General features: G+C 58.3%; 2 protein-coding genes across 2 annotated transcripts; both read right to left on the reverse strand.

The window, feature by feature from the left end:
• Positions 1 to 1,582: 1,582 nt before the first annotated feature.
• LOC131814682 (sodium/potassium-transporting ATPase subunit alpha-4) lies at positions 1,583 to 30,729 on the reverse strand. The gene is made up of 22 exons (XM_059145861.1): positions 30,271 to 30,729; positions 30,075 to 30,134; positions 28,461 to 28,664; positions 27,620 to 27,733; positions 25,695 to 25,829; positions 25,320 to 25,437; positions 22,007 to 22,275; positions 20,279 to 20,477; positions 19,968 to 20,077; positions 19,666 to 19,800; positions 16,354 to 16,543; positions 16,057 to 16,229; positions 12,146 to 12,282; positions 11,588 to 11,738; positions 11,166 to 11,334; positions 9,741 to 9,895; positions 9,461 to 9,584; positions 8,098 to 8,243; positions 5,545 to 5,675; positions 5,329 to 5,430; positions 2,051 to 2,142; positions 1,583 to 1,882 (listed from the first exon to the last, which is right to left on the reverse strand). Exons 1-22 carry the CDS (start codon positions 30,421 to 30,423, stop codon positions 1,854 to 1,856), a joined length of 3,096 nt encoding a protein of 1,031 aa, XP_059001844.1. The 5' UTR covers positions 30,424 to 30,729; the 3' UTR covers positions 1,583 to 1,853.
• Positions 30,730 to 36,715: 5,986 nt separating this feature from the next.
• LOC131814683 (sodium/potassium-transporting ATPase subunit alpha-2) lies at positions 36,716 to 60,663 on the reverse strand. Its single transcript, XM_059145862.1, has 23 exons — positions 60,518 to 60,663; positions 55,915 to 56,019; positions 55,669 to 55,728; positions 54,202 to 54,405; positions 53,604 to 53,717; positions 53,229 to 53,363; positions 52,422 to 52,539; positions 50,398 to 50,666; positions 49,391 to 49,589; positions 49,176 to 49,285; positions 48,887 to 49,021; positions 48,167 to 48,356; positions 47,882 to 48,057; positions 43,906 to 44,042; positions 43,294 to 43,444; positions 43,025 to 43,193; positions 42,655 to 42,809; positions 42,307 to 42,430; positions 41,970 to 42,115; positions 41,676 to 41,806; positions 39,664 to 39,765; positions 39,458 to 39,549; positions 36,716 to 38,599 (listed from the first exon to the last, which is right to left on the reverse strand). The coding sequence occupies exons 1-23, from the start codon at positions 60,527 to 60,529 to the stop codon at positions 38,571 to 38,573; spliced, it is 3,063 nt and encodes a 1,020-aa protein (XP_059001845.1). The 5' UTR covers positions 60,530 to 60,663; the 3' UTR covers positions 36,716 to 38,570.
• Positions 60,664 to 68,480: the final 7,817 nt, after the last annotated feature.

Raw genomic sequence — 68,480 nt, forward strand, 5'->3', positions numbered from 1 at the left:
AAGGGTGTGAGATGGGGCTAAAAGGTGACCTGGGCCCCCCACTCCCACCCAGTCCATCCCAGCAGTGGCACCCTCCCCTCCTGCTCCCCACCCCGCACCCCTGCTGCTTGGCTCCCCACTTTCTACTCTGTCCCTTCCCTCTGGGCCCCCGGCTTCAGGCCCTTGGACTTAATAGGCCTCGGCATCGGGTATCAAATGACCCAGAGTTGGGGCCTCTGTATTTTTAACCCACCAGACGCCCGAAGCTCCTGCCACTGAAACCGGAGTTGCTGGCCCCTCGGCGCTCCCCACCCCCGCTCACTCCCCACGCCCTGGCCCCTCCATCTTCCAGGCCTGGTGCAGCAGCTGAATCAGCAGCCTGCCAAGGACCCCAGACCGATAGAGCCCTGTCCCTAGGGGACCTGCTGCGGGAGGAGGGCGGTCACAGGAGGGAGACACCAAGGCGGGAGCCTGGTGCAGGTGCTGCGCCGCGGGCTCGCCTTACAGCCACCTTCTCTGCCGCTCAGCCTCCAGACCCTCCGGGGACCTTTCCTCCTCCCGACCCTGTTGTTCTGGTTCCGCCGCAGCCCTCCTTGGGAGTTTGGGCTCTAAGTCGTTTCGGGTGTAAGTGCTGGGATCAGACAGACCTTGGGGGACTCATCAGGGAAGCAGGGTGGGTGCTCCGAGTCTACGTGCTGTGTGAGTCACTGGACAGTGTGCTTCAGGCGCTCATGGCACCGGGCTGTCCCTCAACGCACACGCTTTGTTTTTGGTGACAGTCGACCACGCCAGCAGGTTTCCCTCGCATCTCTCTGCCCTGCATGCTTTGCGCTCAGCCCCCAGAGAGGTGGGACCATCACGACCTCCAAGGCAAAGTGGACCGGCTCACAAAGCAACAGCCAGTACAGGGGTGAAGAGGAAAGGGGAGCCACCTCTGAGGGTGCGGGGGGGGGGGGAGGGTAGCGGGGGGGGGGGGAGGGCCCAGGGCTCCTCCTCTTCCTCCCCAGACACAGCCAGGAGCCTGGGCCCCTCTTCTCAGGCTCCGGAGACCATACCTTTGGGAATGTCCGTCCCCCTGGGCAGAGCCAGGGGTGAAGGGGCAGGGCGCTTCACCCAAAGTCAAGGCTACGGGATCCAGAATGATGGGATGGGGCCGAGGTGCCGGAGGGCAGGGACCAGCGTCCCATCCCCAGAGGAAGGCTGTGTCCCACCTTCGCCACTCACCGTGGGACGCTTCCCAAGTCCGGTCGGACCTCGGGTTCTTCATGGACGACCTAAGGTCTTTCCTAGCACCACGTTCCATGATGAGTCCATGCGCCACTCTGGGCTGGGGTGCTGCAGTCCCCTCTCGAGTCGGGGGCTCTGCTGCGTCTCTCACCTCACCCGTGCCTCTGACCCTGCTCCACTGTCCTGTCCTCGCTTTCCCTCGGCTCTTTGGACTTTAAGTCGGGAGTCAGCCCTCAAGGGGCAGCGATGCTTGATTCCGACCCCCTCCCAACCCCAACTCGGTCCCTGAAAGGCCGCCCTGCCCGGCTCTCATGGAGACCTCAGAGACACCGTCACAGTAGTCCCCTCTTTGCAGAAACCAGACGGACACATCCAGCCAGGTGAGGGCCACTGCAAACATTTACTGTCTACACTGGCTACTGATTGAGCAGGATAGCGCCTCTCCCACCGGACACAGGCTGAGCGGGCCCTCCACTTCCCCAGGGCCCTCAGTCCAGCCCCAGGACTGCCTGTCTCTCTCCTCCGGGTAATCCATTCCGGCATCTCTGCCCTGACTCATGCTCTCTCAGATGCGCCCGACTCATAACCCCAGCCCCCCACCCAACCCGGGGACGCCCCCCGCACGGGAGGCTCTTCTTCTGCTGAGTTCAGTAGTAGGTCTCTCTCTCCAGCCACCCTGTGGATGAGAGGAGACCAGAGTGAACTGGGGAAGGGAGAGGGGAGCCCGCTCAGGAGGGAGGAAAAGGGGCGGAGAGGGAGGGGCCCGGCCCCCTGGGAACAAGGTGGGGAGGGGAGAGCTGGTCGGAGGCTGGAGACGCCTTGGAGCAGGGAGCGGGGCCCTCACCGCCAGGATGACAGCGGATGGTGAGTTTTCTAATTTCATCATAGATAAAGATGAGAAGGCTGTAGGGAGTGGCGCAGAGCCACCAGGGTAGCCTGTGGGGGACAAGTGTTGGTCAGCAGGGCGGGATTGAAGGGCCGGAGGAGGAAGGACAGGTGCGGAGGGCAGGTGCAGAGAACAGCTCATCACCGAGCGAGCGTCTCATCACCGGCTGGGGGGCTGAGCCCCAGCCCTGGGGAGGTCAGAGCCCGGTGGGGGAGGGGGGAGGTGGGAACCCAAGAAGCCAGTGACAACAGAAGGCAACAAACTCCGCGTTAGAGATTCCCGCAGTGCTCCTGGCTTCTGCAGTCGCTCACGGAGACCCCTGTTGCCTTACCGGTCTTCTGGGCCTTGTGCCCCCAAAGGGGCGGGTGTCTGAGCAGGAGGGGTCTCCCCGGGACTACCCCTGGGCGGATATTTCCCCGAGGAATGGATACACTTGTCCATGTTGCGAACATGGGGAACATTTTTCTTCCGGAATCTCTTCTGTCCTCAGAGGCCAGGGAGACTCCGGGGAAGAGTCAAATCGCAGCCATGTTTGTTCCCTTGGGTGACAGGGAGGTGACCTAGCCCAGTGGCATCACTCGGAGCCGCGAGGCTCATTGTTTTCCATAGCTGCATTAAAATAAGTAAAAAGAAACGGGGGGCAGTTCATTCTAATACTAGGTTTTTATTTAACCCAGTATATCCAAAGCATCATCGTGTGCACAGGGAACCGAAGGAAGCATTCTGAAGGAGGTAGTTTACAAGCTTCTTTTCCCCTAAGTCCTTGGGGTCTGGGGAGTATTACACGCTGAGGGCGTGTCACACGTCAGACACTGGGTTTTCCAAGGGTCAGGAAAATGTAGTCCAGCCCAGACAGGAAAGTTGTGCTCAGTGGGACAGTCCCTGAGAGTCTACGTCTACATTAACTAGAGAAGATTACGAGTTTTGGTTCTCAGTCTCACTAACCATATTGCAAGAGCTCAGTAGCGAGTGACTGAGGGTGTTGTGGGAAAGAAGGCAAAAGAAAAATGAAATTTCCGTACTGCCTCCAGCCCGCTGACGAGTCCTTGAACCAGGCCGAGTGACGTGCCTCCTGGGATTCAGCTGCCTTGGTGCTCCTACCTTGCTAAGGGCCAAAGGCAATCTTAGCCCGACTCCCAGGACCCTGTAAGTGTACTTTAACATAAAAAAATTCCTCTGGAAACTTCCTTTATTCCTACCCTCTCAAGATACACGTTGGCAATCATCCGCCAAGGATATGACCCCTTGATATACATCTGAGGAGTCTCAGGACTAAGGTTTTATTGGAGAGTAATAAATGACCTTTGACCTTTTCCTAACAATAGAAAACCGTCCCCTTCAGGGTCCTGGAAACCGTGCCTCCAAAATTCCTTAGAGACTGATGACGCTTCCCTAGCCCCCTCCCAACCTGAAAGTATAGAACCAGGGGTTCCTGGGGGGATCAGTGGTTAAGCGTCTGCCTTTGGCTCAGGTCATGGTCCCAGGGTCCTGGGATCGAGCCCCACATTGGGCTCCCTGCTCAGCAGGGAGCCTGCTTCTCCCTCTGCCCGTCCCCCTGCTCGCTCTGTCTCTCTCACTCTCTCTCTCACTGTGTCAAATAAATATATAATATATATATATTTTTTAAATATGAAAGTATACAATCAGCCCCAGAGCAGCTCTTTCTGCCCAACGGTCCTGTTCTTGGGTTTTAACAAAACTACCTTTTGGCACCAAAGACATCTCAAGGATTCCTTCTCGGCCATCGGCTTTGAACCCTGACGTCTCTCCTGCATCAGGTGCTGCCGTCTTGGCCAGCAGGGGCCTTGGCTGGGGTTCATCCCACGTGCACACACGGTTCCACACACACGGCCACAAACTCATTCAACGGCAACAGCGATGTGTCCCTCCGTGTCCGTGTAGGGCGCGAGGGACTAAAACTGATGGCATGGTGATGGCCTTTGATCTCAAGGAGCTCAGGTGGTCCGAGAAGCAAAGACAGAGAAACAGCAGACGTGTCATGTTAGGTGACGTGTGCTGGGGTCAGGGTGCGCACAGAATGTTTGGGAGCCCAGTTAACGCCCTACTGCATCGACAAGGACTTGAATGTTGACATCGCTAGCAACAGGAACCAATCTCATATGAACAAAGCTCCCGCAGTGACCCCCGCCGCCGTGCTGGGTGCCCTGTACACGTTTCTGCACGTAGTTCTCACAACGGTGTGCCCGGCGTGTAGGACGCAGGTACGGCTGAGGCCCAGCCAGGTTACACACTGTCCTGAATAATACACAGTAGAGTTGAGATGCAAACCTGGGCTTGTCAGTATCTAAGGGCAGCGCCAGTGTCTGGTATTAAGCATTAATTGGGCACCGACAGTATACAAAGCGTTGTGTAAAATGCTGCAAGAGACAGAAAGGTGAGTGAGGTGTGTGAATTTGTAGCAGATGAGCTGGAAGCAACAGTCTGAGTCAGGAATAGGCTGCCTTTGCAGGTGGGGGTGATGGGGGGCCATGGTGGTTTTGCTTTTTTCCCTGTAAACATTTTTTTTTAAAGATTTATTGATTTATTTTAGAGAGGTAGAGAGAGAGAGCGTGCTTGTGCTCATGCAAATGGGGATGGGGGAGGGGTAGAGGGACAGAGAGGGGAAGCAGCCTCCCCACAAGACCCTGAGATCATGACCTGAGCCAAAACCAAGAGTCAGATGTGCAACAGGCTGAGCCCCCCAGGAGCCCCTCCTCGTAAGTTTGTTCACAACAAGGATATACTAATGTAAAAAAAAAATACAAAAAAAAAAAACACAAACCAGAAACATGGGCCCGTTTTGAGGGGAACAAGGTAGCAGACAGTGTGACTTTCTGCATGCCCACTCACAGACGCACCTTGCCGGGGCTGCCTCCGCACAGCTCAATCAGCCGTGCGTGGATTAGACTATTTTTATGTTTACTTCCGCCCCAAGCCATTTGTATCCTTGAACAGCTATGCCGCCCGGCACTGTCAAAAAGACGCCCTTGTGTTGAGTGCCGGCAAGTCTGCTAAATTTCCGCGGGGTGCCATCACTCGGCACAGGCCCCCCCATCCCTCCCTAAATAAGACGCGTTTGTGGGAGCACAGACGGTTCTTCTTACATCACCCAGGGTGGCCCAGTCCATCCCGGCAGCCCCCAGCAGGCGGCTTCCTCTCCCGGGGTCTCCCTGTGCTGGGGACCCCCGCCCCTGCCCCCCACCCCCCCGCAAGCCTGTGTCCCTTCCCTCACTCACTTGAGTGGGTACATCCTCATGGCTGCGTCCATGCCTGGTGTGTAGGACAGAAAAGCAGCCAGGAAGGTCTCCTCCAGGATCCCGAATATTAGGATCTTGTTTCTGGGAAGAAATGGGGAAGGGTGTGCTGGAGAAGAGGAGGGCGAGGTAGGGGAGCGGCATCCCCCTGCAGTGTGTGGGCAGGGGCGGGGCGCGGGCCTGGGCGGGGGCGCTCACTTCATGCCCTGTTGGAAGACGGAGTTGCGCCGGGTCTTGCAAATGATGAGGTCGGCCCACTGCACCACCACGATGCTGACAAAGAAGGCCGTGTGGCACGTGAACTCCAGCACCTTCCGCTGCTCGTAGGTCTGGGGGAGGGTGGGCGGAGGAGAGAGGGTGTGTGTCCCAAGGGGTCCGGGGCCGCCTCCCAGGCTCTCTCCCTCCGCACCCCTTCAAGGCCCAGTCAGGTCTCGGCCCCCAGCCTTCCTCTCATCTCTTCTCAGCACTTTCCGTGTTGGGTTCTGAGTTGTTTCCTTGCTTTCCTGGCCCACCGAGAGCCACTCAAGGGCAAGCACCTGTCTCCTTGACCTGGGTGCTGCCCTCCCATGCTTAGTTCTGGGGCTGCAGCTGGGCGGCTTTGAAGTGTTCAGCAGGTGAAGAGGAGGGGTGGTGAGAGGAAGAAGCAGACCCGAGAACTGAGGACGGAGCTCCGAAGGGGAAGGGGCACGGAGGGCATCCGGCCGCAGAGGAGGGGATGCCGGGGGTGGGGGGGTCGGACCCCCAGGGGGTCTTCCTCGCCTCCGTACGTGACACATAAGGAACCTGTCTAGGGGGAAGAGAAGTAGGCTGGCCGGCCAGCACCAGAGTAGGGCCCGCGGGGTCACCGAGGACGTGGGAGCACAGAAAGGCGCATCTCCACTAGACCGGAGAAGAGGCCGTGTTTCAAAGATGAGAGCGGCGTGGTTCTGACTGACCGGTCGACTGAGCACAGAATTTGAGGCCCTGGAGACTGAGGGACGGCGAGATGCCACATACGGAGCCTCGAGAACTGTGGCGCGTGGAGGAAGAGATTCTGCCTGAGTGACTGGAACACAGAGGCTGACGTTGATGAGCCCTGTGCTGCGCCAGGAGCCAGTCCCATGGGCCCATCTGTGACGTCCCCGTCACTGCCCCCAGCACGTCAGCCACCTGCACCCCGGCACCCCGTGGCTGGCAGATTTCAGCTCTGACGCCCTGACTCGCCCGCTCCTGTCCTAGGTTCTGGGAATTCAGACATCCGTGCAGACGACCCTTCCAGCACCACGGTCTCCCTCTCCAGGGAGGTGGCCTTCTGCTCCCCACCTGGGCTGCTGGTGCCCATGTCACACCCCGGATCTGTCCTTGCCGAAAGCTGACCAGAAGAGCATCTTGTACCTAGGAGATGCTTCCTGGATGAGGAAGTGGTGATCAGTGGGATTGAAGGCGAAATGTATTTAGAAGGTAGGGAGCTCTCCCTGGTTCTAGCAGTCTATGGAGTCCTTCCTGGTTGGGGCTGGGCGGATGGCTCCCTATGAGATTATCCGAAGATTATGGCAGGGGAAGAGGCATAGACCCTGCCTTTATGAACTTTCTTCCTCCGGGCAATTGTTCTCAACCCATTCCGCAATACTTCAAGATGTCTTTGATGTAATTTGGTGCTACTTCAAATTAATTTTAATTACCTTTAATTTATTACAAATAAATATATGTTGAGCTGTGTCTTAGCAGCAGGGAGATGTTATCAAGATATTAAACTAACAAAGGCTGGACTTGAGGATCGAGGAGATGCTGACAAGGTAATGACTTTGGGCATCATTAGACCCAGGAGTGATCTTGAAGGCTGAGAACAATTGACCTCTGACGGCCTCATGGGGCTCGGCTATGGGAAGCCAATTATGTACCAGGAGCGCATTTCCAACAACCAGGATTCTAACCTACTTTTGAGAAACCTACGGTTAGCTTGGTTTGGAGCTCATGGAGGAGGAGGAAGGTGCCAGGCAGGAACCAGAGCGGAGCTCCGGCGAAGCCCTTCTAGGGATGCCCCATGGGACTCGGCACAAGCCGCCAAACCTTTCTAGACTCAGTTTCCTTGTTTACAGAGTGATGATAACAGACTATGTGTCTCCTATAGACTCTGCGTCCTCTGCGGTCCTACGAGTCTAGCAATAATTGGTGTCATGTCGCCCACTGTTTTACAAATCGGGACAGGCATGTTCACAGGTAGGAAAAAAAACATACTAAAATTTCTTGGACACATCCTGTTGGCCAGAGGGCTTCTGTTTGAACCTCATTTATCTTGGGTTTTAGGAAAGACTACTACAGAGGCATCCTTGATGTTGAACAAGTGTAGAGAGGTGAGAAAGGGAGATACGAAGCACGTAGGTTCTCAGACTTGAAGTCGTGTTATGTGAACTCCCGTGGAAGGAGGGAGCGAAACAGAGAGGGAAGACCCAGCGCTCACTTCTGAGGGAATGATGCCGAGAACCTGGAAACACAGAAATCAGCCCCCAAGGTTGACATGATGAGGAAGACCTCCAGGCCCAAGGATGCCGAAAGACCCAGCAGAGTAAAGACAGGGGACAGACGGCAGGAATGAACAGAAATGAAGTCATCGTTTGGAAAGTCTTCCTTTGAAGAGGATTTGCTGATGCAATGGGAGATTGAGGTCACGTAGGACTGGAGAGGCGGCGTCGTCAGCTCTGTCTGTCTGGTCACTGTCTCAGGCGTCACCCACTGCTCATTCACCTCAACTGCGTCACCCCCTCAACTCACCCACTGCTGTCCGTAGCTGTCTTCCAGGTCATTGGAGAACCGGTCGTCCCAGTTCAGGCGGATACCCAGCAGGTCAAGGGGCTTGAAGCCATTCTCGGCCAGGATCACGAAGTAGGTAAAGAACCCAGCCAGAGCCTGGATCATCCCTGTGAATGACAGTCACGGGACAGAGGGACCTGGTTCAGAGCGGGACCTCAAATGGGAGACCATGGAAGGTCATGGCCGGGTTCTAGCCGGGCTGATGGGTGTCTGAGCTTTCAGGGCTGAAGACGCTTGCCATTAGCGACCTGATCCCTTCACTCTGTGGCACTTGTCTCCAAGCCCCGACATTTGTCTCGAGGCTCTAAGCCAGAGTCATCTCTGAGTCACAGAACCTGAAAACTGAAAGGACCCTGGAGAGGATCCTTTCTCTTTCCACGAGCGCTGGACTCTTGTGCCTGCACTTTCTCTCACAGGCGGACCCCATCAGGTCCTGTCCTCTCCTCGCGTCTCCCCCTCTGCCCCTGGCCTGTCCTTCCGTCAACACCTGTGTCTGCCAGGCCCGGCCATGGCGAGAGCGGACGCCAGTGTCTGTCCGCCGCCTGCTGAGCGGCGATCCAAGTCCCTGTGGACCCTGATCCTCACGACAGCCGTGAGCTATCATTCACCTTTCAGAGGTGGGGAAGCGGCGGCACAGAAAAGATGCAGCCCTCGTCCAAGGTCATACAGGCAGTAAGCGGCAAGACTGGGATTCAGACACAGGTCTGGCTTCTAAATGTGTGCTTCCTCCGTGAGTTCCCTCCTCTAGACCTTGGGGCGGTCTCCCCTGTGCGCCCCTCACCGGCTCCCTGGAACACGGCCGGCCCCGGCAACTCGGGAGCAAAGAAAGACTTCTAAAGGCTCGCCTGTGCCTTTTAAGGCTGCCCCGGGGAAGTGCTGCCTGTAGCCACAGCCTCACCCCGACTGCGCCTTTCTCATGAGCCCGGGCTCCCCCAAACTGGTCATTCCCTCTTCCACAAGCAGGCGTGTGAGCGTCCTCTCCTCTGGCTCACGGTGCCTCTGCGACCTTCCAGTAGCAGGCGTGAGTCCTGCTACCCCACCCGCCTCCCCGACTGTCCTCCTGACCCCCGAGCCCCTGCTCTGTTCCGCTGTCGCACGTTCTGTGCGTGCTCCTTTCTCGACCCTGGGAAAGATGCCATCGGACCATGTATGTCTGTTCCTTCTCGGCTGGGCTCTCAAGTCAAGGGCACATCAGACAGCAGTGGCTTTGTGTCCCCAGGGCCCAGCACCCAGTTTGCTGTCACGAGAGCATCTCCCTGACGCCCGTGGCCTGGCAGGTGCGGCCACCCCCCACCGCCACAGCCCCTCATGCCTCCGGCCGCACCGATCTGCCCGTAGGCCATGCCGATGAGGCGATTGTTCACCAGGTTGTCAGTCTTCGGATTCCGGGGGGCCCTCTTCATGATGTCGCTTTCGGGGAACTCGTAAGCCAAGGAGATGGCCGGGACCTGGAGGACGGGGGGGGGGGGTGACGAGGGACACAAAGTTCAGAAGCAAACACAGGAGTGACTCACGCGAGCTCTGTCCCTCCCCCGGACACAGCCTTCTCCTGCTCCCCGGTTCCCCTGGCGGCACTGCGAGCCGGCTCCCGGTTTGGGCCTCACCATGTCGGTGCCCAGGTCGATGCAGAGGATGGTTATGGTGCCCAGCGGCAGGGGGATGCTGAGGACGATGAAGAGCAGGAAGGGCGTGATCTCGGGGATGTTGCTGGTCAGGGTGTAGGCGATGGACTTCTTCAGGTTGTCGAAGATGAGGCGGCCTGGGGGAGGAAAGCATCCCTTCTGTGAGCGGCGCCGAGGGGACACCACCCGCACGCCAGCCCCTGGACAGAGAATGCTACAAAGTGGCATCACAGCCCCTGCAAGGGTTTGGAGGTCTGAGACCTCAACCGGGTCTCGTTCCCAGCTTTGCTCCCGAATCACAGGATTCCTCCTTGGAGCCACACTCCTTAGCCCGCCAGGCTTGCGCCTCCTTGTCCTCAGATCAGTGGGGCTAATAGCGCCTGATCCCCGAGAGGGAGGCAGGGCAGGGCAGGGCCGGGCCGATTCGCAGAGATGTCTGAGAACAGTAGCTTAGAGGCCCCTAGAAGTTCAAGGCCAATGTGGAAAAAGTCCAGACTTGGGTTCCAATCCTGTTTTCTGCCCCAACAGCTTGTGATGTGGGGCCTCTCTCGCTCCCCGAGCCTCACTCCTCCTGCCTTGCAAGATGGCTTGCGTCGGTCCCTGACGGCCCTTTCAAGAACCACAAGCCCAGCCCCGTTGTCCTTATATCCTTGTAATACACAATGTGGTTCCCTGTCTGTCTGTCCTGCTACACCAGAAACGAAGGAGCATGAGGGCAGGGAATTGTGTCTTCTTATCTCGCACTGTCACATCCCAGAGTCTAGAATAGAGCCTGGTACGTGGCTGGTGCTCTGAACTTGTACGGAACCGAGTGGAACCAGATACGGAGCGTCGGGATCTCACTGGGTCTCAGAAAAATGGTGCTGCTGTTACTCTTATGTGGTTTGTCGTAGGTCTCTGTAAGATGGGCGCAGGCAGGAAGCCGGGAGTCCAGGAAGCAGGACTCGGGGGGCTGTCCTGCTCGCCGGTGGGTGTGGTCTGCAGAAGTTTCTGGGAAAGAGGGCGCTTGACCTGCTCAGGCCGACAGTCCCAGATCGGGCTCCGGCTGATCTCACTGCGTCAGCATCATTCAGACCACCGGTTCCCAGGGCCCCCCGCGATGGTGGCGGACGGAGTCGTCCCAGAGAGAACAGCTACATCTCGGAACCTGGGGCAGACCCAGTGGAATGTGTGCGAGGGGACAGAGGACACGCCGCGAGACCAGAGTCCCGGTCTCCTTCAGTCTGCCCGTGCCTTTGGCCTCGTACAGAAGGGCCCCAGAGAGTGGCGTCCAGCCACGGCCAAGTCTAATTTTCTCTTACACCAACTGTTCTGTCTGTACAGGACCATGGAGGTGGAATGATGAGCAAAGGGACACCAGTTCCCGCCCAGTTGTCACCTGAGTTGATGGGCGCCCTGACCCCTCACCCTCCTCCACGCCCGTGACAATGGAGGCAAAGTTGTCGTCCAGCAGGATCATGTCGGCGGCCTGCTTGGACACGTCGGAGCCCGTGATGCCCATGGCAATGCCGATGTCAGCCTTCTTCAGCGCGGGGGAGTCATTCACGCCGTCCCCGGTCACCGCCACTATGGCCCCCTGCACGAGGCCCAGAACAAGAGATGTTATCCCTGCGTCGGAGCGAGACAAGTCCCAGAGGTCACTCTGAGCCCCTCATCCCTGTTTCTCGGCCCTTCTGTCCCCTGCTCCTCCCGAGACAAGAAAACTCTCAGGGCCCCCATAGGACGCCCATCTCGGGGCTGGACAGGTTGCTCCTCGGAGTCCCCCAACCAGCCTGAGGAGGTTGGGGCAGGACTGAGCCAGGTGCCCCAGGGCGCCCCGTCCCCCTCACCTGCCGCTGGCAGCCCTCCACGATGATCAGCTTCTGCTGCGGCGACGTCCGCGCGAACACGATCTCCGTGTGGTTCCTGAGGACCTGGTCCAGCTGCTGCGACGTCATGTCCTTCAGTTCGGAGCCGTGCACCACGATGGCCTTGGCTTCCCTGAGGGAAGGAGTTCAAAAGCCAGTGCAGAACGCTCAGAGGGGTCCTGGTGCCGCGGTCCAGCCTCCGCCGTGACAGCCTGTTTCTGCTTTCAGTCTGGCTCCTTGCTTGTCCCCAGCGGCCCACTGTCCCCGGCCCACTGTCCGTCCCCGGACAGACACGCTGCACCCCTCCCTGCTTCCCACCCGCTCCTCCCTTGGCTCTGCGCCCTTCTGTCTACTTCCTCTGAAAACCCACTGACAAGTCACTTGGTCCTTTTCCTATTATGTCTCATTTTGCACTGAATAAACCCTACATGTCCTACTGACCGCAGGAACCTCCAGGAACTGTTGGGAATGGGGTCTGCATGGGGCGGCTGAGGATGGGGGGGTGGCACACGGCGGATCTGAGCTCGCTAGGGGGCCCACCTGGAGTTGATCTGGCTGACAGGGACCTGGAGCCGGGCTGCCATGTCCTCCGCGGTCTCGTTGCCTTCTGATATGATGCCCACACCTTTGGCGATGGCCTTGGCTGTGATGGGGTGGTCTCCGGTCACCATGATCACCTGGGTCAGGAGGGGAAGGAGGGGGAGCTGAGCCATCCTCAGGGGGTCCTGGACCCTTAGCCTTTCTCTCCAGGACCTAACAGATCACCGCCTTCATGCCAAGGGGACATTCTTTGTTCATCCCCAAGGACTTCCGCTGTGGTGGCTTCACCCCCGGGACAGGGTCGGGACCACCAGACCATCACACACACAACAGTTTGGGTTCTAAGTTTCCCAGGCATAAATTGGGAGTATATTACTATACTCGGAATTTCACTGAATCATTCCAGGGCTATCCTGTTTCTTTAAGCTCAAAAGACAAATACCTACACATAACACACATGGTAAAAAGGGGTCGTTTGGGAGAGCCTGTCTGCCTGCCAAAGCATCCCCCAGGCCCAGGTGTGCTCTGACCCTCTTTGTTTTGCTTCCCCGGGGTCTCCCCTGGGTTCCAGCCCTTTTGCAGATGTCCGGACCAGCCCCAGCCCTGTCCCCTGGCTCCCCAAAGCTCAAGGGCCTGGCTCCGGGCTGTGCTGGCACTCTGCTCCCTCTGTCAGCCCTCTTCCTGCTCCGCGTGGGGTGGGCTTGTCTCTGTCCACTGGTGGAGCGCTCGGCCAGAATGGGCCCAGTCTGGGCTGCCTGTGAAGCTTTGTTCTGTCGTGGAACCTGGCTATAGCCCGCGGGCCACAAACAGCCGTCAGAGGCAGGAATGAACGAGTGCTTCTCAAGAATGCCCGCCCAGGCTCCCGAGGGCCCTCAGGGAGCTCGGCCTTCCCGGTTCTAATGGAGGAAAAGGCAGCTGTGTGGCTGTGACTGAAATTGTCCTGGGAAAGTTCTGGAAAGATCCATCTGTTTGCTTTCAGAGCATGGAAACAAGCCTGTAGGGAGTTCTTCCCAGAGCCTGTCTCCCTGTGAGCTGGCTTGAGAGCAGCGGGACTCCAGGCCGGGCTTGCTGAAGGGAGGTGGTGGCGCGGACGTCCGTGTGGCCCAAGGCACGCCGGACAGGCGGCTGTACCTGCACCACAGATGGCGAGCGTCCGGATCTCACCAACGCGGCCTCGTGGGGTGACTGCATGCAAGCTTCCGACCTTCGCGATGAGACGCCCTTCAGGCTCCCCGTGCCCGGACAGCCTTCCAGGGGCTTCCCCGTGGTGACTGGGGACCTGGGGCAGGTGCGCTGTCCTCCCGGCCGCCCCCCACCCCTGGCACATGCCCCTTCTGACCACTCAAAGGGACTGTTCCTTACTAGTTTCCAGCAGGTCCACCTCCAGGCCAGGCTGGAGAAAGAAAAACACCAGGTAGGTCGGTCTCCCCAAGACTGAGTTCTCAGGACGCGAGTCCTGCCGAGAATGGTTCCCTTTGAGGTAAAGGACATTTCACGGTTCCTGGGACCCGTCAGGGACTTAAGGGACGTCCTCTCCAGCTTGTGGGAGCGGACTGTGGCTCTGTCGTTCCCACGTCGTCTTGCGAGCTGCCCTCTGGTCCCCTTGTCCCTTCTTTGTCCACATCGAGCCCGTCTGAGAGGCGGAGTCCGGTGTTGGTGACACGGCTGTAGGCCTGGCGGTCTGCCTGCCGTCCTTGGAGAGGCCAGGTTCACTGTGAGGCCAGACACCTTCATGGCGCCGACAGCCTCAGTGAGCAGCAAATATAAGGGATACTTTTATTCATTTTTAAATTACACTTATTCCGGGGCCCGAGCATGTGGCCCTACGTGGGAAGCCCCAGCCCTGCCATCATGTTCTTGTAAGAGCTTTGCTGGCCTGTGACCTCAGAGCTCTCGGCTCGGCTCTACACCAAGGCCATTTTGGAATCAGCCCTGGGACGGTCTACCCTGCGTGACAATCCGCCGTAGGTCTATTACATTTGTCCTCCTCTAGGGACGGCATGGTGTGTCCGTCTTACACGCCCCTATAGGGAAAGGGGGCCGATTGAGAATTTCTCACCGAGTCTGCCCAAGTTGTGCCCGCTTCGGGTCCAGGAGAAGTGAGAAGCGGTCATGTGAACTGTAAGCCTCTGTCCAGGACACGGACTGGCTCAGACAGCCCCAGGGCCTCCTGCTTCAGCGGCGGGCCTCTGGCTCGCCGGCTGCAGGCCGCGGGGACGACACTCAGGCTAGATCAGCCCTTGGCCCCGTTCAGGCCTCCCTGCCCTGGCTGCCTTTGCAAGTCTCTCCATCTTGCTCTAAGGGACCCACAGATCCCCAGAGGAGATTTGTTTCATACCCCCAGTGTGATTTCCCATTCCAACGGCCATCTCAAGGCTCAGAGAACCCGGGTGGGCCCTTCCCCAGCGGACGCCCACGAGGTGGCGTGGGAGCTTAGAACACCGGGGGAGGTCAGGACATGGGCTGCTCTGTGCAGATGGACTGTGTCGGGGCTGCTGCTCCAGCGAACCGGCCGCCCAAACAGTGCATGGTGGTTAGAGACCCCACTCCAAACAGCTCCTAATTCCGTCCCTTGGTTCTCACTCCAGCGACCAGTCATTGCCCTTGGCATGGCCCAGCGGCCCCCAGGCAAACCAGCTCTTACCCACAGCTCCTCGTTCTCCCCAAATACCTCTAGCGCCCCCCGCCCTGCCACCTGCTCTCGAGACCCCAGGCCCGAGATCCAGAATATCAGGCAGAAGCAGGAAAGGCATCAGTCTCTGACCTGGGGGGACATAGGGGAGTCTTAGAATGTGACCTGGAACTGGGCTGCAGAGTGTCTCAGAACTAGAGGAATCCCGTGACGTCTGAGCCCTCCTCCCCTCACGGCCAAGTTGGGGTTCTCACCCCTGGGCGTGTGTTCTGCAGCTGTGTTTCACTCCCAGACTGATTGCTTCAGTTTCTAGCTTTTACTCCTGGACCCGTACCTGTAAGTGCAGCTGTTCACCCTGAGGCAGGTGCCCCGAGGGCCCTGCTCTCTGCAGCTCAGCCTCTCTGGCACCCACTCCAGCCCCCAGACCCCTCCCAGCAGCACCTTTCCCTGACCCTTTCTAGCCCTTTGCTACTCCTGCTGTGGTCTGCAGACCGGTAGCGAGGCATCACCTGGGAGCTGGTTAGAAACGCAGGATCTCAGGGTGTCTTAGACCTGCAGAATCGAGATTTTGGCTTCCGACAAAACCCCTAGATGAGTCACGTGCGCAACCCTAGGACACCGATTCTCAAACTTACCTGCCTAGTGACATCTCTGAGAAAGTTTTATGAGACGGGGCGCCTGGGTGGCTCAGTCGGTTAAAGTGTCTCTGCCTTCGGCTCAGGTCTCCCTGCTCAGCGGGGAGTGTGTTTCTCCCTCTCCCTCTGCTGCTCCCCCTGCTTGTGCTCTCTCTCTCTCTCTCAAATGAATAATCAATACATAAAAATCTTTTAAAAAAGCTTGAAGCATGCAGATGCCTGCCCTGAGAATTTCCTACTTAATGGGTCTGCAGTATGGGCTAAGCATCAGATGTTTTTTTAAGTTAAATTAATTAATTAATTAAAGTAATCTCTACGCCCAGTGTGGGGCTTGAACTCACAACTCTGAGATCAAGAGTTGTACATTCTACTCTGGGTTGGGGGGAAGGGCTAGGCATCAGATTTTAAAGGACCCCCGGTGATCTTAATGTTCAGGGCAAGACAGGATTCTGACTACAGAAGAAACTCACTATTTCCTATTAGGTTCTCTGTTACGACGAAGAATCATAAGGTCAAGGAGACAGACATCAGTTCAGTTAAACCAAGATTACGAAGAACCTATTCGAGGCGAGGCTTTCTACGGTTGCTCCGGGTTGTGACAGGTCAGGGGACTTCAGGGACGCGGGACGTGGTCCAGAATTTACCTTAATCCCTGCACTACGACACTTGCCCACAGCGTCAGGCACTGCAGCGCGGGGAGGGTCAATCATGGATATGAGCCCCACAAAACAAAGGTTATCCATGGGAAAATTGATTTCATCTGTATTAAACTTGAATCCCTTGGAGAAAGTGCTAGGCAGAGTCAAGAAGCAGAACCCTGGGGAGAGACAGAGGGACCGGTGGTCATTCAGCAGAGCGTGCATCCCTGTCTCGCTCACCCCAACATTCGATCTCTCACCCCACAAGTAACCGTTTGGATGTTATCTTGCACAGCCCCTTACCCAGCACACGTTCCCCCAGGCCTCCTAGTTCCAGGTAGGTGTTCTGGAAGTCTCTCCTCATCTCGTCGTCCATGGGGTACTCCACCCCCTTCAGAAGGTAAGAAGAGCAAAACTCTAAGATCCTCTCCGGGGCCCCCTTCATCATCAGCACGTGGGGCTGGACGCTGTCGTCCTGCAGGTGGATGGACACCTGGGGGCGAGAGAGGGAGACTCCTTGCGGCAGGAGGGGGAGCAAGGGTTGGGGCAGAAAAGCAGGGGCAAAGGTTTTGAGGGCACAGCACTAGGCTCCTCGGTCCACATGCCCCTCCCTGTTTCCTTTGTGCCCTAAGTCCAGTGCAGCACCCTCCCTCGGGTCAAGTCCAACTCAGGGTCGAGCCCAGCCTTCCTCTTGTCTGGGGATCCAACCCGCTGTTATTTGCACACAGATCTCTGCTAGCTCCGCCGGAGCTCAGGGCACAAGCAGGCTTCTCACTTCTGGAAAGCACAAGTGTGGTCCCAGCAGAGGCAGCAGGGGAGACAGAAGAGAACGCCGGGGGCCGCGGGCCTGTGTCCCCCCCCAGCCGGGATGCTTTGTGATCTCAGGTCAATCCTCTGAACCTCTCAAAACCTTAGTCCTTTGATACGATGCCAAAGATTCTGTGCTGCCGACTTCACTGGGTTTTTATGAGACACAGCCCAGATCTTTGGGCTCCACCAAACCTAAGTACTAACATAGCTCGCGGTCGACCTCAAACCTTGCCAATAACATCAATAGTCACTTAACACATATCCCGTATGTGCTAGGTATTACAGGCTGTGTTCTCAGAGTAAAGTGAGCTTGAGAAAAGAAAATGTTAGGAAAATCACCAGGAAGAGAAAGTTCACGGACAGTACCGTACTGTGCTTATTGAGAAACGTTCGTGTTTGAGTGAGAAACATCCGAGCCGTTTGGGGTCAGATCATCTGTAAGAAAGTACTTTGGAAACCACAAAGCACAATCCAGAAACAGGCTCGTCATCATCCCCTCTCTGCCACTCTCCCAGCAGCGTGAGAAGTCCCAGGGGCTCGCGGTGGGGTTGGGGTTGGGGCTGGGGCTGGGGTTGGGGTTGGCGTGGTGGGCTGGGAGCAGGGAAGGCCAGGTTCACAGTGAATCGGAGGAGACCACAGGCCAGAAGGAGAGAGGAATGAGATGCATTTCAGTTTTGCATTTTCCCTTGATCTCTGATCTGTGAGCAGGAACTGTGAGGGAGTTGCTCTTCCCAGCCAGGAGCTTCTCAGTATGAAGGCTGTTGGGTCAGCAAACCGGCATCTTGAAGTGGGAGGGAGGGGGCCGGACCACACCGCCCCAGAGGATAACCAAGGTGGAAGCCTGTGCGTAAACTGCTGTTAAAGCCGTCCCATTAAAAACCTTCGAATATTTCCTATAATTCTGTTATATTCGAAATAGGCCTAAGCAGTTAAGAGGGAAAATCTTAACTTGTTTAACCAGAAAGCTGTTAAGAGGTTTAAAAAGCTTGATTTCCTGAGTGCTTAATACGTATTTGTACCCTATTTACTGGGGATTATTGGAGGAGGCAGCAAGACTTACGTATAAGCCAGTCCCTTGGTCACAAAAAACTCAGATCTTGATAGAAATTACAGATAATAAGGTGGGAGAAGTCTGGGGCCACGAGAACAGAGACCCTGCCTTTCATGTCAGTCTGAGCGTGAGGAAGACACGGAGCCTGCAGGTGACACAGGGCTGGGATGGCCTGGCGGGGGGTGGGGGGCTCCGCTGCCCTCAGACCCACCCGCGATGGCAGTGCCCAGCTGGCCGAGCTCACGCGGGGCGGGCGCCCTGGAGGAAGAGCTGGTCCTTTTCACAGGATGAGTAGAAAACGCACCAACTGTGTCATTTGGGGGAAACTTGCTATTTTGTTGGACGTCCCAACAAATGTCATCGATATGTTTTGCTTTTATTTTAAATCACATGAAGGAACAAGTATGTACTTCGCAGTCCTGGGCTTTACGCCGGCCCCGCCAAGCACGGAATTCTTGTCTGGGTCGTGAGGCCACTGAACGTCAGGAAAAAGCAGAAGTGAGTGAGACCTGTCGTATCACAGGGACCGAAAGCCGGCCCAGGCAGAAAAGCTCTGCGTCTCTCTTTAACTCTTACTCGCTCAGCGTTCAGTGTGAAGAGATAGGCAGTGGGATCGCATTATAGTCCGATATTCAGATATAGTCATAGTCAGAAAATCTGACTGTATAGTTACAGTCGGATATTCACACAGATAGCGTTCAGTGTGAAAAGAGAGGCAATCGGGTCCTAAAAACTCAAAGCTCTACATAGCTTTTGATATTGTATTATTTTTTTAGTTACAATTTTTTCCCCTCGCGAGGAATATTTGGGGGCTCTACCCTCTCAGCAGCGTTCATATACAGCGCTTGACGGGCTCGTCTGCTTACAGAGCCCCGCTAAGCTTCTCTGTGTTGTTCTGACGTTTGTCCCTGAGCTGCCAAGTGAGTACGGTTCTGGGTTTCTAAGAGCGGACGACAAGAGAGACTTCTGGGGAGTCTCATTGCTTCTCTGTCACCCACAGCAGCTGAACGTCTGACCTTCATGGTAGCCCACATATTTGGAGAATGCCCCTTCGCGGAGCCGACCACAACTGTGCTGGGGGCCCCAAACCTGACTGGTGGCGCTCCAGTTGCGGTGACACCCGGGCCCCCTCGCCCGGCTCGCCCCATATCCCCCTCCCTCTTCAAGGTGGACGGGCCCTCATGTGGGAGGGTCCCCTTGGCTTTGCCAGCTATCCCCTGCTCCCTGGGGTTGTGCCCCACCACTACCTCTCAGCCCATGAATCCCCTTCCCTTGTCACTCCTGCCTGGGGACAGAGCTTCACAAAGGTGCTGGGGCCCTGTCCCGTGCCCCAGCTGCTACAGTCAGGGCTTCTGGGGACCGCCTTGCAGACCCAGCCTTGTTCCGCAGGAGCAAACCTTTCAGGAGCCCCAGAGACGCCGCCACGGCTGCACCTGCACGGCTGCAGGAGGCTCTATCTTGACTGCCACCAACCAGCCTGTCCTACCCACAGGACACTTCCCGCTGGCTCTCTCCACTGGGGACGGAGCCCCACGCTCGGCCAGGGATTGGGGATTGAACGTCTCTTCCTTTACACCTGTTCCTCTCTTTACCTGCTGGTCCCTTTCTCCTGAGCTGAGCCTTCCTCTGGACGGGGACGCCGGGTCTCCACTGTCTCTATCCTACTGTTCAGAGGGGAGGCCCAAGGCGAAGGCACAGCTCCCACTTCCCCAAACCAGGAGCCCGCCCCCATTCTACCTGTGTGGGCTCCGTACCTGGTACTTGTTGGTGGAATTAAAGGGGATCTCGGCCACTTTGGGGTTTTTCTCTCTCATCTCCTTCACAGAGCTGTACGACTGCTCGATGAACTTGAGGAGGGCTGACTCGGAGGCGTCCCCCGTCGTCTCCCGCTGCCAGGACAGGGTTTGCACGGTGAGCACCAGGGGAACGGCACAGGGCGAGGGGTGTGATGGGGAGGACCTGGGGGCAATACCTGAGCACCAGGAGAGAGATTGCGGGGGGAGAGGGTGGGCACGCCCGGACCCCGAGGCGTCGGCTGCCCCCATAGGCCTGATACCTTAGCAATGGGAAGGTTCTCCTGGTGAGCCTTAAAGTCCGCGCGGTTGCAGAGGCCGGCGATCCGGGCCAGGATGAACCAGGTCTCGGAGCTCTTGGTGAATGTTCTCCCTAGGGAAAAGCCAGGGCTCGTGAGCAGGGCGGGGAGTGTGAAGCAGGTGACTTCCTCGCCTCCTGCTCTGTCCCCCAGCCTTGACAGGGACAGCCCTCGTCCGCGCTCAGGACCCAGTTGTCCTCTGTATCCGCGCTCCCTCGGCCCACACGCCACCCCCGGCCCCTCCACGGCTGGCCCCCCCACGCCGCTCGAGTCACCGGTCTGGTCCTCCCTGGTGTCGGCCTTGTGTATGGTCTTGTCGAACCACATGTGGGCGACGGTCATGCGGTTCTGGGTGAGGGTGCCCGTCTTGTCGGAGCAGATGGTGGACGTGGAGCCCAGCGTCTCCACGGCCTCCAGGTTCTTCACCAGGCAGTTCTTGCGCGCCATGCGCTTGGCTGTCAGGGTCAGACACACCTGGAGCCACGAAGAGGGCTGAGAATTAGCGGGGACGCAGAGGTCAGCTGCGCACGCCACTTTGCGTTCTGGAAATCCGGTCATTTGTATCGCTTTTGTAATTTTTGGTACTTCTTTCTCTTTTCTTTCCACCCATTTCGCAATTCCACCTGCGGCCACGGTAACGAAAACCAGGAGAGTGACTGTGCTCGAGCTTTACGGCAGAGCTCGGAAAAAGGGTATTTTCCTTCCCCTGGGGAACGTAGAAGGCGACATTATCTCCTGGAGTATTCTGCTCCCCCAGGACGCTTTCATCCTGGCGGCTCAGCAACCCTGCTCAAGTCAGGTTCAGGCCGCCCCCCCCAACCCCTCCTTCCCAGGGACCACGTCGATAGCGAACCTTTCATGTGGTGTAAGAGGGCTGGTACCGATAGTTAGAAAAAAAAGAAGAAAACAGGAGAATCCTGAAGTTGAGAAGGAATATGGCAACGCTGGAAAGGTCTTGAGAGATCATTTATAAACTGGGACATTTTTGTTACCATTAATTATATGGACCATAAATTCAGTGAAGGTCAGGTGTGTGTGGCAGGGTTGTTTTAAAAACCAATCAGTTCTTGTTATATCAATACAGAACTCCAATCGTGGGGTTATGATTTATTTACGTATTATCACTAGTCCCGAGGTTTTGGTGCTAACCAACCGCGCCCTGAGTAGTGTTCTCATTTCTGTTTTATCTCCTACTGTAGTATCTCGTTATCCATTTCTATTTGTACTGATGAACGGGAGCACCTACCCCCCCCCCCCCACCACCACCAAGTGGTCAGTAAGCCACGGGTGTGAAGAACGTTTTCCTGTGAAGAGTGGCAAGAGGAAAGGGGGTGATTTCACCTCCCCCCAGAGAGTTTGAGGACACATGATGGCTCCCATCAGTCAAACGTGTTGTTTGTGGAAGAGAGAAAAATGACTTGTTTTGTGTCTCTTCAGATGAGAAAACTGGGACCCAACAGGAAGTCGTATTTCCACTCAACACGATGAAATCCAGCAAGAGCAAGCCCGTGGCGAAATGAGCGGAGACCGAAAGGGGAGGGGTGCCCAGGACTAGAAACACTCATCATCTCCCATGGATTGTACGTAAGATACTCAAGTTTGGTGGAAAGGTTGGATTTCTATGGGCTTTGAAGTCCTTTCCAATAAGATTCTATAATTCTGAGTTAATCTTCCTCTAGAAGCTGATAATTAATCAAACTGATGCCTGGAGATATTCAGTGATTTGGCCAAGTTCACTAACCGGGACAGCCCAGACTGGAACTCACCGCTGGTGACTTAGAATCTAAATGCTTCCTGTATCACAACTCCTGGAGAAGAAAGAGAAGGCACTAGAAAACATGGGTGGGGGGAAGTCCAGGTCCTGTGGGCGCTAAGCGGTGGACACGTGTGCGCACATCAGGAGTCCTCTGCACTAGAAAGACCCAACAGCAGAAGAGATACATGGTTTCATCCCTTGGGGCGGCGTGTCTGCCCAGAGGGCCCCCTCTGCCCAAGCTACTCACCGTGACGGTGGCCAGCAGCCCCTCGGGCACATTGGCCACAATGATGCCAATGAGAAAAATGACAGCCTCCAGCCAGCCGTAGCCCAAGATAATCGAGAGCCCGAAGAAAGTGACGCCGAGGAAGACGGCCACCGCTGTGATCAGATGGATGAAGTGCTCAATCTCTACGGCGATGGGCGTCTTGCCGACCACCAGGCCTGACGTCAGAGAGGCGATGCGGCCCATCACAGTGGAGTCTCCCGTCGCGATCACAACGCCGCGAGCCGTTCCTGTGAGACGAGGAGGAGGTCTGAGGCGGGGGGCGCTGCGGCCTCTGTTCCTACGAGGACAGCACTGTCCAGGGTCCAGAGCAAGGTGGACACTTAGGACCCTCCGAGAGCTTCTAGTATTCTTCGCCTGGTATTTAGTTTACACAAGTAAGGTTCTCCCCACCCGAAAAATCTCTGAGATTTCACAGTTCTCCGATTTTATCGACTCCTTGCCTTCCCCGTCAAGAAGGTCTTGATCACCCTTCATCTAAATGTCTTCTATTGTCTGTACGTTTCTTATGTTGTCCTGAATGGACAAAATGCGGCTGAATGGTTTCTAGATCCCCAGGAATCAAGGTCTCTGTCTGCTAGAGTCCTCCCTCCCAGCATCTGGTTCTTCCCTGTCCCAGAGGTTCTCAGCTTCTCAAAGGACACGGGGCGATGCCCGGAGGCCTCTCGGTGGTCACAGCTGGGGTGGGAGGGGCTGCTCCTGGCAGCGGGCGGGCAGAGGGCAGGGGTGCAGCTCCACATCCTGCAAATGATGGGAGCGCCCCCTTCCACCTCCTCCTGGGGAGAATTCTCCTGCCCTAACGGTGACAGTAGGAAGGCTGGGGAGCCCCCTCTGGCCAGAGCCCCTCCCCGCTCCGCCTGCTGGCACCAGCCTGACCCCTGCCGGGGAGCGGACGCCATAACAGCTGGGCTTCAGGGCCTCTCCCTCCGCCAATGCCCCCCTGCCCTGAGTCAGAAGGGGGACCTGGACATCATGTCTGGCTTCACCTGCACGGGATGCTGGCCCCTCACCTACGTGGCTTGAAACAAGGTTCTTGGCTCAAAACCATTTTTCCTGCTTTATCAAAGTAATGGCTGAAATTCCTACCCTTCCAAGGCACGGTCTGAATCACTCAGAAAAGTGACGTATCCTAGAAATATCACTTATGCTAGAAGCAGAAGGGCTCTGGCTGGAAGTTCAGCTTTTCAGCGAGGCCCCTGGGAGCCCTGGGGCTCCGTGCGTGCCGGCCCTCAGGCTGCCTCGGCTCTGAGAAGGGGATGGAGGCATGGAGGAACCAGGGGCACAGTAAAGGGTATTCAAGGAGCCTAGAACGGGAATGCGCACATCGTAGGCACGCCAGTGTTGGCTTCTCTCTTTTCTTCCCATGTGGGACTGGGCTGGGGGGGGTTCTACTCCGACAGCACCCACAAACGCTGTTTCCGGGGTGGCCTCCTGCTGTGGGAGTCTGAGAGCGGGGTCCCGCCCAGATGGCAGGTGGGGTTCTGGGGAGGAGCCGCCCCTCTGCGAGGCCATCTGCAGATGGGCTCCCCACCTGCTGCCCGCCGGAGGCGTTCACGGAGGCTTGGCGAAGACACTACGGTAACCGAGAGGTGCTGAGAAGGTTTGGGGTTTGGGGCGGGGCTGGACTATGCCACTGCCTGGATCTATTTCGTGCCAGCGTTTGGTCTAGTTCTTCCTTTTTACTCCTTCATGGGTTTCCCTAGGCGCAGAGAGGCAGGATCTAGTATCAAATCCCACGTGTCTGGAGACAAGATGGGTGGGTGTCAGCCAGGGGAAAGTCAAGGCCACGGGCAGCCTCCCGTACCCCAGGCCAGACTGATGCCTCTGTGCTGCTGTACATGGCCAGGGAGACAGCTCCGGCCCCATGGAGATGCGTGAGAACCCAAAGACAGAAAGCCCCACCGGCCATGAAAGTAGGAGGAGAGGGTCTGGGAGAAAGGTTAGAGGCGGCTCCTCGTTTGCAAAGTGCACAGACGTTCCTCGGTTCAGAGTCAGGAGCTCCTTCGACCTGGCTCCGCGCCCTCAGCCACATCTCATGTCCTTCTGGTCTTCGACTAAGGCCCCCTCCATCCCGGCCGGACCCTTGTTTCTGGAGAGGGATGTCACCACCCACTTTCCTCCCCTTGCCTGAATACACTTTGCTGACCAAAAACCTGCTTGGGAAGGACAAATGTGAGCAAAACTTTCCCCTAAAATTTAATAATACAAATCTAGTGTTTCTGAAGGAAGCTTGCTAACCTGCCTCTTTCTGTCCAATCAAAATTAAAAAAAATTTTTTTCAATATATATTTTATTTTCTGGTTGGATTCTTCTTCAGCTTTATTTTATTTTAAAGTATTTTTTTAAAAAATCTTTTAAGATATTTTAAAATTAAATAAATAACTTCATGACCGGAGGGCTCACAGACCAGATAAGGGTCTGTGGAAAGAGCACGGGCTTTGGGGGACGGACTCGTCCCAGAATCCCCGAGTCTCTCTCTCCTGCTGACTTGCGCTCTTGGATACTGCCTTTCATTTCTTTGAGCTCTCCACGTGCAAAATAGAGCTAATGTCTGTTGTGTCGTGTCGTGAGACTCAGACACGTCTGTAACATTTGGCACAAGTGAGGCGTTGAATTTAAAAAAAAAAAAAAAGCTGTTTCTTGGATACCCAAACATTTATTCTTAAGCGTGAATAATGGCTTTCCTGTGTGTTTCAGAGAGCCTTGCTGGCCTCCTTAAGTGTGGGGCGGTTTGACGCGAGACTGAGCTCATCAGTACCACCTTGGCCAGAACTGCCTCCCCCTTCAAAGGTACCTTAGATTCTAGGGGCAAAGCCCAAGTGTGAGGGGGGACTTCTGGTGAACTCTAATTTCCAACGCCAGTACCTCCCTGGAACAGTGACAAGTGGGCCTCCTCTCAGAAGGAGGCTGCCCCGCAGGGCTGGGTAATTTTCTGCCTTTCCATGCTATTTTCAACTTCTAGAGCCCAGTCCACTCACTGGCCAGACTAATACGAGCTGACGATCACAGCGCACTTCCGCGTGTCAGGCTTTGCGCCAAGCGTCGTATACGTGTGAGCTCATGGAATCCACGGAACAACCTATGAGACAGCGACTCAGTATCATCACGGTGCCCACGCGGAGATGGTGGCTTTGACCCTTCACCAGAGTGATGGGAGGACCTAGACCCGTTCACCAGCTGTTACCCACCTACTCGTTTCGAAGACAGAGAGTTCTCGAAATCTTTGTTTCCATCTCTGCTTCTGAAACTAGGCTACTTACGACGCAATGCTCACCTTCCACACAGTTGGTGGAGAAGAAGCAGATGTTGCGGGTCTCCAGAGGGTTCTCGTGGGTGAACTCGGGGGAGCGGGTCTGGGGCTCGGACTCTCCGGTCAAGGACGAGTTGTCCACCTGGGAGGGGAGGGAGGAGGGACCGAAAGAGTGAGCATGGGAAGAAAGATTCCTTTACAAAGATGGCATGTCTTTGTCCGCCCCCAGCGTCCCATTCGTGGCACGCGGGGAGAAACACACACACACCAGCACCTGTTGTCTCCAGCCTCAAACCTTGAGGTTCTGACCAAGCTTTCTTTCATGGATTCCAGCTCAGTGCCTGAGGCCGCCCCAGGACAGTGCTTGGCCGCCTCACGTCGCTTCCCGCACCCCCTCACCTTACATCCCTGGGAATAGATGAGCCGGATGTCCGCCGGGATTCGGTCTCCGCCCTTGACTTCTACCAGATCTCCCACCACCACGTCCTCCACGTTGATCTGCATCTTCTCTCCTCCTCGAATCACCAGAGCTTGCTGTGGGAAGACGGCGCAGGATCATTTCCAAAGCTTCCTGCTTCCCCTGTACCCGCTCCTGCGCTCCTGTGCCCGGTCGCCTTCCGCCGACGCCCTTCCTTACGCTCTCACTCACCGCATCACCCTTGAAGGTCTCTTTGGCAGATTGCAAATTTTTGCCACCCCTGTGCTTGCAGATGGCTCTGATGACCCTCTGTCTAAGAGATGGGGGTCTGTCTCTCCATCCTTACTGGCTTTGGCTCATAAGACATTAGAAACGTAAGGTAAGCAGAGACTTAAAAAGTGGGGGCTTGCCCTGTCGTCACTGGGAACCCCTCTACCACCATGGCAGTCCAGCCTGAGCTAGCTGCTGGAGGAAGAGAGGTCGGGAGGAGAAAGGCCCCGCTGTCACAGCCATCTCAGCCAGCCATCGCCAGACACTGGTATGACGTCATCTGAGACCGTCCAGCACCCCTGAGCCCAGGCCAGATCAGAACAGCCCCCCCATAGAAGTGTGGGAACTGCTCTGTCTGTTGTTTTGGAGCCACGAAGTTTGGGTGGCTTGTTAGGCAGCCAAAGCTAATGAATGGTCTCCAAATCCTACTTTATTTTACCAAAGCATCATCCCCTGCCTGAACTCTCACGGAAGGGAGGAATTAATTCATGTTGACACCGAAGGGAAGAGATCCTGGGCTGTGACACTAGAACATGACGGTGCTGTCGGGAAATTCTGGTGCCTGCTCCTTTCCAGCTTTCCTGCTGTGTGCCTAGAAAGATCCTTCTGCTGTCCTATTATTTCCAGATGCTTAAATATACCTTCTTAGTAGAAAATAATCTAAACGTTCAGCAAAGTGGCGAGCTTAAAAATTGTACCAAGAATACCTGTATAACCCGTACCCAGATTCACCTGTTGACCTTGAACCGCGTTTGCTTTGTCCTTTGGTCACTGTCTGCACATATGCATGTGCGTGAAACTTCTTTGCCTGCACCATCTGAGGGGAGGTGACATACGTCCTGAGCATCTATCCTGCGTCCTTCAGTGTGCACGTCCCAAGAACGAGTATGTTAATACCCACAACACAGTTACCGATTTCGGTGGATTTCGCTTTAACACCGTCCTGTCCTCTACTGTCTGTATCCCGGTCTCGTCAGGTCCCTGTATGTCCTTTGGCACATTATTTTCTCCTGAGGCACAGGATTCGGTCTCGTGTTGCGTTTCAGGGGGCCCTGCATGACAGGGGGCCTCTTTAGCCCCCTGTAATCTGGAACATTCTCACAGCTGTTTTTTTTTTTTTTTTTAACACAGATAGACAGAGTCACGCTTGAGGTGGGGGGTGCGGTGCAGAGAGAGAGGGCGAGAGAGAATCCCAAGCACACTCCACCCCCCCGTGCCGAGCCCAGGGCCAGGCTTGACCCTGAGATCATGACCTGAGTTGAAGGGGTCAGACGCTTAACTGAGCCGCCCAGACAGTGCCCTTCTTTGTCGTTAAGGTCATCGACGTTTGAAGAATCCGGCTTCTCCAACCTGCTCTGTACCTCCCCAGCTTTTACTAGAATGTTCTCCTTTGGAGCTTCAGATTATGTTCCTCCCATTCAGATTATGCTGGCTGGACCAGACTGCTTCATAGGTGATGCCGAGTCTTTCTCAGGGTGCTTTTAAGGTCTGACCCAGTAAAACCTGGGGAGCCCCACACTCATCACCACCCTCACTCAGTTCACGCATCGTAGGGCGTAATTTTCCGGAGACTCCAAAAGTGTGTGTTTGGCCACATTCTACACCCCTCTCACTAGATCCTCCATAGTAAGCCTACCTGCGGCACCATTTTTCTGAAGGACTCCATGATCTTGGAGCTCTTGGCCTCCTGGTAGTAGGAGAAGCAGCCTGTGATGATGACCACGATGGCCAGGACGCTGCCCAGGTACAGCTGGGGGCAGGGAAACAGAGGGCTCATCAGGATGTCTTTTCCTTCCTCTTCACCCTCAGAAGATCCACTTGTAGTGGGTTAAGCCTCTGCCTTTGGGTCAGCTCGTGATCTCAGGGTCCTGGGATTGAGCCCCGCATCAGGCTCTCTGCTCAGCGGGGAGCCTGCTTCCCCCCTCCCCTCCTCTGCCTGCCTCTCTGCCTACTTGTCATCTGTTAAATAAATAAATAAAATCTTAAAAAAAAAAAAAAGAAAAAGAAAAGAAAAAGAAAACCCACTTGCAAGGGTAACAGCCAGGGGCTGAGGGAGAGCCTGAGCTTGGGTGAGGGCCAGCGGGATCCAGCAAACATCCAGGAAAGCTATTCATGGCCTGGGGGGTAGGGGTAGGGCCAGGGAGGGAGCCTGGGAGAAAGGAGATGAGGAGATGAAAATGCTGGCAAGAGAAAGGGGCTGCAGAGCGCTTTGATGGCCAGTCAGGAAGACAGAGTTGAGATCAAAGCAGAGCACGTTTCCGGTGGAACCATGGCTCTCGGGGAACGGAGTTAGGAGCTTGCTAGGTGAAAGGCGGGACGGAAACCAGGAGGGACCAAGGCCTCCCTTGGAAAATCCTGGGAGTACAGAGGATTCGGGCCAGAGGCCTTGAGGAGTGCAAGGCTATCGAGGGGCAGAGGGCAGGGCCAAGCAGAGACGGGGCTGGCCGGGGCTGGCCGGGGCAGCCGAAAAGACTTACGTTGTCCTTGGTGGGCTCCTCGTGGAAATGTATCTGGATGCCGTAGGCCACGAAGCAGAGAATGGCACCAATCCACAGAAGGATAGAGAAGCCACCGAACAGCTGTTTACAGAATTTGATCCATTCTGAAGTGGTTGGGGGAGGGGTAAGTGCATTGGGTCCATCTCGTTTTAAGATTTGCAGCGCCTTCCCTGGGCTAAGGCCCTGTGTGGAGAGGAAGAAGCAGCAGCTGCCACCAAGCTCACAGGTGCCATTTAGGGTCCCCCGCGGAGGTGGGGGCGGTCTAGAGACCAGTGAAGCCCCCCAAAGATCACCCTGGAAAGTCTCCCAGAGTTTGCGGCACAGAATGGCGACGGATTCACAAGACTTTGGAAGCCCTGTCTTGGGTCGGTACTGTGGCAGGACAGAGTGGGAAGGGTCTTCACCCTTGTGGAGCGCGTACCCTAAGAGGCAGCCGTCCACAGTTCGTGAGATCACGCGCAAGCCGATGCTAGGGTCCGCTAGCTTACGTCAGTACCCTGGGGACAGTCACACTGGGGCTTGTTAACTTAGACATGGGGGGGAAGTTCGGATACCAACCCAACACAGGAAGGCACAGATTTCCCCGGGAGCCTGCCTTTCCCTCTAACTGAAAGCAATGGTGGAACCCACTGGAGGATTAGAAAACAAACCGTATCCCCACCCGCCACGCCCAGCTTCCCCTGAAAAACGCACAACTTGAATGAAAACAGGACAAACCTTCTGCGGGCCTCCCTGGTTACCAGACAAAGCCCCTCCAGTGAAGAAAGTCTAGAGCTAAGAACTTCTATTTTGAGGGCCTGTAAGTTTTTACTTGTGATCCTGGTATTAGTGGTAACAGTAGCAACAGCACTAAGGGTCATAGTCGGAATGTGTGGTTTTACTGTTAATCCAGTGGTTCTCAAAGTGTGGCCTGGGAGCTCAGGGGGTTCCGAGACCCCTTCGACCCCTTCGGGGGCTCCACAAGGTCAGACGATTTTCACAACAGTGCTAAATCGTGGTTCGCCTTTTTCCGCTCTTGCTTTCTAGTGTAGGGTGGAATGTTCCAAGAGCTACATGCCAGGTATCGAGACAGATTTAATCCTGAACAGATCTGGGAATCCAGCTGTCTTCTGTTAAAAAGCTAGACATTAAAGAGGTTCGCAAAAATGTCAAACGCCCCTAAATTTTTATTTGGGAAAACTGTTATTTGTCATACGAATATTATTTATTCTAATATATAATGTATTTACTCTTGTTTTTCAACGAATTAGGAAGAATTTTTTAATTTTCTTAGTTTTAATGTTGAAGATGGTAGCCATGGACAGATCTTACTCACATACATGAAAGCTTTTTAGGGTCTTGAGAAGTTAGGAAAGCGGAGGGGGGTACCCCCCCAACCAGGACTGGAGAGGTGCTGCCCCACCCCCTTCTCCTTTCTGTCATCTGACCCTGGACTCTGGGGGGTACCCTGCTGGGCTTTCTGAGCAGGTGTGGGGGAGGGGGAACTTGGCTGGGAGGGAGGAGGGAAGGGTAACAACATTGACCTGGAAGTTCGGGTGCCCCGGGGTGGGGGGTGGGGGGTGGAGGGAGGCGGGTAGCGGAGGCCTTGCTCACCATCGTCAGGTCCACAGAGTACTTGGCGCTCAGCTCTTCCAAGGTTAACTTGTGGTCCTCCTGCGGGGACAGGGGAGCCCTTGGGGGATGGGTGGTTACGGGGCGGGGCCGGGGGGTGGGGGCTAGCCTGGGTGTGGTCTCCGGGCAGGAGGGGGGCTGCGGGCTGGGGAGCGCTGCCGTGGCCGGGGGCTCTCACCAGGACCACCTCCTTCTTCAGCTCTTCCATTTCAGCCTTCTTTTTTTTCCTCTTCATTTTTCTTCTTATCCTAGTCTTAGACCCCTTTTTAGATCTTGGGCTGGGGTTCTGCTCGTGAGGGGTCACAGTCCCCTTCTTCCCCCCACGCCCCATGGTCCTCCTTAGATACGGCTGACCCAGCTCAGCGGGCGGGAAGGGAGCCAAGGGCCAGCGGAAGAAGCGGGGTGGGGGGCACCGAGGAGTCAGGTGGTGGGGACCCGAAGGACCAGGGGAGCGAGGAGGGAAGCCCAGGGGGGGCAGCGCCAGGGGAGAGCAGAGGCCAGAGGTGGGCTCCAGGGAGGGAGAGGCTGAGCCAGGGCTAGGGACAGGTGAGGGCAGCCCCACAGGAAGTGCGGATGCTGAGGGGGCCCAATGGGTGGGTCGGGGGGGGGGAGGAGGCCCCTGGCCCAGGCCCCCGTGGGCGCCACGGCAACCCCCAGGGCTGTGGTCACAAAGGCCTCAAGACAGTTCTGGCCCAGAGTCCAGAAGTCCCGCCTCTCCACAGGAGAAGTGACTGCCCCAGGGAGAACATTGGCGGAGGGCCAGACGGGACCCCGGTCCCCGCTGGGTCCTGCTGGCTTCCAGGGCTCACGGGGACCCTCAGCAGCTGACAGAAAAAATAAAGCAGGCCCTGTGTGTGGGCACGCCCTTACTGAGCCCACTTCTCCGCCCCCTTGACCTTGAGCTTTTAGTTTTAGGAGATCATAGCAGAAAAGGTCAGATCTTGGGCGTTTGAATCAGTCCTGGGTTTGAATCCTGCCTCTTAGGCTTACAAGCTGCGTGGCTTTGGGCAAGTTATGCAACGTCTCTGTGTCTCCTTTTCCTCGTCAGGGGGATACCGACTACCTAAGGTGGCAAAAGTTGGGATTAAATTGAAGTGCTCTGTGTAAGGCACAATGTCTGGTATATGTAGTATGTGCTCAAGAAATAGCTTGAATGAACTATGATTAGTTTCTTTTGTGGCTTAATGTGTAGCCCTTCTTAGAATAAAGCTCTGCTTTTCTGTATGACAGCATGGTATTTCTTAATAGGATGTATTTTTCTCTTCTGTTCTCCTTCTCTGACATCTCGGTGAGTGCTTTGATAATGTTAATTTTATTTATGTCTTCTGTGGAAATGCGTCCTTCCAACATGGATCTCGGAAGCAGCCATCTATTTCTATCATTTATAGAATTTCTCTGTGACGCATGCCACAGACGCTTTCCCTTTCTGATCTTGTCTGATATTTGTTTCACTGCGTTTGAATTTGGCGTTTTAAAAGTACGCCTGCGCCAAGAAAAAAACAAAAAACAAAAAACAAAATACGACCGCATCAGAAAACATCATCTTGCTGCTGACGCAAGGTTCCTTCTCTATTCAGAAATAGAGATTTTCCCTCCCCGCCGGGACAACGATGATCTGTTTTTTCACTAGATTGGATTGGATTTTTCTTCTCTATTAAAAACATACAGAATAAAAACTGGAAGTCCCACTTCCCCACTGCTACTGTTGTTGACGGTGTGTGTACCTCCTTCCAGGCTTTTCTCTGCTGAGACAGATAGAATCTCGAAGAAGATTCCTTCTCAATCTGTAGAGAATCGTCCACGTGCCCTTTGATTGTCAGTCTTTCATGTTTGCGCTGCTGTGTGTGTAATGTCTGCGACCGGTTCCGGATTCCACCACGACCCTGAGCTGCTTGGTCATTCCCCCCCTCATGGATTTATAGGATAATTTCCTTTTCTTTTTCTTTTTTTATTTTATTATTTATTTGGAAGACAGAGATTACAAGTAGGCAGAGAGGCAGGCAGAGAGAGAGGAGGAAGCAGGCTGCCTGCCGAGCAGAGAGCCTGACGCGGGGCTCGATCCCAGGACCCTGAGATCATGACCTGAGCCGAAGGCAGAGGCTTAACCCACTGAGCCACCCAGGCACCCCTCCTTTTCTTCATTAGAAACAGCGCTGCAGTAGCAACGTCCCACAGAGCTCCCTTTACGTACGCCCCGGAGCTTCAGTTTCCGCGGAAGCGATTTCTGTTGCTGAATCATAGGGTCTTCTCATCTGAAGTTTCAGAAGACTCCGGCAGACTGCTCTCAGAAAGGGCTCTTCCTGCCTCTGTCCCAGCAATGAGAGACAAGTGTGTGCTTGCATCACACGACTTTTGATCTTTCTTATTTCCGCCATCGTAGTCAGTGAAATTTGGTATCTTATAGTTTTAATTTGCATTTTGGATTGTCTAGGTGAGCATTTTTTCTCCGAGTTAATGGGCTTTCTGGATTTGATTTTTCTTTGTGCGAATTATTCTTACGCTTTTTTCCAGATTCCCATTGTTTTCTCATTCTCATGGATTTGTAGGAGCCCCTTGTCATATGCAGTACAAGCTTTATCCCCCAGTCTTCTTGTGTAATGCGGCTCATAAAGCCCTTGGGAGCGAGGATCGAATCAAAGTTAAAATCGCCCAGCTCATCTGTGCGTCATCTATGCGAGCACAGCTCTCAGCCCAGCCTTGCACATGGGAGGTACTCCCCGCCCCCCACAAAGCAACTTAACTGACCGAGAATCGATTGAAATTATTTTTGGAAACCCCATTCTGTTCCACAGATCTTAGCTCAAAGGTCTACCTCTTCAGAGAGGCCTTCTGGTTTCCAAGCCCAATATAGCTGTCCCACCCCTCAGCCCCACCCTCCAGCCCCCATCCTCAGCCCTCACCACCCCCACACCCTCCACCCCCCACCGTTCCCTCACACCCCAACATGCAGCCCTCAATCCACCCCTGTGACCTTGGCTGTACTCCCCACCTTCTGAAACCATCCGCCCACTTGTCTGTTGACTTGTTAATTGTCATTTTCTCCGTGACCGTGACGGTGACCGTGACCGGCTTCTTCACGGCCGCATACCCAGTTCCCAGAATAGCTCAGAGTGGCTGGTCCACAAGTAGTTCCTAAGAGTATGTGGAACGAATGATGAACTTTCAGGTTTTGTCTTAATGTTTAAGGTCTTGATGATTGCCACTTTGGTCTGCCATGGTTTAAAATCTGTTAGGGTCAATATGGTAGTCCCACAGGTGTCTGCTCGTGGGTTTAATAATTCTAACAAATTCTTAGACTCTTGCCCGACCCGTCCTGCCGCCGAACGTCACAACTAACAGGCCAGGCTTTGTGAGAACACGGGGAGGGTTTGATATTAGATCGAGTCTTTAGAGCAGCTTCTGCGGCTCCTTCCTCCGTTCAACCTCTCAGACAGCAGGCGGGATCAGCTCTCCCGTGTTCCTGCTTGTCTTGTTGATCTCCTTGTGCTTTCAAGTTCCTTTAGTAGACGCCGCATGTCACGCGCGCGACATCTTGAGTGTGGTCGGGTTTGGCTCTGTCGTAGATGGAGCGGTTGGTGCTGTATTTTCTATCTCACTGATTTTAGGGATATGTGGGATTTTGAAAGAACTGGTATCTCCTACCCTGTACCTTTGAACTCATTGTTTCCAGGTTTTGTCATTGTGGCTGCCTTGTTTTGGAGGACTTCCTCGGATTTTTTAAAGGTATTTAACATCTCCTTTACCAAAAAAGAAATACGTTTTTATTTCATCTGGTTTGTCCCTTTATTTAGACCATTTGGATACGAACTCCTAATTCGGGATTTCAGATGTTGCTAGCGCTTCTGGCGTGGTTTGCTGTGCTAGTTCTCCAGATGTACTGTGTCCCTCCTCTCTCCTTAGCATCACGGCCCTTCCCCTACGCTTTTTCCTCCAACATTTTAATCCAGAATAGATGTTGAATCTTACCAATCCCTTTCTCAACATTTTTTGGAAATGACTAATCACTTTTTTCTAGTAAATCTTAGCTGTTAGTTTTCCATGTAATATACTGTTACTTGCATTCCGAGATGTACTGGTCATTCATTATAGACATATCTCATTAAATTCTATCAAAGCGGTATTTGTCTCCTACAATAGGCTGGGCAATATAGTTTTTTCCCTTATATCCTAATACAGTTGAAATAATATAAGGATGTCTTTGAGGAATTTGGAAAAAAACATTCTCCACTGAGTTCACTGGGTCTAAGGGCTTTTGGAAGACTCATGTTTTAAAAAATCAGTTAACAAACAGCGTATTATTAGTTTCTGAGGTAGAGGTCAGTGGCTCCTCGGTTGCGTAAACACCCAGCGCTCATTCCCTCACGTGCCTTCCTTAGTGCGGGTCCCCCAGCTACCCCAGTCCCCAGCCCCTCCCGGTAGCAACCTTCAGTTTGTTTCCTATGATTAAGAGTCTCTCAAGGCTTGTCTCCTTCTCTGAATTCATTTCGTATCAGATGTCTTCCTTTGATAGTGATCTACTCATTTTTTCCTATTTTTTGCTGCGTTCTTAGCATTATGAATATTTAGCTTGTCATCTGTCTCTGATGAGTCATCACGTTTCCTATTCCGTAGATAAAAAGGAAAGGCCGCGGAAAGCATTTCTGCCTGGATCCGGGGTTGGCCGTGACCTCCAGCGGGACTTCCACCTTGGGCTAAGCCCTCCCTCCAGCAGATTGATGGATTTCTTTGTACCTTTTTTCTTACCAGCCTTCCCCCACCAAGTTGCAATCCGCTCCCTTTGCAGGGCTCTAATCACCTGGGTCTGCCCAGTCCTCCGGCTCTAACCTTCATTACCTACGGATTCCTGGCTCCCTCCACAAAACCACCCCCGCCCAGTTCACTGCACCACTGGGCTGACCAGGCTCCCGGTGGGCGGGCTGGCGGTCCCTGGGGCTGCAGCGAGTATGAGTGTGGCTAGGAGGCTGGCCCTGGAACCACGGGGAGGGCGAGTGAGATCCTGATTCGGAAGCACAGCGTCCTGCAAACTTTGACAACAGAAATCAGCCCTTCCAAGCTGGGCGCGCCCCGGGGGGCTCAGTCAGTTGAATGTCCAGTTTCTTGGGCTCTTGATCTCGGGGTTGTGAGTTCAAGCCCCGTGTTGGGCTCCAAGCTAAACTAAATAAATAATCCTTCCATGCTGCAGTTTTCCCGTCCTCCTGGATTCTGGGGTTCTTCCAGTCATCCGACCCATCCTTATTAATTGTCCCGGGTGCATCAGGCATTGTTTTAGGTATTAAAGATAGAGGCAGTGAATAGAAGAACCAAAAAATCCCTGTGTGCCCGCAACTTAAGGAGTCAGGCAAACAAACAGAAAAAGTACAAACAACTCTATGTATATTTGAATTTCATGTCTATTTCTATTTTCTCTCTATTTTGAGGTATTAGCATTTACAAGAATGAGGGAAGAGCTGCTGGGAGTGTGGTTTTGTTTCTTTTTTTCTTTTCTTTTTTTTTTTTTTTTTAAGATTTTATTTCTTTCTCTGAGAGACAGTATGAGCGAGAGAGCAGAAGCAGGGGGAGCAGCAGAGAGAGAGGGAGAAGCAGACTCCCTGCCGAGCAGGGGGCCCAGCGCGGGACTCCATCCCAGGACCCCCAGGATCATGGCGTGAGCCAAAGGCAGACGCTTAACCGACTGAGCCTCCCAGGCACCCCTGGAAGTGCGATTTTATTGGGGTGGCCTGTGCGGGCCTCTCTGAGGACAGACTGTGGGAGGAGCCCTCTGATTGGGGTGAGGGAGCCGGGCTTGTGTTCCTGGCAGCGGCACTACCAAGAAGAAAGGCCCTGAGGGAGAATTAAACGAGATGATACCGACAGGGGCCCGATAGGGTTAGGGCAGAGAATGCGGTTAAAGCTCCCACAGCATCTGGCATGGTCACCGTCCCTGTCCCTGTCCCTGTCAGCCCTCAGAGCTGAAATAAAGGTACCAGCCACGGACTTCTGACTTCTCTTCCCGGATCCCATTCCCGGGAACCCCAGGGAGAAGGCACAGCCCCCAGCCAGCCCCGTGGGTGCAGCACACGCCTGCCCATGCCACCCCACCCGCCGGAAGGCTCCCAGAATCTGCTACTGAGGGCCGTTTCCAGGATCGCAGCTGCTTTTCCCTCCGTCCCCTAACCAGCACCCAGGACGGGACTCCGCCTGCACTGCAGACTCTTAGTCGGCGCCTGACCTTGGGGCGGGAGGGGGCCTCGGCTCACCGTTCTCTTCCCCCACCCCTCAGATTAAGAGTGGCCCGACTCCTGTCTGGAACAGAAAACACAGAAGTGGCCTTAAGGATTTGGGCTCAGATGGACTCCCCAGTCCTTCCCTGTTCTGCACAGACCTTTGTGGCTCTCGAGGGCAGGCTCCGCCTCGAGGAAGCAGGCCTCTGCTCTGTCTTCTTCCTCTCTGGCTTTCTCCCCCAGCAACGACAACATCGGCCCCCCCCGGCCCCCCAAATCGTCTCCCTCCGTCTCCCCATCTCCTTCCCACACTGTGCGGCTTCCTCCAGCCGAGTCTCACCACAGCTCGCCACACTTCTAATCCCACATTCCCGGACAGAGGCACGTGTTCAGGCTCGAAATCTGAATTACGGAAGGGATTTCTTTTTCATAAAGAAGTGCAACTTTATTATTTTCAAGTCCGTAGGTAGTACCGCAAACTAGTGCCCTCTAAAAGGTTTCCCGGAAAAGGTCCTGCAAATGCGTCTCACCGACACAGGAGAACCGATGGTGATTAGCCCATGCACGCGCTGTCTCTACGTAGATACTCCTAAAGTGCTTCAGAAGTGTTTAGAAGGACTAAATATGCCAGCCCTAGCCATGCGGTTTAATGCTTCTAATTTGCTAAACAAATACCGTTTTTTTTTTTTTTTTTTGATTGTGCAAAGATAAGCTTTGTCCATAGTCAACACATATCTCAAATTAATCGGCCCGAAGGAACATGGTTTCTTATTTAGTTTTCTGAGCCCAAAGCAACGACTCACTCATTTCAAAGTCCTTCTGATAAAGGACCAGGGGAGGGAGGTGAGAGCCGGCGGGAGGCCCTCCCCGGGCGGTCTCCTTCCTTTCTGTCTTAGGTCTGCCGGCTTCCCCCTGTGGCACTCTCACTGGGCCCACCTGGGGGTCTCTTTCCCAGTGCCTTCTGGGCCAGGCTTAGGGAAGGGGCAGGGCTGCCTGCAGAGCAAAGCTGCTAGGCGGGGAGCAGGCAAGGGAAGGCTGAGGGTCTCCCGCGGGAACCTGAAACCAACTCCCTGTCTTGTGGGAACTGATCACTAACACGAAGGGCCTTTGTCTGCCTGGGAGGAGCAGCCCTCCTCATGTTCGGGCTCTCGCTGCCCAGAGGGTCTGACCACGCCCCTGACCTAAGCTGATTCTGGACGTCCCTGGGCAGCAGGAAGGTTCCGGAAACTTTCTCCACCCTAGTTCCAGCTGACGGCCAGGCAGCTCCTGGAATGACTCAGGTTCATCCGGAGGGACCCAAAGGGGAAGGGGTGGTGGGGGCAGGGAACAGACTGACCGCTGCCCTCTGGGAACAAGACGGGGCTTCGGAGGACTTAGCATTCTGGAGGGCGGGGTGTCACCAGGCGCAAGGGACTGAGTGTACCGGAGCCTCTGTGACACCTGGGCCTCATGGCCCAGACGCCACAAAGCAGGGTCGGTGGGGATTGCAAGCTGCAGGGGCGGGGGACCCAGGGGCGCTCCCGGATTGCTCTGGCCTGCTCTGCGGACATTCGAGTTTGGCCTACTGGCAGGAATTTCTGAAAGGCAGGACCCAGGGCTGGAGACCACACATCTTGTCCTGTCCTTGGATGGCTCCTCCCCAGCTCCCGTGGCTGTGTCAGTCCTCAGCCTCCCCACCCCCCACCCCCCCACCCCACCCCCCCTTGCCTCCAGACATTCCCATTCAGGCTTGCCTGGGGATGCCGCCTTCTGCACAGCTTCCCTTTCTGGCCCACGCCTGGCACTCACCAGGAGGAGCTGTGTCTGATCTCCAGAGGGGGAGCAGGCGCAGAGCCGGGCAGGGAGCAGAGGAGAGGTGGCGTGACAGTGGGGTAAGGCCGGAGAGAACAGAGTACGCGGGGGCTCTGAGATTGTCCCTTCCTCCTGGCGGAGACAGGTCCCTGCCTTTGGGTGTTGATCTGTTCTAGTGGGAGGTGGGTGTGCAGGGGCAGACAGTGGGTGGTGGGTGCTGGGGTGACCCTCAGGTCCTCGGAAAAAGTGGACAGGGTGCAGCCGGAACTGGGAAGGACCCCGGCATGTGGTGTCTCTCCGATGGTTCTCAGTTGGGTCTGCGGGGCAACGGCTCCGAGCTTATGCACCTACTCCTCCCCGCCGAGCCCGTCGAGTGGCCTCTCTGTCCCTCCCCCGACCCTCCCCCAGCACCCCGTCTTCTCTGCATCACCATCCCCGCACCGCCTCCAGGCGCCCCCGGCCCGGAGCCTGGTCTTCCTCCGACAGCTCAGTAGTAGGTTTCCTTCTCCACCCAGCCTGTGGGAGAGATGGGACGGGGGCAAGGCATGAGCTCATGGGGGCCGAGGTCCGTGTCTGCGGGCTGGAGGGCAAATCAGGGTGAGAGGGAGGGGAGGAAGCCGGGGAGCTGGGGCCACGGGTCAGGGGACGGGAGAGATGTGTTTAGCACAGGGCGGGCGTCGCAGAGTGGGCTCGAGGGGAGAGGCAGGGGCGCGGCGGTGACAGGACTGTCTCAAGGGGCAACCGCCCGTGGTGGTTGTGCCGAGACGTGTATGGGGTTGATGGCTCATGATTTTTCAGAATCAGGAATAGGATTTTATGTGAGAGCCCGTAAGTTTTAGTTATTGGACCAGTTACAAAACACAGCCACGCAATAAAGGGCGGACGGAACCAAACAATATGCACGGGGCCGTATTTGGCTCGCCGGCCATCCGTTTTCAACTTCCAGTAAGGGGTCAACAGGGCTTGTTGGGAAAAAACAAAAGCAAACTTGGTCATTGCCCAGGAATCAGGAAGCCTGGGTTCTAGAAGCCGCTCTGCTCCTCCTTGCTTTGTGACCCCGGCCAATAAATTCACCTCTGCACCTCTCCGTGTCTGTAAGATGTGGAGGGGGACGAAGTGACCGGGGCCCATCTAATTCTGTGTCCTGTGATCCGGGTGGGAGGAGGGGCCTGAGCACCCCTGTGTGTTGGGGTCCCAGGTTGGTGGGAAAGAGGCAGGGTCAGGGCTCTGAGGACCTGGGGCCCCCGGATTGGGGAGGGGCATGGGAAGGAGGAGCAAGGAGCCACATGCGGAAGGGTTGGGTGCAGAGCCCGGGGGGGGGGGGGTGCAGCAGTCGGGAGCACTAGCAGGGTGCTGGGGGACGGGGGCACTTACCCCCAGGGTACCGTCTCAGGATGAGCTTCCGGACCTCATCATAGATGAAGATGAGGAGGCTGTAGGGGAAGGCGCAGAACCACCAGGTGACCCTGCACCAAACAGAAACAGGGAGTGTGTCGGGGGTGCCGCAGGGTGGGGACAGAGAACAGGGTCTGAAGACCAGAAGCGGGAGCCTAGCGGGGTCTGGGAAGGGCCACACTCACTTGAGCGGGTACATGCGGAGCGCCACGCCCATGCCCGGGCAGTAGGACAGGAAGGCCGCCAGCGCCGTCTCCTCCAGCAGCCCGAAAATCAGGATCTTGTTCCTGGAAAGGCAAAAGAAAGGAAGGTAGGTGCTGTGGAAAGCGGGGGGCGGAGGGGGGGGACATCCAGGGAGGCTCCTGGTGGCGAAGGTGCCCGGGGGCGGTCTTCACACCGTCCGCCCTTCTGCTGCTACACGTAACCAGAGTAGATTTCCTTCACTTTCTCTGCTGACTGATCGCACCTCCTATAACACACATACTCGTCTAGTAAACGAATGCTTCTAATGTGTTGGCTGACGTGCCCTGGGCTGGAGATGCTGTGGTCAGCACACACTTCTTTCCCGGGTCGTGGGGCCGCCCTCCCGCGGCGCACGGACTTGCTATGCCTCCAGGCCTGTGGTCTGTGTTCAGCCCGTGTCATCTGCCCAGCAAGGGGCTCGGAGAGCCTGTGTGTATCCCACACGTTCCCAGGGTCTCCCCAGCCCTGGTCGTTGTTGGTTGTCGATACTCAATAGAGGAGAACGTTTGTCAAGCGCTTAGCAGAGAGGAAGCTGTCCACTCCCTGGAAATTAAAAGCTGGATGTGCATCCACGACCTCAGACCTGACAAGCAGGACAGAACAAGGGTCTGAAAGCAGCTTCTGGAGTCAGACAGGCAGAATCTAGCCGCAGCTCTGCCCCTTGCTAGCTTTGGGCTGCAAGCCATGTCTCTGCCTCTCTGAGCCCCGTGGTTTTCCCTGTAAGCTGGAGAGGTTACCGGTATACCCTGGGCTTGCTGGGAACAGGATAGGAGGTAAAGCGTGGAACGTTCTGGAAAGTGCAGAGTGCTCGGTTGAGTTACCATTTGACCCGTGTACAACCTTGCACGCTGCATGCCTTAATAGTTCATGCTAATAGCTCCCCAACTCTCCACTTACTAAAGGACCCACCTGATTCTTTGATAAAGACCCCATTTTAATTGATTGTAGTCTTTTCAGCTATATTTGTTATGAAGTAATGAATATCATTTCTCCATTTAAAATTGGAAACATCCGCATTCCCAACAGAGCCGCTAGCGTGCCGGCGCGTCCTTCACACCAATGGTTCTGCCTCCGAGTGACACTTGAGTAACCCCTGCGGCCTTACTCGGTGGCTCGTTTCTATAAAGCGTAGGAGCCTTGCAGACAGTGGCCCTGAGGCCGCCTGGCCCAGGGCCCGAGGTGGGGCGCCGCTGGCCAGCGGCTGTTGGCGTCCTCAGGACCCCTTTCGTCTTCCACTGGTTTCACAGAGACCTGGAGTTAGCACTAACCGCCGTCCGCACGCGCCGCGGTCACCGAGCCATCGCCAAGCACCGACAGGGGCCAGACCCTGACAGGCAAGCCACCCTGCGCCGTGTCCAGGAGCTGGGGTGCTAGAAGCAGACCTGGGTGAACCCTAACAGCTGGGTGACCCCAGGGACCTCATGTAACCTCTTTGGGGTCTCTGGTCCCGGAAAAGAAAGCAGTGCCCGCCCCATTGAGCTGCGTGCGGGTCACAGCACGGTGACTGGCCCGTGGTAACGCACACTCTGAGGCGGCGCCGAGCCCGCCCCGGAGCAACTCCCCACCTCACGGGGAGGATCACACAGGGCCGCGGCCGGGGCCCGAGCTACGAGCTGGAGCACAGAGCACTTGTGCTGCGGGCCTTAGGGCCGGGCAGGGGGTGCTGCCGGAGTGTGAGATGGAGGACGGGGAAGAGGGGAGAGGGGAGACGTGCGGAAAGACGGAAGGAAGGAAGAGGGAGGGAAACCTTCAAGCAGCCGATTAGGAGCAGAATTAAAACTCGCCGGAAAAGGTGATCCGACCCCTTCGCCTTCAGACACCTGTTTCAGACGGCTGGACAGGTGTGGTCGGACGCTCCCTCCTCCCCGGATGTGGGCGCAGGGCGAGGGGCCCATGGCGGGGGTTGAGGGACCTCAGGGTGCTCTCTGTGGGGGTGGGGGGCGGGGGCGCTCACTTCATGCCCTGTTGGAAGACGGAGTTGCGCCGGGTCTTGCAAATGATGAGGTCGGCCCACTGCACCACCACGATGCTGGCAAAGAAGGCCGTGTGGCACGTGAACTCCACCACCTTCCGCTGCTCGTAGGTCTGGGGGCGGACGGGGCCGTGTGAGAGGCGAAGGGAGGGGCGGGGACAGCGTGCTGGGGGCGCTCGTCAAACCCTGGGCACGGGGTGCCTTAGCCGCCAGCCCCAGTTGGCCCCCCGGGCACTCCCACAGGCACGGACCCCCGCCCCCGGAGGCCCCACGCACCCACTCCTGCCCATAGCTGTCCTCCAGGTCATTCATGGACCGGTCGTCCCAGTCCAGACGGATTCCCAGCAGCCGCGACGGCAGGAAACCGTTCTCCGCCAGGATGACGAAGTAGGTGAAGAAGCCACCCAGGGCTTGGATCATCCCTGTGGGGAGCGGGACGGAGGCCGGCCGCGGTCAGAAGGGGTGGCCGGGTGGGACCGGCACTCGACAGCGACGGCTGCTCGGTGGGGGGCTGCCCCCTGGCCTGGGATTTCACCGGGGCTCATGCCTCTGTCCGCTGGACAGAGACCTCTCTCGGCCGTGCCCCAGCCCCGGCCCCAGGGCCCCGCCTCACCAATCTGTCCGTAGGCCATGCTGATGAGTCTCTCGTTCACCAGCTTGTCCGTCTGGGGGTTCCTCGGCTGTCGCTTCATGATGTCACTCTCCGCAGCCTCGTAGGCCAAGGAGATGGCGGGGACCTGTGTGCGGGGCGTGTTGGGGGAGGAGGGCAGTGGAAAGGAGCCGACAGGTGCAGAGGACGGCCCGTGGGGAAGAATCTTCGGTGCAATCAGCACACGTTACTAAGATCCTATTATGGCCCCAGACTCGCTCAGGCTTCTGTTCCCTCAACTGTCCCAGCCTGGCCGGTTCCCCCAGCTGCCCGCCTCCACCCCCCCTGTGCCGCTCCGACCCCTGGCCTCACCATGTCGGTGCCCAGGTCGATGCAGAGGATGGTCACAGTGCCCAGCGGCAGGGGGATGTTGGCGATGATGAAGAGCAGGAAGGGTGTGATCTCGGGGATGTTGCTGGTCAGGGTGTAGGCGATGGACTTCTTCAGGTTGTCGAAGATCAGGCGGCCTGGGAGAGATTTGGTGGTATCAGGGAGATGGGAGGTTCCTCTCCCCAGCCCAAACCCCTGGAGCATGCTGCCCGTGCTCCCCAGAGAGGTAGACCCTGTGTTCGAGGGAAGCCAAAGCCAGTGGCAGGTGCCCGGGATCCTGAGTTGGCTCTGTGTTGGGGTAAAGGCCCAGGAAGCTGTCCCAGATGCCACCCCGGCCTGCGGGGCGCCTCACCCTCCTCCACGCCCGTGACGATGGAAGCAAAGTTGTCGTCCAGCAGGATCATGTCGGCGGCCTGCTTGGACACGTCAGAGCCCGAGATGCCCATGGCGATGCCGATGTCAGCCTTCTTCAGCGCGGGGGAGTCATTCACGCCGTCCCCGGTCACCGCCACGATGGCCCCCTGCACGAGGACGCAGCCGGATCGGAGGAGGAAGCCCTTGCAGCCCGGGCCAACCCGCCCGGCCCGCTCCGGCCCGGCCCCGCACCCCCGTCCCGCTCACCTGCCGCTGGCAGCCCTCCACGATGATGAGCTTCTGCTGCGGGGACGTGCGCGCGAACACGATCTCCGTGTGGTTCTTGAGGACCTCATCCAGCTGCTCCGACGTCATGTCCTTCAGGTCTGAGCCATGCACCACGCACGCCTTGGCTTCTCTGGACGGTGGGGGTGGAGGCGGGTGACTCCTTGCCGCCCCTGTCCCCCCGCCGCCGAGCCGCACGGTCCCAGGGCTGTGGCCCCCCTCACCCTGTCCCCGTGGCCTGTGTGTCCCATCTCTCTCTTTGAGGAAGGACAGCCTCACCCAGCACAGTCGGTGCTAGGCCACGTGCTGCTTTTCTTACTGACGCTTTACCCCGGAGCCACCGCAAGGGGCGATGGTTCCCTAAATCTGTAGTTGGGAGACTGGCGGCTCAGGACAGTAATGTGTCACCTGTGTTGCACAGTGAGTGGGGGGCACAGCATGGACACCCTCAGGACTGAGGAGCCGGCCGCTGAGGTGTCACGGGGAAGGCCTGCAAGGTCACAGAGGGGCTCTCCGAAGGCCCCTCCCCCCGGGTCCCTTGAGCATCCTGTGGGACGGGTTGATCAGGGACAGGGAGCCCCACGGAGGCCGCACCTGGGGTTGACCTGGCTGACGGGAATGTTGAGCCGGGCCGCGATGTCCTCCACAGTCTCGTTGCCTTCTGATATGATGCCCACACCTTTGGCGATGGCCTTGGCTGTGATGGGGTGGTCCCCGGTCACCATGATCACCTGGCAGCCAGGAGAAAAGAGAAAAGTGGTATTAACACCCCCTCCCCATCCTTTCCTTTCCCAAAGTCAGAGAAAGCCAGACCCCCCGACCGTGGGACTGATGGATCCCAGCCAAGGTGGTGGAACTGTGTGTGTGTGTGTGTGTGTATGTGTGTATGCGTGTGTGTGTGTGAGGGAGAGAGACTCTGTGTGAGTGTGTGAGACTCTGTGTGAGTGTGTGAGACTGTGTGTGTGTGTGTGTGTGAGAGAGAGAGAGAGTGTGTATGAGACTCTGTGTGTGCACGTGAGAGTGTGTGAGTGTGAGAGAGTGTGTGTGTGTCTGAGTGGGTGACACGCTGTACGCAGGGGATCAGGGACACTTTGCTTCCGTGGAGGAAGCCTCCGTGACGAGGAACAAATGGACGAGGGCCTCTTGGAAGAGGCACCTCAGAGACTGGGTTTCATGGGCTACGAGGCTGTCGCAGCCGGAAGGAGCCGTCACTGACCAGCGAGGGACGAAGGCTTAGAAAGGGCCCGTGACCCTCTCAAGGTTATTGGAGCCGGGAGCAGGACACATTTTCTTAGTGTCCACTCTGCTTGCTGGGGCCATCCAGCTGGTCAGAGTAGGGACGAAGGGGACACGGCCCTGCCCCCAGCCCCCGGCCTTCCACCACCTGTTTAGCTGCCCCGGACACGCCTTCTCCATGTGGGAAGGAGGCGGTTCTTGCAGCGCAGACGGAGGCTGGTGGGGAGGGCAGTCGGCACCTGGGAGGTGGTTAAAGGGTGTCTGTTGGGGCGCCTGGGTGGCTCCGTGGGTTAAGCCTCTGCCTTCGGCTCAGGTCATGATCCCAGGGTCCTGGGATCGAGCCCGGCATCGGGCTCTCTGCTCAGCGGGGAGCCTGCTTCCCCCTCTCTCTCTGCCTGCCTCTCTGCCTGCTTGTGACCTCTGTCTGTCAAACAAATAAATAAAATCTTAAAGAAAAAAAAAGCCTGTCTGTCACGAGCGCGGGTTGATCGGAGGAAGAAGCCTCGCACAGGTACCAAGGAGAAAGTCCTTCAAGGCCACCGCCACCCCCCACGGAACCTGCCCTCCCAAGGCCATAAGGGCCCCCATTGAAGACAGAAGCATCTTTGCGGCCCTCATCCTGCTCGACCCCTCAGTACTTGGCACTGCCCACCAGCCCCTCCTCGAAGCCGGCCAGCTTGGTCCGCGCGGACGCTGACTCTCCGGGTTCCCTTCCCCGCTTCTTCCTGCTCTTTCCTGCCTCCTCGGAGCAGCCGCCAGCTGAGAGGGGGCGGCTGTGGGGTGCGACGGCGGACCTAAGCTTGAGCACCGGCCCTCCCGGGCTGTGGCACCTCGGACCAGTCTTCTCACCGAGTCTCGGTCCCAAGAGGGGACGAGCCCCACCTTCCAAGGCTGTCGTGAGGAGTGAATGGCACCGAGGTGGGCACCGAGGTGGACACTCGGCAGACGTGAGCTGTGACTTCCCCCTCCCCCTCCTGCCCCGCGCCTCTCTCTCGACTTGCCCGGAGACTGGTGGCCCCGCTTTCAACCGGGCCCCCTCCCTGATCCGGGTTCACTAGTGGGTCTGGAACTGCACTCGTGTGTGAGGGGCCTCGCGCTCTCTGCTCCTGGACTTCGGTCCTGGGCTCTAAGCTGGTGCTCTCACTGGGATGTCTCTCCTTGGGTGTCCATGGAGGCTTCCAGCCGAAGGTCAGAGCTGAGCTCGCCGTCCGCTCCCCCCACGCTGCCAGGCCTGCCCTGCCCCCAGCTCGGCACTGCCCTCACGGGCGTTCCAGCCCTTTGTCCCTGCATCTCCCTCGCTGACCGTGTCCAGCTCGGTCACCGTGTTCCCAAAGTGTTTCTTAGATGTGACTCCTAGCCTCCATCCTTTGTCACCGCCCCGGCTCGTGTCCTCGCCTGGACAGCGCCACAGACCCTCTCCTGCCTCCTCGCCTCCAGCCCTCCTCCTGATCCAGGCCCTCCTCCTGCCAGGTGGCCTCCTGAGAGCTGGCTCTGTCCCCAAGTCAGGCATTTGGGCAAAGCCCTTCCAGCTGGCCCTGGCCCGAAGTCCCAGTGCCCATCCCCAGTGCTCCGGAGCCTCCCGCCCCCACGCACCTGCACCCCTCCCCCGCTGTGTCACCCCGCCAGGACACGCACTGTCCCCTCCCCCGCTGTGTCACCCCGCCAGGACACGCACTGTCCCCTCCCCCGCTGTGTCACCCCGCCAGGACACGCACTGTTCCCTCCCCCGCTGTGTCACCCCGCCAGGACACGCACTGTCCCCTCCCCCGCTGTGTCACCCTGCCAGGACACGCACTGTCCCCTCCCCCGCTGTGTCACCCCGCCAGGACACGCACTGTCCCCTCCCCCGCTGTGTCACCCCGCCAGGACACGCACTGTCCCCTCCCTCGCTGTGTCACCCCGCCAGGACACGCACTGTCCCTGACCTTGACAGCCCTCCTCTCCCTGCCTTAGAAAGCGCTGCCGGCCTTCGAGGCCCAGATCGAATATCACGTGCTCTGTAAAACGTGTCCAGTTCTCTGAGGCAGACTTAGCTGCTCCTGCTCGGAGTCCCCTGGAGGAACGGTCCCCACACACCCCGGGATAGTTTTGATCGTGGCAAGAGGCCGCCGGACGGGCCGGAGCACGGCTTTCCGGACGGCTGACCATGCTTCACATGCCTGATCCGCCCCTGACGGGCAGGTTTATTTTGGGAAAGCGACTTACCCACTCTGAGGCTCAGCTGGTTTTATTTTTAAGTGGGGGTGATGACGCCTACCTCAGCGACAGAGTGGCTGGGTCGGAGACATCCCTTACACACACATGTCTACACACAAGCGCTTCGGTGTGTGAGGAAATGGCAAGCTGCCTTGGTTCAAATCCCGGCACGACCGCTTACGCTTACGAGCCTGTCACGTTGTGCCTCAGTTTCCCTCTTCTGTGAAAAGGGAAGATACCGGAGCTTCCTCGCCGGGCCGTTGCGCAGATTACATGAACTCCTGCGGCCTGGGTGCCGAGCACAGCGCCTGACTCCTGCGACTGGCTGCTCCTGGGATGAGAGCCTCTGGCCGGGAGCAGGGGCTCACGACCCTAGCCAGCAGGTTGCTCCATGATTAAGTGTGGAGACGTTTGTTTCCCCGAGCGCCCGTGAACCCCAGAGGACAGGCACCACGCGTCCTTCATCTTAGCAGCCCCTGGCCCTCAGCAGACGGGCAGCTCCAGCTGATGCTGGGAGAAGAGGAGCTGGCCACTGCCCTGTGCCTGGCCACGGGATGGCCACGGCCACAGCCATGGGGATGGGGTGGAGCGTGCCTTGAAGCAGGAAAAGAGGCTCCAAGATGGACAGGGTTTATGTCTGTTTGTTGAACTCGGGCACCTTGAACAGTGCCTGGGCCACAGGCGGCAAACGGTTAGTTGCTGCGTGAAGGACAAATGTGCCGCCGAGGCAGGAGCGGCCACCGAGGAGCAATGACAGGTGGACACAAGGACCTAGGAGAGGTGTGCTTGGGGGATGGGGACCGGAGCCTGCCGGGGGGCGAGCGGGTTCCCACGAGAGCCTGCTCCTCGCACCGCCAGTGGTAGAGAGAGCGGCCGCGATTCGGGAAGGCAGGACCAACAGATCTCCAAGACCCGAGCGCCAGGTCGGCCCGAGAGCAGAATGGGACGAGTCCGGGAGAGGATGTGCCTGGTCGCTGACGGGAAGGGACCCGGACAAGCGCTCCAGGCGGGGCCGACCTTTCCTTGCAGAGGGAGGTGGCCACGAGGGGTCTGGCACCTGCAAGGCAGGAGCCCCTGCCGTCCTTTGACCGTTAGCACCGGGGAAGGGAGAGTGGGAGGGGGCAGGCCAGGCCTGTACCTTGATGCCCGCACTGCGGCACTTGCCCACGGCGTCCGGCACGGCAGCCCGGGGAGGGTCGATCATGGACATGAGCCCCACGAAGCAGAGCTTCTCCGTGGGGAAGTTCAGCTCGTCCGTGTCAAACTTGAAGCCCCGCGGAAACTTCCCAGAGGGCAGATTCAGCTGACAAAACCCTGACACGGGCAGGAGGGAAGAGTGAGCCCAGCACAGGGCGGGGTGGGGGGGGCTGCGCGGGTGCCCCCGGCGCCCCCGCCCCGGGGCAGCCCCGCTCTGGCCTCTCACCCAGCACGCGCTCGCCCAGCCCGCCCAGCTCCATGTAGGCGTTCTGAAAGGCGTCCTGCATCTCCTTGTCCAGAGGGATCTCCTTGCCCTGCACCAGGATGGTGGAGCAGCGGTCCAGGATGCGCTCCGGGGCCCCCTTCATCACCAGCACGTGGCTCTGGGGGCTGTCCTCTCGCTCGTGGATGGACAGCTGGAGAGAAAACAAGCGGTCACGGAGGGGGCCTGCCTGGGAGACCTCCCTGACGCACAGCCCCGTCCGTCAGCTCTCGTCGCCGGAGGGAGAGCCCGTGCGTGTAAAGGGCAGTGTGGGTCACAAATATTGACCACCGGTGCCAGGGGCTGGGGGGCTCTCTCGCCGGCGCCCCACAGTCATGCTGGCCTCAACGCGCTTACACACGACCCGGCTGAGAATGCTTTCTTGGTTTAGCAGACGCCTGCCGCCCGGGGGCATCCTAAGGACATTTCAGAGCCGTGGTTCACCCCCACAGCTGGAAGGGACGGGAGGCTGAGGCTGGAGTAGGGAAGGCAACCGGGTGTATCGAGGGATGGAGGTTGGGAAGTTGGGGGGGGTCCTTGCAACCAGACATGTAGTCACCCCCGTTTTCCTGGGGGACGAGGCAAGGGGAGGGGCATGGCCCTCAGATGCCCCCCCTCCTAGGTTTTGAGCGCCCCCTCACGTTGGCCCCTTCCCCCGCCCTTGTCCCCGCGTGGCTGCCAGACCTGGTACTTGTTGGTGGAATTGAAAGGGATCTCCGCCACCTTGGGGTTTCTGTCCCGCATCTTCCGCACGGAGCCGCAGGACAGCTCGATGCACTTGAGCAGGGCTGACTCGGAGGCGTCGCCCGCCGTGTCCCGCTGACGGAGGAGAACTCAGAGTCACACGGGCGGGGCGGCAGTGGGAGACCCGGGGGAAGGGGGCACCGGAGCCCCCGAGGCTGCCAGGGCGTGCCGGAGCGGGTGCTGGGTCCCGGCAAGGCGGGCAAGCCACGGATGCGCCGCTGACCCCCACCTTAGACACAGAGATGTTCTCCTGCCCGGCCTTGAAGACGGCACGGTTGCAGAGGCCGGCGATCCGAGACAGTGCCGTCCACGTGGGGGATCGTTTGTCGAAAGTGGCCCCTGGGAGGCAGTAGGGGAGAAGCAGGAGCGGGGCTCCCCGTTAGAGCCCCTGTCCACCCCCACCCCCACCACCTTGCCGGGGCCCCCTTGGAGAGCCTCAGTCACCGGACTGATCTTCCGTGGTGTCCGCTTCGTGGATCTGGTTGTCGAACCACATGTGGGCGACGGTCATGCGGTTCTGGGTGAGGGTCCCCGTCTTGTCGGAGCAGATGGTGGACGTGGAGCCCAGCGTCTCCACGGCCTCCAGGTTCTTCACCAGGCAGTTCTTGCGCGCCATGCGCTTGGCTGTCAGGGTCAGACACACCTGGGAGAGGGAGGAGGGTTCGAGGCGCTAAGCCTGGAGCCGGAAGTGCCCGTGACCTCACCCGGGACCAGGGCGCGACCCCGCCCTCCTCGATCCTGGTCAGCAAGCACCGAGTGGGACCTGTGTGTGGGCAGTGACTGCGCTCGATGTCAGACATGCTGAGTGAGATCGTGGTGTGCATTCAGGTGAAAAGTCCAACAGGGAATTGAAGATACACGACCAGAGCTGCAGAGCGGGAGGCGGAGAGCTGGGCCAGGGGTGTGCGAGAACGGGCACAAGACCGGGGGGGGGGGGGGAGACAGGCTCACCCCAGGGGGGCGGGGAGAGCAGAGCTCGAGGCCTGTGAGTCGGGGCTGGGGAGATGAGGAGGAGGTCCTGCGGGGGACGGAGGAGCAGAGGAGACAGAATAGGGGCATGTCACCGTGACCGACGGAGAGAATTCTAGGAGGGCGGACAGCCGTATCCGTTTCTCAGCGGAGGCAAGGAAAGGTTTGAGAGAAAAGGTCACTGGGTTTGCCAGTTAGTCATCAGTGACCTTTGAGGGAGGCTTTTGCAGCCAGGGTGGCCGGGACGAGCTGCAGACGGCGGTGGACCGTGCTTCGGACTGTGTGTCGGGGAAGGGGCCGGGACGAGCTCCGGCAGAGCAGCCGCGGGCCAAAGCGCAGCTCAGACTCTGAGCCGGGTACGGAAACTCTGACAGGTGACTTTAGGGGCAGGGAGCAAGTTGCTGAGCTACAGTAAGCCTCGACTGCCTTTGAGGAACGGGTAGCAAGACCTCCCGCGGCGGCCCCTCGCCTGACCCACTCACGGTAACAGTGGCCAGCAGCCCCTCGGGCACATTGGCCACGATGATGCCGATGAGGAAGATGACGGCCTCCAGCCAGCTGTAGCCCAGGATGAGGGAGAGCACGAAGAAAGAGACCCCCAGGAACACGGCCACCCCCGTGATCAGCTGGATGAAATGCTCGATCTCCATGGCGATGGGCGTCCGCCCCACCTCCAGGCCGGAAGCCAGGGTGGCTATGCGGCCCATCACCGTCCGGTCCCCTGTGGCGATCACGATGCCCCTGGCCGTGCCTGCAACACAGGGGGGCCCTACTGCTTGGAAAAGGAAAACCACGGCAGAGTAAATGGACCTCCAACGGGGGTCCTGCGGGTCACCCCCCCGCCCCCCACCGAGGCCGGACCTCCCCCAGGCACAGACCTCCAGGCCCGGACTCAGGCCACCACAACTCATTCCCCTGACACTTGGGCCTGACAAGAGATGTTGCAAATACACTCGGAATTCAGACCAGGGAGATGCCCGCCATGAAACACCAGCACCGAGTAGCTCCGTGCAATCAGTGTCCTGCTTGTGAGGACCCCGAAGGGTGTCAGGTCATGGATTTTCTGCGTGGGCTTAAGATGTTCTTTCCCAGCCTTGGGCCCTGAGACCCCGCAGAAGAAACCAGGCAGTTGCTGAGCCCTTATGTAGACACTCGGGGCCGGGGGCCCGGGCGGGGGCAGGGAGGGATGAGGCAGGGAGCGTGGATGTAGGAGCCGGCCAAACCAGGGTTTGCACCCTTGTTCGGACGCCCCCCGCCCCCACGGGATTGCCTTCCTCAGGAAACCAGAGAGGGCTGGGATACGCCTGGCCCGCCCCTGGCGCACAGTAGGCACTCAGCAGCGTCGGTTCTGCTCATTTCTTCTCCTTTCCCCAAAGCCAGACTCCAAGAAAGCGTGCGAGTATTTCACGGGGTGTTTTCACCAATGGTGGGAAATGTCGGGGCACTTTCAGAATCTCAGTACATTAACAGTTTCAGATACATAACGTGTGGTGATTTTCACTGTAACTGCAACTTGCTAAGGGAAGGGAACACCTGGTGAGGGGCGCCCTGGGGGCTCAGTCGGTTGAGTGTCCGACTCTCATGATCTTGGGGTCGTGGGATCGAGCCCCGTGTCAGGCTCCACGCTCAGCACGGAGTCTGCTTGAGATTCTCTCCCTCCCCCTGCCTCTCCCCCCAACATGCTCTCTCTCTAAAATAGTAACTAAATCTTTTTAAAAAGGCTCATAAAATCTTTACAAAAATGCTCAGAAAGACATAACACGCCGAGAAGAAATGAGAATAGGGAAAGGAAAGGCGTGGAGGTGGGGCACGTGGCCTCCTCCGGCCCCAGTCCCAGGCCCGCGGTTTAGCCAGAACTCTCTCCCCACCAGCTCTCGCTGTCAGCCCCTCTCAAGGAAGCCTGGCCACAGAAGGCATGGATTTCGGGTGGGCCTGGTCTCCTGTCCTTATGTGGTGGCAACCTGGGGGGCTCCTGCTGGCCCGTGTTCACCTGGCCTGAGCCTCCCCAGCCTGGTCACTGGTCAAAGTGAGGCCAGAGAAGCAGCTAGACCCAGCGTCAGGAGAAATGGAAGGAATCAGTCAAACCAAAGACTTCTGGGAGTCAAGAGGCGTGTGTGTGTTGTGTATGGTATGTGTTTGTGTCTGTGTGCCTATGTGTTGTGAGTTTTGTGTATCGTGTGTGTGTACTGCATGTGAATAGTGTGCGTGTGTGTGTACATGTGCGTGCGTGGAGGTCTTAGCCCAGCATCTGAAGGCTTTGGGATCTGCTCAGTCTTGGCGTAGACAGAACACAGATCTTCCTGGGGGAAGGTACCTTCCACGGAGTCAGGCCACCCCAGCCAATAATATTCAGGTCCCCCAGGCCCTCGGTCCCCTCCCTCGGCCTTGGGCAGGACATAGGACACATAAGCACAGCCACTGTCCCCCATGCTGCCTGGGGATTCGGGAGTTCGACTCTTCCTTCCGCCAGGGCGGGGCGAGGGCTCCCTGGTGGCCGGTCGCTCACCTTCCACGCAGTTGGTGGAGAAGAAGCAGATGTTTCGGGTCTCCAAGGGGTTCTCATGGGTGAACTCGGGGGAGCGGGTCTGGGGCTCGGACTCGCCTGTTAGGGATGAGTTATCCACCTGGGGAGGAAGCAGGTGTGCGGTCATCGACGGGAAGGCACAGGGGTGCCCACACAGTTGTCCCCTGGCCACACTCCGCCTCCATGACACGAGGGACAGAATGACACTCGTGCTCATCACGTATTTATAGCATTACTCAGTCATTGTCCCTGCTCTGGCTTGGTGTCCTGGCTGTCCCTGACCTCTTACGGGACCTTGGGCTAGTGACCTAACCAGCGAAATCACCGTTCACTCATCTGTAAAGTGGGGAAGGTCAGGGGCACGTCTGCATTATACAACCCTGGCGCGGGGGTGGGGCGAGGTCTCTAACACGAGAGTCTGAGAAAGTAGGGCTGTCTGGGGGGCGCACGGCGCTGTCTGTGGCCACCTAGGACAGCAGAGCACGGTGTCACTGTTCCTGCAGAGTGATGCGAGACAGCTCCGGGAGGCATAGGGAGCGTCTGACACAGTAATAACCACTACACGATCACCGGAAAGTGGACATCAAATATGTACCCGGGGCACAGGGCACGCCCAGCACGCAGACACGAGGACACAATCCACAAACAGTCTGTGGGAGATGGAGTTGGGCTGGGCCGTGTGGGGGGCAGGCGGGGACACTGGACCGGGGCCTCCCAGGCGTGCAGGCTCTAACTGGACCTGTCCCAGCTCCATGGAGCCGGCCAGCTGCCCCGGCACGGCCGCCTCACCTTGCAGCCGTGAGAAGAGATGATCCGGAGGTCCGCGGGCACGCGGTCCCCGCCCTTCACCTCCACCAGGTCCCCCACCACGACCTCCTCTGCGTTGATCTGCATCTTCTCTCCTTCCCGCACCACCAGGGCTTGCTGGGGGTGGGAGGGGGAAGGGCACCTCAGGAACGGCTCGTCCCTCTGCCTGGCTTCCCACCTCTCCCGACCCTCCAGGAGGACGCCTGCGCCCCCAGGCCATACACCTGGGCCGTGCGTGGAGAATGGGAGGCTGGTTTCTGCCCACGCCTCCATCTCAGAGCACAAGGAACTCAGGAGGGGGAGCTGGACTCCCCCAGAAACCTTGTGCCCCAGCCCAGCGCCCTGCCCGCTGGGTACCTGTGGCACCATGTTCTTGAAGGAATCCATGATCTTGGAGCTCTTGGCTTCCTGATAGTAGGAGAAGCAGCCGGTGACGATGACCACAGCTGCCAGCACCACACCCAGATAGAGCTGGTAAAGAGGGAAGGGTGAGGCCACGGCCCTTCTCCCCGCCCTGGAGGGGCACAGCCTCTCAGACGGGGTGTTGGGTGACTTCGTCTGCAACTGGGAGCGACAATGGCAGAGGAGAGCCCTTCCCCCCAACCTCCCCTTCAGTCTCCGGCAAGGGAAGAGGCAGGAGAAACCGCAGGGACTTCCCAGGACTCGGGCTTCTCCAGGGGGCGAAGCCCCACAGATCCAGACAAGCTCAGTTAGGGGTGCGGGGACAGGGAGGCTCCGTCTCATTCGGGATTGCCTGCATGTGCGTGTGCGCGCACGCGTGTGTGCGGAGGTGCTTAGCGACACACGGAGGAGCCTCATTCCTTCACAGCCTGAACCGCAGCGAGGCCCGTGGGACTGTGAGGTGCGGCTCTGGGCCCCCTACCCCCAGCTGTCCTGCGATCTGGGCGGGAGGGCGCGTGCCGGGCAGGTGCAGGGGGGAGGAGCGGCCGCTCACATTGTCGTTGGATGGTTCATCCTCCATGGCGGCCTGGATGCCGTAGGCCAGGAAGCAGAGGATGGCCCCGATCCACAGCAAGATGGAGAAGCCCCCGAAGAGCTGCCGGCAGAACTTGACCCACTCGGGGGTTGTCGGGGGCGGAGTGAGGGCGTTGGGTCCATCCCGGGCCAGAATGTCCTGGGCCCGCTGGTTGGTGAGGCCCTGAGAGAGGCGGGGAGAGGAGTGTGAGTGCGTGTCCGGAGCCGTGCGCTCCTCCCGGCGTCCCCCGGCTCCCTGGCCTGGGAACAGCGCCCATTCGGAGACAGAAACGCCACCTGGCAGGAGAGGGTGGGGGGGGCCATCGGGAGAGGCCACAGCGAGGAGTGGGTATTTGCCTCGGGTGTGAGAGGCCTCGTGGCTCTGCCTGTGGCCGTCGTCCGGGGGTGGACACACCTGTGGGTCAGGGCCTCAGTGTCACCTCCAGTGTCACCTGGAAGATGGGCCCCTTTCTGGCGAGCATTCAAGAAGAGACCCAGACGGGGGACCACCTATTCTCAGAGCTCTGGTGAGTCCGCCCCCTTCCCCGGGGAGCCGGCCGGGGTGCGGCGCAGAGGTTCCTCCCGGGGCCCAGCCTGGCTGTGGTGCTACACTGCGCGCGTGGGAACGCTGGCCCATGTTCTCTTCTAGACTGTGAGCTCCTCGAGGGCGGAGGCCACTTCAGTACCTTTCTCTCCATCCACTCACTTATTTAAGAAATGTGCATCGAATGCCTGTTATATTCTGGGCCGTTGTCAGCTCTGGGGACCCGGAGGAGGACAAACCCATGAAGTCCCTGCCTCGTGGAGCTTATGACCCAGCGGCGTGACGCACGATAAGTAGCTGTCACTGCCAGATCGTTAAGGAAAACAGGAAGCGGTCAAGGAGCGGGGAGCAGAGAATTTTCAAAGAGGAGTCAGGGAGGGCCTGCAGGAGGAGGTGTGCACCCATCCTGGTTTTGCCTGATGCTGTATTTATTTATTTGATGGGCGTGGTCACCTGACTGTGCCACTTCCTACTCATTTCTGTGATGGTGGGAAGCTTGACCCCCGCCCCAAGTCTCCCTGCTATGACGGACAGGGGCATGACCCCATGTCACAGGGGTCGTGAGGGTCAGGGAAGTGCTCATAAAGCACCCATCACACATAGTGGGGCGCACAGTAGGGCTACCGTGACAGTGGGGGTTACCTCACTGTTTCGCAGGTGTCACTTCCCTGGGACGTGTGTCACCAGTGCTGCCTGTGCAGCTGGGTATGGGGCCCGGTTTCCAGGTACTCAGGAGAAGGCTGTTAACTAAGAACCGGGGATCTGGGTTCTAGGCCTGGCTCTGCCCCAGCTAGTCACGTGTCTGTGGGCCTCAGTTTCCTCGCGGGCGCAGGGGGCGTGATTATCCACCAGGCGCTGTGTGGCTCTCTCAGGTCTCGGGCGCCCCCGCGGCCCCCGACTCACCTTGGATAGGTCCACTTGGTATTTGCGGCCTAGCTCATCCAAGGACAGCTTGTGGTCGTCCTGCGAAGGGAAGTCGGGTCACTCTGGGGCAGCAGGCTGGGCGCTGCGTCTGGGATGTGTGTGAGGACAGAGGGGCCCGGGGCTGAGGCAAAGGGCACAGGTAGGGGGGCGGCGTGGCTTCTCCGAGGGCGCCGGGCTGCGGGGACCCCGTGTTCCACGACCTGCCGGGCGGGCTGGGGCACTCACCATGGCCACCTCCTTCTTCAGCTCGTCAAGCTCTTTCTCTTTCTGCTTCTTCTTGCCGCCCCCATTCTCCGCAGTGGTGGCTGCTGGTGAGTACTCGCGGCCGGCCTGCAGGGGTGGGGAGGGAGAGCCCCGAGAGTCAGGGAGACTATGTTCGCCCTGCACAGGCCAGGAGGCCAGGCACTGGGCTGGGGTTGGTGGATGCAAGGCCCATGATGGGCCCAGGGGAGGAAAGGATGGGGGGCGGGGGGGCCCCAGGCCCTCGGTTTGCAAACTGGTCGCACGGCCCTGGGCTCTGTGCTGGAGTTTCAGGGAAGGCCAAGGGCCTCGGGACACAAGACCCCACTCTTGGCTGTTTGCCTTTGGGCTTCTGCTAAGATTTTGTGTGTTGAGAAAACCCTGCAGCTACGTTCTAAACAGAACGAAAACTTTAAAGACCCTCAGCCTACACTGTTTAGAATTCTGGAAGGCGGTGGCCAGGGTTGGGGGCATCCCAACACCTCGGCCACTTAGAGAGCAGTGGAGACAGCTGCGAATCTGGGAGAGGCAGAGTCTCTGGGGAGTCAAGGGTCAGGCCAGGGAAGGACGCCCTTCTCGTCAGCCAGCCGGCCTGCTCCTGGGCAAGGGGGCATTTGCACAACTTGAGGCCCCAAGGTACAACTGGGTAAGAAGGGAACTGGGCCCCATTTGTCCAAAATAGAGGAATATGTACTAAAATGCAAGTATTCTCAGGTCCTGGCATGCCTGGGGCCTCTCGTGAGATCAGGTGGGCAGTTTCCCTGGAGCCTCGTGAGGCCCTGGGTTCCATTTCCTCTTCTCTGCCTGTGGTCCCTCACCTCTGCCAGGCTGCCAGGGGCCACAGGGAACCTCTGGGAAACGGGGTGGGAAGTTTCTCTTTCCAGGGGGTGAGGGGTGGGGCTGGTTGGGGTACTGGTGGGGGAGGTGTTGGGCAGGGCCTGGGGGGGCCACGACAGCGCCTTCTCACTCCCTGTCCACCCCCTGCACCCCTCAGGGCATCCTGTCATTGTCAGCAATGGGCCGGATCTCTGTCCCCAAGGCCACATGCGGCTTTCAGGAGCGAGCCTCTCTACACTGTGGTGTATCTCATTTCTTCATCAAGACACGAAGTCCTCTTCGCGAGGACACCTGGGAGGCGCCTGGGGGGTGCAGTCCGTTAAGTATCTGACTCTGGGTTTTGACTCAGGTTGTGGTCTCAGGGTCTTGAGATCAAGCCCTACGTGGGGCTTGGTGCTCGGCACAGAGTCTACCTAAGACTATTTCCCTCTGCTGCTCCCCCAGCTAAAATCAACAAATAAATCTTAAAAAAAAAAAAAAAAAAAAAAAAAAAAAGCCTGGACCCCTGGATGGGATCTGCAGCCAACTTATTTGTCCTTCTTTACAGGATCGTGCGCATTTTTTATAAAAGTAGACTTTTCTTTTCAAGACAGTTTGAGGCTCTCCGCAAAACTGAGCAGAAAGTACCGCGAGTTCTCATATCCCGCCCCCCACATGTCACTCCCATTGTCAACATCACCCCCCCCAAGTGGTGACTTTGTGGCAGTCATGAATCTGTGCTAACACATCAGAGTCACCCCGAGTCCACAGTGGCCGTGAGGGCTCCCTCGTGGCGGCCTCCACTCTGAGGGTTTGGACAAATGCAAACCGAATTGGACCTACCACGGCTCCATCCAGAGTGGAGTCACCCCATAAACTCCTGTGCTCTGGGATGATGCATTTTTTCCCCATCAAAGAGTCAAGTGCGATCCCAGAATGTGGCAGTTGCCCTCACCCTACGAGGTCATGAGTCCAGCACCTGGAGAGGTCTGACCAGTGAGATCAGGAACAGGGTGCGGGGCTCGGTGAGACGTGGACCCCGTTGTCCCCTAGACCCGCAACCTTGCATTCGTTTCCATAGGGCGCACCCACGGATCGCGGGGACCTGTGGCTTCCTGAAGCCTGGCCATCTTGGGGAGAGGGAAGCAGCCCAACAGAAGGAGAGGGGAAAGGCTCCTGGGGTTCTCCGTCTCTCTCTCCAGGAGCCCTAAGAAGGCCCCTTTTATCGGATGGATTGAAATGCTTTGGGTTCACCGAGTCTCTCCTTGGTGGAACAGAAACGCAGAGTGGACGAAAAGACTCAGAGGGACCATAAGCAAGAAATGAGGCCAGACAGGCTTCAAGGTGACCCTCCAGAGCTTCAGGGGCAGGAATGGGGCCTGGGCATACAGAGGGTGGGGGGGTAGGGCACGGAGGGGGGTAGCTGGGGCTGGGGCTGGGGCCGAGCCCAGGGAATTTCTGTACATTCCGACATGCAATAAAGATTGTGAAAATCAGAACCAAATCGCCAGCCCACGCGCTTGGGGCAGGAGGCACGGCGGCCGACCTTGCTGCTCGCTAGGGCATCCCTTGCCCGGCGCGCCCACCCTGCTCTCCCCAAGGCCGGCACAGAGCTTGGGACACGCTGCCCCTTCCCCCTCCTGTCCTGGCAAGGATCTCAGGCTCTGCAGCCAGGAGCCTGCGGAGATCTGGGGCCAGCGGGCTGCCCAGGCAAGAAAGAAAGAGAGGAAGCAAGGACCCCCCCTCCCTGCCGCCCCAACCACGAGTCCCCCTCTCCGGGTCTTGAATGCTGGAGGAGAACAGAGAGTTCTTTCTGAGAGAGCCAGAGGCTGGGACAGAGTGGGGGCAGCTGGAAAGGAGCCACGCTCCCCCCACCGCAGCCTCGTGGTGGCAGCTGGAACGGGCTGGGCTCCCTCCCACCAGGGCCATCCCTTCCCCCAGCTCCCACACTGCCCTTCAGGGCCGCAGGGCGCAGGGTGACTGTTGGACCTCGCTTTGTAGTGCAGACGTAGGGACACGTAGGGATGGAGATGGAAAGAGCCCGAGCAGGGGGGCCGACCAAGCAGGGGGGCAGACCAAGCAGGGGTGCAGACCCGCTGCTTTCATTTTCCAGGGCTCTCCTGGCAGTTTGAACTCCAAGCTCCAGCCCTAAGACACCCCCCCCCCCCCATTTCCCACAGCCTCTCCATCCAGGCAGAACCAGATCCACTTCCCAACCTGCCATTGCTTGCACACAGTCCCTGGGGTGGGGGTCTGGGGGCTTCGGGGTTGCCGGTGGGAAGGAAGGACCGGGGGAAGCAGAGACCCAGGCAGCTGGGGTCCCAGGACAAAGTAAAGGCCAAATTGCTTCCCGAGCAGGACCTCGTGAGCTGCATCTCCCCTGTTCTCTGCACTCCCCGCCGCCGCCGGGGGAAGAGGGCGGCCTGGCCTTCCTCCAAGTCCTGAGTCCCGCATGGCAGAACCAGAGATGCCAGGGTCCTAAGAGGCCCTATCTTCCCATGGGGGTGACTTCTTCCTTCGTGAAGCCCACGCACAGACCCTCACTCCTCCGCAGGGACATCACGCAGGATGTCGGGTCTCGCGCCTGCTTGAGGGCCTGCGCGGGCTCGCGGATCGGCCTGCCGAGTCCCACACACGTGCTCAGCCTGGAGTATCTGCATCAGCTCCGGCCAATGGAGAACACGTGTGTCACAGGCACATGTACACACACAGACACAGACACAGACACAGACACACGCACACACCCCGGTTCTATTTATAGCTCCTACCGCAGCGCAGGAACCCTGGTGTCCAAGCTCGGAGTTTCCCCAGCTGCTAAACTCAGTGCAATAACATGTCCCTGCCTGACCCCTTCCTGGGCCCAGAAATTCCCCCACAGCTCCAGACAGGCACCCCCTTTCCCCAGGCCCTCCCGTGCGCTCCCCAGACTCCTTCCCTCCGCAGGCACTCCACAAAAGGAAAGCAGCCCAGAGCAGGGTGTAAGGGACTGGGTGACTTTCCTCCATATGGAAAATTCATTTCCAAGAATCCAGAGCCCTGTCCCTGCCCTGCCCCCACCCCCACTCCACGGTTGTTAATCTTCCCCTTGGCAGTCCCAGGGCTGCAGAATGCCATGGGCAGGGGTGGGCTGAGAGGGTGCAGGCGGCTCTCACCAGCCGCTGGGGAAACGCTCACAGCCCAGGGCCGGGGAGGTTGGCGATACCACCAAGGCATCAGGAGAGGCGCTGGGCTGGGGCCGGGGGCACATCGCTCTTCTGCCCCACGACCCTCCCGGCTGCTGGCTCTCGGGGACCTGAGAGCTGGTGTCAGAACCGCTTGGTGACTTGGGAGCCATGCCCCCGGCCGCTCCAACCTCAAACTGGACCCCCTTCTTCTGGGGCTGGGACTGCCAGAGGAATGGCTCTTTTGGGGGAGTGGCAGAGGCAGGAGCATGAACAGGGCCAGGCTCCCCTCGCTTGGAGGTGGAGGTGCACTGAGGGAGGGTCTGTCTGGGATGGGGGAGACTCAGGGATGGAGAGGCGGGGTAGGGTGGAGGGCGGCGGGGCTCATCCGGGGAGTGGGGAAGCGGAGCGCACGTGGGCACCTGCGCGCCGTGGACGCGTCTGGAGCCGGGAGCCTCTCCGTCCAAGTTCATGCTGCCCCAGAGCCTGGCGTCCCTCTGCTCCTCCCTTCAGTCCCTCCCCGCCCCATCCTGCTCTCCCCCAGCCTCCCTCACCCTCCAGAGAGCCCTCCTCCTCCCCACAGAGCAGCCCCTCTTTTTGGAGATACTCACCCCACGGCCCATCTTGGGGAGTGGCTGAGGGAACCTGGACTGGGCAGGTCACCGGGAGGATCCCCAGCCCACACCTCTGGTCTGGGATGGCCAGAGACCCCGGCAAACAGAGCCGGCAGCGAGCAACAGGGTAGCTTTAAATAGGTCCCGCTCCCCCTCTCCCCCGCCTTCCCCTCCTCGGGAAAGAAACGTTTGTTGAAACAGGATCCCTGAGGACTCCTCCTCTCCCGCCCCTTAAGCAACAGGCGGGTGGACCATGGACAGTCCATTTGTCCTGCTGTGTGCTCCCCCTCGTCCCCCCTCACCCACCCCTGGCCCACGGCAGCCACGACTCAGAGAGGCGAGCGGCAAAGCTGGGGCTGGAACTGTGCTCCTTGGGGATGGGCTGATGGGGGACAGTCCCCACAGCATCCCGGGATGCCAGAGGCTGTGTGGTCCCGGCCTTTCTCTGGTTTCCTGATGGGGAAACAGACCCCAAGAGACAAACAACTTGAGCGGATAAAACAGAACCAGAATTCAGGGCTCCTGACTTCCAACCTCCCAGAGAAAGAAGCAGAGACGTGGGGACACAGAAACCAGAGGAAGCAGTCAGCCTGGGACCCCAGGGCCACCCTTGCATAGGAGGCCGCCAGAGGGGCCCTGGTGAGAGCTAAGGGTGGCTCGAGAGACAGCACCAGGGCTGGCAGTGGAGGGGCAAGGGTGTCCCCAAGCCTCCAGGTGAAGCATGTCCTGAGAACAGGACTCTGGGACGGGCGGGGTGGGGGGCAGCGAGGCAGCTGGGGAGGGACAGGCCAGCCGGGGGACAGCCGAGAGCCAGGCCAGCGGACACCCACGCTCGTAGCTCTGGTCGTGTTCACCCCTTGCCACCGAGTGGTCACACCTCGCCCTTACTCTCTGTCGAGGAGCCCGAGGCTGGATCTGTGCCTGGGGTCGGCAGGTGCAGGGGAAGAAAACGCAGTTTCTCAGAGGTATATGGAGGTCAGCGTCGAATAAGGGCCAGGCCTGGGAACCAGAGAGGAGGTGCTTGCCTCCTTCCTCCCGTGGTGAGGGCCGGGCTAGCTGGCAGCCCCGTGTTAGACCGAAGAGATGCAGGTCTGGGGTTAGACTGGGGAGAGGCGTCTCTGCAGTGAAGCAGGGGAGAAGCCCGAAGAAGGTTCTGGGAGTGGGGAGGGGGCTTTGGGGCTGGGAGGGGCGTCTGTAACCTTATACCAGTTGGAAACAGGGTAGAGACGAGCTGGAACAGGACCAGTTAATAAAAAAGGCAAAGCATGAGGGACAAAGAGGGGAAGGGGCGACCAGAGGGGCAGAGAGAGGAGAAAAGCGCCCGTCCCCGCCGTCTGCGAGCAGGAGGAGGACAGAATCCTCCCGGAGTGTCCCCATTTCTCTGGGCACAGAGATGCGGTGGAGGAAAGCCAGTGCGGTGGGGGCAGGTCTGAGAACCCTGGGTCCAGAAAGCTAGGAGGGAAGGAAGGCCCAAGAAGCCAGTCCTCTAGGCCCCAGAGGGAGCTCCCTGCAGGGGGCTATCCACCTCTGCAGCAAACCCACTGTCAGGGCACAGGGCTCAGGCCTGAATTCCCCATATAACTGCCCCCTCCGGGCCTGCACTTGGGATTTTCCGCTACGGGGATCCGGAAGGTCACAGCCCGCTTCCGCCCCCCTTCTCCTCTTGGGTTACAGCTGGAGGGGTGGGCAGGATGGGCAGACACCTTCTGACCTGGAATTTGAGCCTGGGGGAGAACAGGCCATGGGGGGGGGGAGGCAAGAAGGAAAAAGCAGATCCCAGTCCAAGCCCTGGTGTGGACAGGACAGAGAGAGAAGCTGGTGAAGACACAGCTCCAAGGCTGGTGTTTAGACGTCAGGAGGGAAGGCCCAGGGAAGAAGACCCTGGAGAAGTAGCCGTGGGTGGCCGGGTCGCTCAGCAGCGGGGCAGCCTTGCCCTGGACTGGGGCGGCTGGGGTGGGGGTGTTGGGAGGGTGGCAAGAGGGTCCCTCGGGACGTAGGAGGGTCCTGCTCCTCAGTCCGGGCTCAGACTCCCTCTCTCTGCCCCACACTCTCTAGGGTGCAAGATGAAATGAGAGGGCAAGCCTGCCCAGAGCCCGCAGGCAGGGGGGCCTCAGGCACCGGCCCTGAGCTTGCTCCCCGACCCTCACCCCTGCTGGCACCGCCCGGGGCTGCCCAGTCCTTCCAAGGCCCTGGCTCTGGTCCCTGTGGCCAGGCCCATCCCGGAAAGGACTGTGTGCTCCCTTTGCCTGTCCAGCCTGGTGGGGGCTCAGGCCGTACCCCGCACTGGGGTTAGCATGTGGCCCCAGGGCGATGTGGCATTTGGGGCTCAGACAAAAGAAAGGCTGGAGAGGACCCCCTGGGTCCCATCCCTTGCCCAAACATCCCGGACCACCCTCCCTGCCTGGGGGACAGGGGGCCCTGGGAGTCCACCCCTTCTCCTCCAGCGTGGACCTCAGCCTCCAGGACATGGGTAGGGTGTAGACGTCTGGCCCCTTGATCCGGGGCGCCTTGGCTGGGCTGCTGCCTGTGAAGACAGCCAGCGGTCAGTTGGGGTAAGGCCCCGGAAGTCAGAGGGACAGAGAGCAGAGTAGCGACGACTTGGAAGCAGGAGGCGGAGGGCCGGGGCCTGGCTGGAGAGTGGGTCTGGGAGACGATGGGTGACCCTGAGTCAGGCGTTTGGTGGGCGCGGGGAGACGTGGGGAGCAGGGGTGTGTACGTGTGTGCGTGAGTGTGCCTGGGTGTGCGTGTTGTGACCGAGGGGCATGACCGTGTGGGGACCCGAGTGTGGGGAAGGGGAGGTGTGAGGCACACGCGGAAAATGGGAAGCACGAGCCCGCCAGACGGCAGAGGCCGCGCTGGCTCGCCCGGGGAGTGCGCGGTCCTGGCGTGCCGGGTCCGGGTCGTGTGAGCCCGAGTGCTGGGGCGGAGCCCGCACGGCCTACGTGAGCGTCCCTGGGAGAAAGTGTGTGTGCACGAGGGGGCGGGGAGGCCGCTCAGCTGCAGATGGCCGTCAAGGTCTCCCAGAAACAGTTCTGTTTCCTAAGTGACTAGCCTCCTGGGGCCTCCAGCCCAGACTTGAAGGTTGTTTCAAGATCATGGAGGGGCGGTGAAGGGAGACTTGGGAGGCTCTGCCCCCCCACCCCGCCCTCCTCCGCCCCTCACCCCGCTTCTCCGCCCCAGGCCCGCGTGGGGCCCAGCTCCGCAGCCCTCCCAAGGCCGGCCCGCTCAGGGGTCTCCCTTTCTCTCCCTCTTCCGTCCCCTGGAAGACCCCCCCCCCCCCCCATCCTTCTTCAGGGCCTGGGCTCTTGTTCTCCCCCACCAGGCTTCTGGGGCCTCGTTGGGGACAGAAGGGGTTTTCTCTTTCCAACGGGAGGCAGGCCTGGGGGGACAGCATGGGTGGGAAACCCGGAAAGGCCTGGAGTGGCCCTGACAAGTGTCCAGTGAGGTCCCTTTCACTCGGCTTCCTCTCCAGGCCTCTCTTCCCACTTCCCGCCAGGGGCGGTGACCTTGTGGTAGAAAGCTTGGGCTCAGAGCCACAGAGTGCCTGGCTGCTGCCTGCTGTGGCCTCAGTTTCCCCACTGAACCACAAGCCGGTGTTGGATTCTCTCTCCGTCTCTGCCTTGATGCCAGCTCCTCTGTCTTCTTTCTGGTCTTTCTTTCCAATCTACTCGAAATGGATGCGAAGACCTTCCTTCGCGGTCTCTCCTCGCTTCTGTTGTCTTTAACCCCCACCCCCCCACAGATGATTTTTATTATCCTTTTTATTGTTAACACCGTATGACAAAGAATGCAGAGAATAGAAGAAAGAACACCTAGACTTTTCCTCCATCTCTCTGCCCTGCTGTCTGGGTCTGGAGAGCTCGGGTTGCCCATGCTAACCTTCCCACCCGAGCACGGTGGTCCCGGTACCCCGTCTTCTGACCATCCTGCCTGCGCTCCTTGAAGCCGGTCCTGCTGGGCCCAAGCCGCGGACTGACCTGGGATCAGACGTGCCCCTACTCCGGGCTTGCTCCTTGCTCTGAAGGACAAGGGCCAGAGCCAGAAATTCTGAGCCCCCAGACTCCAGGTTACCTTCTCCCCAGCTCATGGCTCAGCTCAGGTGAACGGGAGAAATCACACGTAGCCGTGTCTGGAGACCGGGGTTCAGAGCAGGAGCTGAGGGGCAGGTGCCTCCATTTTGTTGACCCGTGTGACCCACGAAAAGGAGTGTGATTGCTTTGACTCTTGGCACAGAGGTAGAGAGGGGCTCGGGGCTGGGACCGGATTACCTTGCTTCTTACCAAAAGCTGCTGGGTGAGGCAGGAAGGGGACAGGGCAGGCCCGCGGGTGAGGCTGCGGAAACCTGACATCGCCTCGCTGGCATGCGATCGGCAAATACCAGATTAGTCTGTTTCCAGAGATTCCTTGGGCTGGAAAAATATGTTCGGGGTGACGGGGTGCAGGGGGTTAATGGACCTCACTGAGTTTGGGGGTCAGGGGTCACAGCTGGGCCCTCTAGGGTTCCTGTTTGCCTTTGATTCGGTCCGGACAGGGAGGGAGAGGCCCTCCGGCCCCCTGAGGCAGGTTTGCTTTGGCCGGAGATCTGACCCAGCCACTGGCCCGGAGCACCCCGCCTCCCTGTTCCCCCTATGGAGAGGCAGCTTGGCGCCCAGCCTCCCCCCTCCTACCTCCTGCTTCCCGTACCAGGCCCCCTCCACTTGGCCCAGGATGTGGCTCTGCGGGTCTGCCTGTCCCCGCTGGCGCACCAGACGCCGGGCCCGGAGAGGGTGCCCTGCAAACATCTGGCACATGGGGCCCAGCCTTGTTCCCATGTAAGGAGCCCTTCTAGGGCCTTCAGGGAGTTCGGCCTCCTCTGTGCCTTGGTTCCTCTCGAGGTCCGGGACGCTTTCACTCTTGAGCTCCTGCCTGGGGGCTCTCGGCGCTGCCTGCTGGGGAATGTGAGCTCTCACCTGACTCAGCAGCCCCGGGTCGTTTTGGGGGGCACCACGTCATTCTGAAGTTCTTCTGGCATTCGCCAAGCGCTGGCCGAGCGCGGCTGCCCCATTCCGTATGGGGGGCAGCAGAGACTCTTCCAGTCGAGGCCAACAAGGCTCCCCGCCTCACGGTCCTTCTGTCCCAGTCCAGTCCCATGCCACCTAGTCACCCTGGTTTTCTCCCGCTCCCCCGCCCCGTGACCCGGTCTCCTCAAGGCCAGCCCCAGCCCTTGGGGTCGACTCCCCATTTCCTGCAGCTCCCTCACTTCTTCACCTCCATGTCTGCCAAGCAGGACTGGGTGGGGGCCTGGGCTCTGTCTCCCACCTGGGCATTCCCCCACCACAAAGATAGGGGAGCCAAGGCGGGCCATGGGCTGGCCATGCGGGACTGGCTCAGTCCTTAGCAGCTGTGAGCCTGAGTGGTCCTCAGACTCCCATCGATAAAGGGGGAGGGGGTGGCTGGGCAGGGCTCTCACCCCTGCCTGTGTCTTACGGGGTCACGCCTGGGCCGCACCCCCGCGGACACACTAACTGGTCGGAGGTGAGGCCCAGGCATCGGTGTCCCCAGAGGATTCCATGGGCAGGCAGGGGTGAGAGCCACAGAGCCAGCCTGCCTCCAGGATCTCTATCTAGCTCATGGGAGTGACGGTTACTGAGGTGCCAGATTAGCGTATGGGCAATTTCCACGTGTTACCTGATTGGGTCCTGGTAACAACACTCTTTCCTAGATAGGGAAACTGAGGCACAATGATCCTAAGCTGACCCAACCAGGGGAGGGGGACTCAAGCCCAGGCAGGTTGGCTCCAGGAACCACACGTGGAACTTCGGCACTGCGAGGACACAGAGAGAGAGATCCTCTCTGGGCTTGCGTCTCTCTCTCCGGGATGGCACCCGCAGAAGTCCCGCTGTGCGATGGCGGGGGAGGGGTGCCCCGAAGATAAAGGGAAGGAGCAGTGCTACCTCGAGCCTGCGTGCTGAGCCCCATGGGGCTGGCTGCGGGCTGCACCCCACAGGTTTACAGGGTGAAGGGAGCTCAGAGAGGGGAGGGGCTTCTCAGCAGGAGGAACTAGGAGGCCTTCCAGAGGAGGCGGCATTCTAGCTGGGCCTTGACACATGGGCAAGATCCGGCTCTGAGCACCAGACAAAGCACAAGCCTTGTAGCAGGAACCACGTGGGCTCAGCCTGGAGCGCCCTGTGGGAAAAGAAGAAACAGGAGTGTCCACCCTGGGAGTGGGCGTGTGAGCCATTTCACGGGGGCCTTTCAAACACCGGTGATTCCTGCCGGGCTTGGTGGAAAGGATCACCGGGGCGCTTGTTAACCATACGGAAGGGGGGCACCTCAGTTGGAAATGCGGATACAGAGGCATTTCCGCGTTTTGAGCGGGAGCCGGATGCTCTAGGAGGGCTCCTGGGGCTGCAGGTGCAGGCCTGGGCGGGGCAGGGGTGTCACACTGGAAGGGAGAGACAGGCAGGTGGTTCCCGCGATGATTCAGCCAAGAGGGGGTGAGGGTCCGCAACAAGACGGGCCATCGGACAAGGAAGGGCAGATGAGAAAAGCCTCTGGGAGCAGACTTTCAGGATTTGGCAACGGATCGTATGTCACGTTGCGGGCGGGGGTGGACGTGGATACAAGGTTAACTAAAATCAGGGTCCAGGACCGAAGGCAACCGTTTGGGAGAGAAATCGTGCGTTCGCTCTGGACGTCTGGCTCGGGAGCTGGCGTCCTCAGCACCAACACCCCATGTCCGAGGGTCACCCCGTCCCCCTGTCCTGCCCGCTGCCTGGACCTGCACCCTCGTTGCTCCCGCAGACGCCAGCTCCTTCGCGGGAGGATGGCCCGTCCTGGCAAGAGGCGCGTGGTCCTGCGCCTGGACCCGCCGCTTGCGAGGCAGAGCTCTCGCTCCTTCGAGCTCGCTTCCTTAACAGCGTGAACCAGTACCGGTGCCCTTGCTTTTCAAGGGTAAGATGAGCTCCAGAGGCAGGAACAGCGCCCGCTGTGGAGGTGATCTGGCCACCCAAGAGGAGACACCTGGCTTCCCTCTCTCTCTCCGTCCCCCCCCCCCCCACCGTGCTCGCGCACTTGCTCAATCACTTGGCCAATGTTCACGGAGCTTCCCCTCCTTGCGAGGCTCTGTGCCGGGTGTGGGGGCAGAGCCGAGAAGAGCCAGCAGTGGCCTTGGGAAGCTCACAGCCAAGACGGAGAGGCAGATAGAAGCAAGGCCTGCAATGGTGGGGCAGAGCAGGAAATGCCACCCAAGAGCTGGGGACAGGGTGCTGGGAGCCAGGGGAGGGTCACTTCAGCATCAGGACTCTGGGCCCCGCTCTCCCATGGCCCACGCTTTCGCCCCCGCTGGCCCATCTGCTGCTTTGTTTTTGTAATTTTTATTTCTGGATTTGTTTTCTCTTCATTTTCCCAACAGAGAGCCTTTGGAAAAATTCCACCCTTGTTTCAGTTGGACTCGGGGAAAGGGAGAATTGTCCGTTCTTCGGCCAGGAGGGCCAAGGGGTGCCAGCTCCTGGGGAGCCCAGGTGTGCACAACAGGGGAGCTAGGGGCCGTCAGGTGGGGGCCCGGGAAGAGCTTGGGGCACCTGGGCAGGAATGGGGACAAGCGGGAGCACAGCGGGCTCACGTGGCTTGGTGGCTTTTCCCAGACCGCTCCTCGTGCTCCCCACACTGACAAGAGGGAAAAGTGAAGACCTCCTGCCACCTAAGGAACCCCGTGCACCCTGGGTCCCTTCTCTTCCCCACCTGGGGTGCTCTAAGGGGCTGGGACCCAGAGTCAGAAGGGAGCTTTCAATACCATTCCAGCTCTAGAGGGCTGTGTGTGTGTGTGTGGAAATCCTGGGCCACCCCCCCCCCCACGCACACGAACATGCGTACACACACACACACACACACACACACACGCTCTCTTGCTGAGTGCCCTCTCCCTGGGCCTCCAGCATCACACCCATTTATTCCACAAATATTTATGGAGCGCCCACGG

The sequence above is a fragment of the Mustela lutreola genome, chromosome 14 (genome assembly GCF_030435805.1).
Source record: "Mustela lutreola isolate mMusLut2 chromosome 14, mMusLut2.pri, whole genome shotgun sequence".
NCBI classification, from domain to species: domain Eukaryota; kingdom Metazoa; phylum Chordata; class Mammalia; order Carnivora; family Mustelidae; genus Mustela; species Mustela lutreola.

Bases quoted from the DNA above. Each gene is read 5' to 3' on its own strand.
- LOC131814682 (XM_059145861.1), bottom strand. From the start codon at position 30,423: ATGGGGCGTGGGGGGAAGAAGGGGACTGTGACCCCTCACGAGCAGAAC. The intron at 20,078-20,278 runs GTGACTCGAGCG...GCTTTTCCCTAG, and splicing joins CACCAGGGAGGACCAGACCG to GGAGAACATTCACCAAGAGC. The intron at 19,801-19,967 runs GTATCAGGCCTA...CTGTCCTGGCAG, and splicing joins AGAACCTTCCCATTGCTAAG to CGGGAGACGACGGGGGACGC.
- LOC131814683 (XM_059145862.1), bottom strand. The intron at 49,286-49,390 runs GTGACTGAGGCT...ACTGCCTCCCAG, and splicing joins CACCACGGAAGATCAGTCCG to GGGCCACTTTCGACAAACGA. The intron at 49,022-49,175 runs GTGGGGGTCAGC...CTCCTCCGTCAG, and splicing joins AGAACATCTCTGTGTCTAAG to CGGGACACGGCGGGCGACGC.